At 45.1% G+C, this 71,874-nt stretch overlaps 1 protein-coding gene across 1 annotated transcript; it reads right to left on the bottom strand.

Annotated features, from left to right (window-relative positions):
- Positions 1–24,189: 24,189 nt before the first annotated feature.
- Positions 24,190–41,244, bottom strand: synprb (synaptoporin b; the record flags this gene model as incomplete). Its single annotated transcript, XM_084445747.1, has 5 exons — positions 24,190–24,549; positions 25,568–25,759; positions 25,926–26,124; positions 36,514–36,638; positions 41,218–41,244. 5 exons carry the CDS (start codon positions 41,242–41,244, stop codon positions 24,190–24,192), a joined length of 903 nt encoding a protein of 300 aa, XP_084301873.1.
- Positions 41,245–71,874: the final 30,630 nt, after the last annotated feature.

The raw sequence follows: 71,874 nt of genomic DNA, 5'->3' as shown, positions 1-71,874 counted from the left end.
TGCGTCATACTTATAGCGCCACCTATTGGTGAAACAGGAAGTCCTCATAACTCCTGCATACATCATCCGATTTGCACCAAATTGCTGACGCTTCATGAAGGTGACATTCTGAACACATCTATGTGTCAGTATTGAGTCACACTTACAGCGCCACCTACTGGTGAAACAGGAAGTCCTCATAACTCCTACATACGTTAACCGATTTACTCAACATTTCTCACGCTTCATCAAGGTACCGTCCTGAACACATCTATGCTTCGGTATTGAGTCACGCCTAGAGCGCCACCTACTGGTGACAGGAAGTGTCTCTCAGTACTGCACACCGAAATAGCACACCCTTTAACGGCGCCACACCCCGACACGCGTGGGGTGCGAGGGCCCGCTCACTGCTGCTCGCAGCCCTAGTTAGGGCCCGAGCACTGGCGGTGCGAGGCCCTATTGAAACTCGAAGGATTATTATTCTCCTTCTCCTTCTTCTCCTTTACTCCAAACAAATGCCTTTTAGGCGGCCTGAACATCGATGAAAACGGATGAAACTTTGCAGATACGTCAGTCACGGTGAAAAATTTGATAATTCATGGGTGACGGAAATGGGCGTGGCAAAACGGCTCAAGAGCGCCCCCTGGAAAGTTTCAAATGGCGAGCCCCACCTTTCAGTTTGATGTAGGCGAACGAAATTCGGAGGGCATATGTATTTCATCGAGCCACACTTAAATGTCTCTTGGAGCTATACCCAACATGCAACAGGAAGTCCGCCATTTTGCTCTTAATGTGCCATTTTGTCCTTGTTTTGACCATTTCCATGCCTCGTACTTCGACGAACTCCTCCTACAGATTTCATCCGATCAACTTCATATCGGGTCAGCTTCATCTTAAGACCTTTGTGATCAAAAGTTATCAAAAAAATTGAGTTTTCACCAAACACCCTTGCCGTGGCGCCCCGCCAAAGTTTGACATTTCGCCATAAAACACGAAGTCCTCATAACTCCTCCATACATTATTCAATTTGTCCGATATATGTCACGCTTCATGACGGTTCTGTCCTGAACACATCTATGTGTCAGTATTGCGTCATACTTATAGCGCCACCTATTGGTGAAACAGTACGTCCTCATAACTCCTCCATACATTATCCGATTTGTCCGATATGTCTCACGCTTCATGACGGTTCTGTCCTGAACACATCTATGTGTCAGTATTGCGTCATACTTATAGCGCCACCTATTGGTGAAACAGGAAGTCCTCATAACTCCTCCATACATTATCCAATTTGTCCGATATATCTCACGCTTCATGACGGTTCTGTCCTGAACACATCTGAACATCGATGAAAACGGATGAAACTTTGCAGATACGTCAGTCCCGGTGAAAAATTTGATAATTCATGGGTGACGGAAATGGGCGTGGCAAAACGGCTCAAGAGCGCCCCCTGGAAAGTTTCAAATGGCGAGCCCCACCTTTCAGTTTGATGTAGGCGAACGAAATTCGGAGGGCATATGTATTTCATCGAGCCACACTTAAATGTCTCTTGGAGCTATACCCAACATGCAACAGGAAGTCCGCCATTTTGCTCTTAATGTGCCATTTTGTCCTTGTTTTGACCATTTCCATGCCTCGTACTTCGACGAACTCCTCCTACAGATTTCATCCGATCAACTTCATATCGGGTCAGCTTCATCTTAAGACCTTTGTGATCAAAAGTTATCAAAAAAATTGAGTTTTCACCAAACACCCTTGCCGTGGCGCCCCGCCAAAGTTTGACATTTCGCCATAAAACACGAAGTCCTCATAACTCCTCCATACATTATTCAATTTGTCCGATATATGTCACGCTTCATGACGGTTCTGTCCTGAACACATCTATGTGTCAGTATTGCGTCATACTTATAGCGCCACCTATTGGTGAAACAGGAAGTCCTCATAACTCCTCCATACATTATCCAATTTGTCCGATATATCTCACGCTTCATGACGGTTCTGTCCTGAACACATCTATGTGTCAGTATTGCGTCATACTTATAGCGCCACCTATTGGTGAAACAGGAAGTCCTCATAACTCCTCCATACATTATCCAATTTGTCCGATATAGCTCACGCTTCATGATGGTTCTGTCCTGAACACATCTATGTGTCAGTATTGCGTCATACTCATAGCGCCACCTATTGGTGAAACAGGAAGTCCTCATAACTCCTCCATACATTATCCAATTTGTCCGATATATCTCACGCTTCATGACGGTTCTGTCCTGAACACATCTATGTGTCAGTATTGCGTCATACTTATAGCGCCACCTATTGGTGAAACAGGAAGTCCTCATAACTCCTGCATACATCATCCGATTTGCACCAAATTGCTGACGCTTCGTGAAGGTCACCTTCTGAACACATCTATGCGTCGGTATTGAGTCACACTTACAGCGCCACCTACTGGTGAAACAGGAAGTACTCATAACTCCTACATATGTTATCCGATTTACTCCAAATTGCTCATGCTTGATGAAGGTCGCATCTTGAACACTTCTGTAAGTCAGTATTGCGTCATACCTACAGCGCCACCTGCTGGTGACAGGAAGTTTGTCTCAGTACTGCACACCGAAATAGCACACCCTTCAACGGCGCCACACCCCGACACGTGTGGGGTGCGAGGGCCCGCTCACTGCTGCTCGCAGCACTAGTTATTATTCTACCTTCTCCTTCTCCTTCTTCTTCCAAAACAAATGCCTTTTTGGCGGCCTAAACATCGATGAAAACGGATGAAACTTTGCAGATACGTTAGTCCCGGTGAAAAATTTGATAATTCATGGGTGACGGAAATGGGCGTGGCAAAACGGCTCAAGAGCGCCCCCTGGAAAGTTTAAAATGGCGAGCCCCACCTTTCAGTTTGATGTAGGCGAACCAAATTCGGTGGGCATATGTACTTCATCGAGCCACACTAAAATGTCTCTTGGAGCTATACCCAACATGCAACAGGAAGTCCGCCATTTTGCTCTTAATGTGCCATTTTGTCCTTGTTTTGACCATTTCCATGCCTCGTACTTCGACGAACTCCTCCTACAGATTTCATCCGATCAACTTCATATCGGGTCAGCTTCATCTTAAGACCTTTGTGATCAAAAGTTATCAAAAAAATTGAGTTTTCACCAAACACCCTTGCCGTGGCGCCCCGCCAAAGTTTGACATTTCGCCATAAAACACGAAGTCGTCATAACTCCTCCATACATTATCCAATTTGTCCGATATATCTCACGCTTCATGACGGTTCTGTCCTGAACACATCTATGTGTCAGTATTGCGTCATACTTATAGCGCCACCTATTGGTGAAACAGGAAGTCCTCATAACTCCTCCATACATTATCCAATTTGTCCGATATATCTCACGCTTCATGACGGTTCTGTCCAGAACACATCTATGTGTCAGTATTGCGTCATACTTATAGCGCCACCTATTGGTGAAACAGGAAGTCCTCATAACTCCTCCATACATTATCCAATTTGTCCGATATATCTCACGCTTCATGACGGTTCTGTCCTGAACACATCTATGTGTCAGTATTGTGTCATACTTATAGCGCCACCTATTGGTGAAACAGGAAGTCCTCATAACTCCTCCATACATTATCCAATTTGTCCGATATATCTCACGCTTCATGACGGTTCTGTCCTGAACACATCTATGTGTCAGTATTGCGTCATACTTATAGCGCCACCTATTGGTGAAACAGTACGTCCTCATAACTCCTCCATACATTATCCGATTTGTCCGATATGTCTCACGCTTCATGACAGTTCTGTCCTGAACACATCTATGTGTCAGTATTGCGTCATACTTATAGCGCCACCTATTGGTGAAACAGTACGTCCTCATAACTCCTCCATACATTATCCGATTTGTCTGATATGTCTCACGCTTCACGACAGTTCTGTCCTGAACACATCTATGTGTCAGTATTGCGTCATACTTATAGCGCCACCTATTGGTGAACCAGTACGTCCTCATAACTCCTCCATACATTATCCGATTTGTCCGATATATCTCACGCTTCATGAAGTTTCTGTCCTGAACACATCTATGTGTCAGTATTGCGTCATACTTATAGCGCCACCTATTGGTGAAACAGGAAGTCCTCATAACTCCTCCATACATTATCCAATTTGTCCGATATAGCTCACGCTTCATGACGGTTCTGTCCTGAACACATCTATGTGTCAGTATTGCGTCATACGTATAGCGCCACCTATTGGTGAAACAGGAAGTCCTCATAAGTCCTGCATACATCATCCGATTTGCACCAAATTGCTGACGCTTCATAAAGGTGGCCTTCTGAACCCATCTATGTGTCGGTATTGAGTCACACTTACAGCGCCACCTACTGGTGAAACAGGAAGTCCTCATAACTCCTACATACGTTATCCGATTTACTCAACATTTCTCACGCTTCATCAAGGTACCGTCCTGAACACATCTATGCTTCGGTATTGAGTCACGCCTAGAGCGCCACCTACTGGTGACAGGAAGTTTCTCTCAGTACTGCACACCGAAATAGCACAGCCTTGAACGGCGCCACACCCCGACCCGCGTGGGGTGCGAGGGCCCGCTCACTGCTGCTCGCAGCACTAGTTCTTCCTTGTAATTTGATCTATTATGTATATTATCTATTCCGCTGTACATTTTCCACTGCTACTGTACCTTTCCCACTGCTACTGTACCTTTCCCACTGCTACTGTACCTTTTCCACTGCTGAAACCCCAAATTTCCCCCCACGGGAATTATTAAAGTAATATCTTATCTTTTTAAGTAATAAGCCAAATCTTACATAAATAAAAAATCGACCCCTGTCACGGTCTGTCCGGGACCCCCTGTGGATACCCGCACCAAATATGAACGCTGTCAGACCAGCGGTGTCTGAGGAAGGTCTGGACAGAGGGACGGTCAGATGGGTGGACAGGCCGAGAGCAGCTCGTTTATGCGTTAGATAAGTGTTTCGATCCACACAAAAAGATCAAACATACAGGGCATTGTATCACATTTCGGTGTGATGCTGCTTGAAGACCAAGACACCAGTAGAGGACATTCCTCTGTGTGGAGTACATCTCCACACAGAGCATCAGTGTAAAGAGACTGAACTGACATCTCTCATCATCACTTCCTGTTTCCAGGCCACGTTCATCTTCTCCCTGGTGAAGTACACGCCCCTCAGATTCAACAACACCTACGAGTACCCCTGGTGGGGCTACGCCATTGGTGGATTCCTCACGCTGTCCTCCACTCTCATCGTGCCTCTCTGGATGCTGTACTCCCTAAGTGTCACCCCTGGTTCACTGAGACAGGTAGGACCACCACCCCTAACTCCTCCTTCACTGAGACAGGTAGGACTACCAACCCTAACCCCTCCTTCACTGAGACAGGTAGGACTACCACCCCTAACTCCTCCTTCACTGAGACAGGTAGGACTACCACCCCTAACCCCTCCTTCACTGAGACAGGTAGGACTACCAACCCTAACTCCTCCTTCACTGAGACAGGTAGGACTACCACCCCTAACTCCTCCTTCACTGAGACAGGTAGGACTACCACCCCTAACTCCTCCTTCACTGAGACAGGTAGGACTACCAACCCTAACTCCTCCTTCACTGAGACAGGTAGGACTACCAACCCTAACTCCTCCTTCACTGAGACAGGTAGGACTACCACCCCTAACTCCTCCTTCACTGAGACAGGTAGGACTACCACCCCTAACCCCTGGTTCACTGAGACAGGTAGGACCACCACCCCTAACTCCTCCTTCACTGAGACAGGTAGGACTACCACCCCTAACCTCTCCTTCACTGAGACAGGTAGGACTACCACCCCTAACTCCTCCTTCACTGAGACAGGTAGGACTACCACCCCTAACTCCTCCTTCACTGAGACAGGTAGGACTACCACCCCTAACTCCTCCTTCACTGAGACAGGTAGGACTACCAACCCTAACCCCTCCTTCACTGAGACAGGTAGGACTACCACCCCTAACTCCTCCTTCACTGAGACAGGTAGGACTACCACCCCTAACTCCTCCTTCACTGAGACAGGTAGGACTACCACCCCTAACTCCTCCTTCACTGAGACAGATAGGACTACCGCCCCTAACCCCTGGTTCACTGAGACAGGACCACAAGATAATTTAATAAAATTAATTTTTAGAATTAGCAATACTAAAGAGAGAAGTGGTAAATTATATAGGCCTCTGGCTACTATGATTTTACTATAATTTTTCCAAGGTCTTTTGTGTACTGTAGAACCAGTATTATCGTATATGTATTAATTTAACTGTAAAGTGTACTGAGAAAATAAATATTGATTGATTGATTGATATACATACAGTATTATAGTACTGTAACTGAACTGAAACCAATGAAAACTAATCCTAATTGTGTTTCCTCCTGTCTTGAACAGAGAATGAGGGTGCTGTGTTCCCCTGCTGAGGACCTGCCCAGAGCTTCACAGGAGCCCCTCAACGTCGCTACATTTCAGACATTCACAGAGCTGTGTACGCTGAGAACGAGTTCCACCACCGCTAGCACCACAGAGAACCACCAGTACCAACATGACAGAGCTGTGGACGCTGAGAACGAGTTCCACCACCGCTAGCACCACAGAGAACCACCAGTACCAACATGACAGAGCTGTGGACGCTGAGAACGAGCTCCACCTCCGCTAGCACCACGTAGAACCACCAATACCAACATGACAGAGCTGTGGACGCTGAGAACGAGCTCCACCTCCGCTAGCACCACGTAGAACCACCAGTACCAACATGACAGAGCTGTGGACGCTGAGAACGAGCTCCACCTCCGCTAGCACCACGTAGAACCACCAATACCAACATGACAGAGCTGTGGACGCTGAGAACAAGCTCCACCTCCGCTAGCACCATGTAGAACCACCAGTACCAACATGACAGAGCTGTGTACGCTGAGAACGAGCTCCACCACCGCTAGCACCACGTAGAACCACCAGTACCAACATGACAGAGCTGTGGACGCTGAGAACGAGCTCCACCTCCGCTAGCACCACGTAGAACCACCAGTACCAACATGACAGAGCTGTGGACGCTGAGAACGAGCTCCACCCCCGCTAGCACCACGTAGAACCACCAGTACCAACATGACAGAGCTGTGGACGCTGAGAACGAGCTCCACCTCCGCTAGCACCACGTAGAACCACCAGTACCAACATGACAGAGCTGTGGACGCTGAGAACGAGCTCCACCTCTGCTAGCACCACGTAGAACCACCAGTACCAACATGACAGAGCTGTGGACGCTGAGAACGAGCTCCACCTCTGCTAGCACCACGTAGAACCACCAGTACCAACATGGAACGAGAGACAGCCCAGCAAAACAGATGCTACTGGTTTCCACCAGGACACAGGAGAGGAAAACCAATGGTATTAATCATAGTTGAGAGAGATTTTAAATATTGCTCAAGTAATGTTTCTTTTTCATGGTGTTATAATCATGTTGATTGTATTTTAATATTGCTGTATCTAAGCATCCTCGGTTTATTACTATTACTTAATGATACAGTATGTTTTACACTGACAAATAAACGTAAATATGTATTTTATGGTAACTATATCTTGCCAGTATGTATAATCATATTTACAGATTGAAGGTACTGGACTATTACAATAGGCCTATATGTATTACAAAAGAATAATTAATTACAAAAGTATCAATATATAGGCTATATCACCATACAAAGGCTTTTTAAGCAAACAGTTTGCTGCAGGAAAGGACAGTAAATGTTCTCTCCCACCCAGGAATAAAAGCAAGAGTAGAATCTCTGCTACACCCCACACACATGGCCACTAGAAGGCAGCACTTGCACATCTCACTAAACTGGTCCTATTACTGTAATCGTTTTTCCTTTCGAGACAGAGAGTATTTATCGCTTAGTAACTGGCGATGGGTTTCTTACACACCACTGTATTTTATATGAAAAGTTGGGCTGGCCCTCTCTTGCGATTCGAAGAGAGCAACACTGTCTTCTGTTTATTTATAAAGCCCTATGTGGGAAGCTCCCTATGCGTCTGTCCTCACTCCTAAGTAGGCTACTAATGATTCAAATTACCAAACACGCTCGCAGTCACACATCTGACTGTTTATTCCCTGTGTGAATAGTGAATCAGGAAAGACCGCTTTCTCCTTCTATGCTCCTGATAAATGGAATAGGCTCCAGGACACTAAAACTTGACCGATTAATCTCCATAGAGTCATTTAGAGTTCTTCTAGATGATACGTTACATAGGGATTTTCCTTGCTTCTCTCTCTTGTATCTGTCTTATTACAGTACATGCACCATTTTGTTATTGTTTTGCTTTTTTGTGTGTGTGTTGTTTCAAAATGCACTGTATCAGGGCGTCCTTGTAAATGAGAGCTTGCTCTCAAAGGCCTTCCCTGTATAAATAAAGATAGATACAAGTTTGTGTTGATTTGTTAATATGATGAGTTTGGTTCATAATCACAATATCTTGAAGAATTAAATAAAATCTTAAATTAGTTAATTAAGTTAATTAGTTAACGAATGCTATATATATAATAGCTCTGTGATGGGTTGCAGGGTAGCACATCAATGGGCCGTTCGGCTTCTCTAAATACAACCTTCCTTCCCTCCTTCCATGTAGAAATCACTGATTTGACACGAGTAGATTGGTAAAAGCTGCATAGAGCAGCACATGTTTACATCTATCCAACCGTGCTAGATCAAAAATAGCGGTAAGGAGAGAAGGAAGGATGGTTGCATTTATAGACAAATCAAATGGAGGCCTTGTTATTGATCTGCATTAGACATGTCTCTGTTTAGAAGAAGAAGGTGGTTACCACCTGTTGCCCCGCCCTACAAACACCACTGGCATGCCACTGTCACTAACCCTTCATTTCCTGTTGATAACAGGACCTTAATTGGTACACTGTGGACACCTAGGCTGTAATTTCCCCCTTGTTGACGGGACACCTGCATGCATTTAGCCTCTATGGTTAGAGAGGCAGAGAAACCCTGCCTCTCCAGCAGTCTAATTACTTCACATAGAGCTTAATAACAGTCACAGGACTTGTGATTAACTAAGATCCCCAAGGCTGATGTCCTCCCCTCCCGTCCTCTAGTCGTCTGCACAACCATGTTACTGAACAGCAGCTTTGAATCACGTCTGTGAGAGTATTAGAGTATTAGAGAGCACAATGTTAATGTAAATAAGAGATCACAGTGTTAATGTCTGTGTTAGAGTATTAGAGAGCACAGTGTTAATGTCTGTTAGAGAGCACAGTGTTAATGTCAATAAGAGAGCATAGTGTTAATGACTATTAGAGATCACAGTGTTAAGGTCTGTATTAGAGCGCACATTGTTAATGACTGTATTAGAGAGCACAGTGTTAATGACTGTATTAGAGAGCACAGTGTTAATGTCTGTATTAGAAAGCACAGTGTTAATGTCTATTAGAGAGCACAGTGTTAATGTGTGTATTAGAGAGCACAGTGTTAATGACTGTATTAGCGATCACAGTGTTAAGATCTGTATTAGAGAGCACAGTGTTAAGGTCTGTATTAGAGCGCACAGTGTTAAGGTCTGTATTAGAGCACAGTGTTAAGGTCTGTATTAGAGCGCACAGTGTTAAGGTCTGTATTAGAGAGCACAGTGGTAATGTCTGTGTTAGAGAGCACAGTGTTAATGTCTGTATTAGAGAGCACAGTGTTAAGGTCTGTATTAGAGCGCACAGTGTTAATGTATGTGCTAGAGTTTTAGAGTGTTAATGTCTGTTAGAGAGCACAGTGTTAATGACTAGAGCAGTGTTAGTGACTGTATTAGAGAGCACAGTGTTAATGTCTGTATTAGAGTATTAGAGAGCACAGTGTTAATGTTTGTGTTAGAGAACACAGTGTTAATGTCTGTGTTAGAGTATTAGAGAGCACAGTGTTAATGTCTGTATTAGAGAGCACAGTGTTAATGTCTGTGTTAGAGAGCATAGTGTTAATGTCTTTATTAGAGAGCAGTGTTAAAGGACAATTTCGTAATTTAACATTATAAGCCATGTCATGAGGTTATTTTACGATCATATACAATGGCCGATATCATACCAGTAGTATCTCATTGCTGATATTTCAGTGAGAGTGACTGGAAAGCAGAGGCATGGTCTCCATGAGAGAGACGAATAAATCTAAATGTAAGGTTTTGAGACTTGGATCTCATTAAAGCGACAGTGGGGATGGACCGGCTCCATGGAACAGGGGAGCCTGGAGGAGCCTGGACTGGGATCAGAAGCGTCCCAGGAGACCCAGCGTCTGCGTGAGGGAGTCCTTATTCTGCCAGCCGTTCTCTACACTTGCAGACTCACTGTCACACTGGGAAAAGAATGAAAAATATCCTTGGAACTGTGGAAGTGTAGTTAGCATTGGACAAGACAACCACTCCCCACTCAATTCAATTCAGTTGGCTTCATTGGCATGGTGTTACACTACATATTGCCAAAGCAGCGTTTCGATATTGAAAAACAACATTAATTAGAAAGAGTAAAGAAACATAGGCTACTACAAGACAAAACAAACGAACAGTTGTCGATGTACTGTAGCAGCAACAACAAGAAATAGTAGATACATGTGTTTCTCTAATATGTTTATACGTTTCACATTTGGTGAGGAAGTGCAGCTGTTTCATGTTGGCTGAGGGTGACAGCACAGACTCTGCTCTGCATGGAGCCAGGTTATCCTGTGCCTCCCTTGTTCAATAGCAAGGCTGTGCTCACTCAGTCTGTACAGTACCTGGTCAAGGTTTGTTTTACTTGTCGATCAGTCACCATGCTCAAATAATCTGCTATGGTGTACTGTCCATTTAGAGATATAGCGCTACATTTTGCTCTGTGCTTTTGTTTGTGTTTACCAATAGGTGATGTAGTTTTGTTGTGTTTGTTGTGTAGTTTGGTTGGGTCTGATTGGTGAGGCTCTCTGCTCCTGGGTTGTGTTAGTAGGGCAGGTTTGTGATCTCAGCCTCAGGATCAGCTGGGTAAGGGGGCTCCTGTTGCTCAGCTCTTGACATGGCAGGGCTTGCTAATGATACGAGAGGGCATCACTTAGTTTTAGATCTGTCCAAAAAGAGTGGAGAGTTCTGCAGAACTGGCTGGATGTATGGAAGACCGAGATGATTGGAGACTTGTCTGAGGACAACCTAATGATGAAAATAATTGCTCTTTTTGTATTTGTATTATCAGTGGGTATTTGCCAGTTGTGCCCTGCATGCATTGTTTGTAGCTTTCCTCTGGAAATATAATAATAATCCTTACAATTTCAATAGGGCCTCGCACCGCACCGCCAGTGCTCGGGCCCTAATAATCTTTACAATTTCAATAATTAAGTCCCCTCTTTTCCACTGCAACTATAGCAGAGGCCGTTATTCACATATCAATTGACCATGTGTTTGCTTTCTCCACTGAAAGAGAGAGAGAGAGGGAGAAAGAGAAAGGGAGATGATGAAAATATTTCATCAAACAAAGCTCAGCTTTGTAAAGCGAACTGTTGAGGACAAGATAAAAATAGAGGTGATTGTAGGTGACAGGTGTGCTGAGAATAGACTGGTCAGATACCAGCTTGAAGGGCTTCCCGCACCTGGAGATGAAGCGCCGTAGATCCATGAGAAACGAGTCGGTGTCCATGCTGGGTAGCAGGTCTAAATGCACACACCTCTTAGTGAGGCATTTGAAGATAATTCCCCAGCGCTTTTCCTGTCTCCTGCTGATCTTGATCTTAAACCTCCTGAAACAGTCGAGGCGTGCTACAGCCTGATATCCCTTGCTTCTGTCAGAAAGCTGGCGGGCATCACAATGAAGGATTGTGTAAACTTGATTCAAAGTTTAGATGGTATTTACTTGTTCCTTGTTTGGTACATTACAGGATAATTTGCATTCATGAGTGTGTGTGGTCTATACTCTTGCATGTACACATGTATCGCCAAACAAATAGGAGTTGCAGTCTGTAGTAAATAACTAAGAGTAAATAACTAGACTTAACTGAATGATGAATTGTTAGACTAAGTGCAGCAGCACGAGGCTGTTACAAACACGATGTCTCAACTGACTAAAATTCTACTCTGCTCGTGCTGATGACGTCAGAGTCTCTGGTCGCCGTAGCAACAGGGGGTTTTATACAGCCGCCCCCTAATTTGGGAAACAAATTAGAAGAAATCCAAAAGCGCCTGTTTCTACGAGGAGGCGCTACAGTCCGCAGCTTCTGGTATTTCTGGCAGGACGATGAGTTTAGCGACTGGACGAAGGTAAGCATGTCCTTTGATGGTGACTTCAGCCACTCTGATTCTTCCATCGCTGTTGGGAACTACCCACGTGACTGACCTTGCCTACTGGCCACAGGGCACGCGGCAGCTGGTAGTCCACCACCATCACTACTTGTCCCACCGATAGATCTGAAGCAGACTGTTGCCATTCCTGGCGAAGCTGGAGGTTGGGTAAGTAGCGACGAGTGAACTGGGACCAGAACTGATCTGCGATGACTTGACTATGCCGCCAGCTGCGTCTCCCTAGAAGTTCACGGGTGCCGTAGACAGCTTGGGGGAGAGAGGCATCCCGCCGCCCCATGAGAAACAGATTTGGAGTGATTGGATCAGCGTCTGCTACATCCGATGACACGTAGCCAAGGGGTTTGGAGTTAAGATCCCCTCCACTTCAGCGAGGACTGTGGAGAGAACCTCCTCGGAGACGATTTGGTCACCTAGGACCACTTGGAGAGAGGCTTTGACGGAACGTATCTCCCGCTCCCAGGTGCCCCCAAAGTGTGGTGCATGCGGAGGGTTAAAGCGAAATGAGATTCTCTGCTCACTCAGTTTCTCCTGGAGAGTTGGCTCCAGAGCAGCGAAGGCTTCCTTTAGGTCTCTGCTTCCCCCTCTGAAGTTTGTGCCTTGGTCAGATACCAGCTCAAAGGGCTTCCCGCGCCCGGAGATGAAGCTCCGTAGAACCATGTGAAACCACCATTGCTCGGCCCCTAATTAAGTCCCCTCTTTTCCACTGCAACTATAGCAGAGGCCGTTATTCACATATCAATTGACCATTTTTTGTTTTCTCCACTAAGAGAAAGAGAGAGAGGGAGAAAGAGAAAGGGAGATGATGAACAGATTTCATCAAACAAAGCTCAGCTTTGTAAAGCGAACTGTTGAGGACAAGATAAAAATAGAGGTGATTGTAGGTGACAGGTGTGCTGAGAATAGACTGGTCAGATACCAACTTGAAGGGCTTCCCGCACCTGGAGATGAAGCGCCGTAGATCCATGAGAAACGAGTCGGTGTCCATGCTGGGTAGCAGGTCTAAATGCACACACCTCGTAGTGAGGCATTTGAAGATAATTCCCCAGCGCTTTTCCTGTCTCCTGCCGATCTTGATCTTAAACCTCCCGAAACAGTCGAGGCGTGCTACAGCCTAATATCCCTTGCTTCTGTCAGAAAGCTGGCGGGCATCACAATGAAGGATTGTGTAAACTTGATTCAAAGTTTAGATGGTATTTACTTGTTCCTTGTTTGGTACATTACAGGATAATTTGCATTGGTGAGTGTGTGTGGTCTATACTCTTGCATGTACACATGTATCGCCAAACAAATAGGAGTTGCAGTCTGTAGTAAATAACTAAGAGTAAATAACTAGACTTAACTGAATGATGAATTGTTAGACTAAGTGCAGCAGCACGAGGCTGTTACAAACACGATGTCTCAACTGACTAAACTTCTACTCTGCTCGTGCTGATGACGTCAGAGTCTCTGGTCGCCGTAGCGACAGGGGGTTTTATACAGCCGCCCCCTAATTTGGGAAACAAATTAGAAGAAATCCAAAAGCGCCTGTTTCTACGAGGAGGCGCTACAGTCCGCAGCTTCTGGTATTTCTGGCAGGACGATGAGTTTAGCGACTGGACGAAGGTAAGCATGTCCTTTGATGGTGACTTCAGCCACTCTGATTCTTCTATCGCTGTTGGGAACTACCCACGTGACTGACCTTGCCTACTGGCCACAGGGCACGCGGCAGCTGGTAGTCCACCACCATCACTACTTGTCCCACCGATAGATCTGAAGCAGACTGTTGCCATTCCTGGCGAAGCTGGAGGTTGGGTAAGTAGCGACGAGTGAACTGGGACCAGAACTGATCTGCGATGACTTGACTATGCCGCCAGCTGCGTCTCCCTAGAAGTTCACGGGTGCCGTAGACAGCTTGGGGGAGAGAGGCATCCCGCCGCCCCATGAGAAACAGATTTGGAGTGATTGGATCAGCGTCTGCTACATCCGATGACACGTAGCCAAGGGGTTTGGAGTTAAGATCCCCTCCACTTCAGCGAGGACTGTGGAGAGAACCTCCTCGGAGACGATTTGGTCACCTAGGACCACTTGGAGAGAGGCTTTGACGGAACGTATCTCCCGCTCCCAGGTGCCCCCAAAGTGTGGTGCATGCGGAGGGTTAAAGCGAAATGAGATTCTCTGCTCACTCAGTTTCTCCTGGAGAGTTGGCTCCAGAGCAGCGAAGGCTTCCTTTAGGTCTCTGCTTCCCCCTCTGAAGTTTGTGCCTTGGTCAGATACCAGCTCAAAGGGCTTCCCGCGCCCGGAGATGAAGCTCCGTAGAACCATGTGAAACCACCATTGCTCGGCCCCTAATTAAGTCCCCTCTTTTCCACTGCAACTATAGCAGAGGCCGTTATTCACATATCAATTGACCATTTTTTGTTTTCTCCACTGAGAGAAAGAGAGAGAGGGAGAAAGAGAAAGGGAGATGATGAACAGATTTCATCAAACAAAGCTCAGCTTTGTAAAGCGAACTGTTGAGGACAAGATAAAAATAGAGGTGATTGTAGGTGACAGGTGTGCTGAGAATAGACTGGTCAGATACCAACTTGAAGGGCTTCCCGCACCTGGAGATGAAGCGCCGTAGATCCATGAGAAACGAGTCGGTGTCCATGCTGGGTAGCAGGTCTAAATGCACACACCTCGTAGTGAGGCATTTGAAGATAATTCCCCAGCGCTTTTCCTGTCTCCTGCCGATCTTGATCTTAAACCTCCCGAAACAGTCGAGGCGTGCTACAGCCTAATATCCCTTGCTTCTGTCAGAAAGCTGGCGGGCATCACAATGAAGGATTGTGTAAACTTGATTCAAAGTTTAGATGGTATTTACTTGTTCCTTGTTTGGTACATTACAGGATAATTTGCATTGGTGAGTGTGTGTGGTCTATACTCTTGCATGTACACATGTATCGCCAAACAAATAGGAGTTGCAGTCTGTAGTAAATAACTAAGAGTAAATAACTAGACTTAACTGAATGATGAATTGTTAGACTAAGTGCAGCAGCACGAGGCTGTTACAAACACGATGTCTCAACTGACTAAACTTCTACTCTGCTCGTGCTGATGACGTCAGAGTCTCTGGTCGCCGTAGCGACAGGGGGTTTTATACAGCCGCCCCCTAATTTGGGAAACAAATTAGAAGAAATCCAAAAGCGCCTGTTTCTACGAGGAGGCGCTACAGTCCGCAGCTTCTGGTATTTCTGGCAGGACGATGAGTTTAGCGACTGGACGAAGGTAAGCATGTCCTTTGATGGTGACTTCAGCCACTCTGATTCTTCTATCGCTGTTGGGAACTACCCACGTGACTGACCTTGCCTACTGGCCACAGGGCACGCGGCAGCTGGTAGTCCACCACCATCACTACTTGTCCCACCGATAGATCTGAAGCAGACTGTTGCCATTCCTGGCGAAGCTGGAGGTTGGGTAAGTAGCGACGAGTGAACTGGGACCAGAACTGATCTGCGATGACTTGACTATGCCGCCAGCTGCGTCTCCCTAGAAGTTCACGGGTGCCGTAGACAGCTTGGGGGAGAGAGGCATCCCGCCGCCCCAAGAGAAACAGATTTGGAGTGATTGGATCAGCGTCTGCTACATCCGATGACACGTAGCCAAGGGGTTTGGAGTTAAGATCCCCTCCACTTCAGCGAGGACTGTGGAGAGAACCTCCTCGGAGACGATTTGGTCACCTAGGACCACTTGGAGAGAGGCTTTGACGGAACGTATCTCCCGCTCCCAGGTGCCCCCAAAGTGTGGTGCATGCGGAGGGTTAAAGCGAAATGAGATTCTCTGCTCACTCAGTTTCTCCTGGAGAGTTGGCTCCAGAGCAGCGAAGGCTTCCTTTAGGTCTCTGCTTCCCCCTCTGAAGTTTGTGCCTTGGTCAGATACCAGCTCAAAGGGCTTCCCGCGCCCGGAGATGAAGCTCCGTAGAACCATGTGAAACCACCAGTGCTCGGCCCCTAATTAAGTCCCCTCTTTTCCACTGCAACTATAGCAGAGGCCGTTATTCACATATCAATTGACCATTTTTTGTTTTCTCCACTGAGAGAAAGAGAGAGAGAGGGAGAAAGAGAAAGGGAGATGATGAAAATATTTCATCAAACAAAGCTCAGCTTTGTAAAGCGAACTGTTGAGGACAAGATAAAAATAGAGGTGATTGTAGGTGACAGGTGTGCTGAGAATAGACTGGTCAGATACCAGCTTGAAGGGCTTCCCGCACCTGGAGATGAAGCGCCGTAGATCCATGAGAAACAAGTCGGTGTCCATGCTGGGTAGCAGGTCTAAATGCACACACCTCGTAGTGAGGCATTTGAAGATAATTCCCCAGCGCTTTTCCTGTCTCCTGACGATCTTGATCTTAAACCTCCCGAAACAGTCGAGGCGTGCTACAGCCTGATATCCCTTGCTTCTGTCAGAAAGCTGGCGGGCATCACAATGAAGGATTGTGTAAACTTGATTCAAAGTTTAGATGGTATTTACTTGTTCCTTGTTTGGTACATTACAGGATAATTTGCATTGGTGAGTGTGTGTGGTCTATACTCTTGCATGTACACATGTATCGCCAAACAAATAGGAGTTGCAGTCTGTAGTAAATAACTAAGAGTAAATAACTAGACTTAACTGAATGATGAATTGTTAGACTAAGTGCAGCAGCACGAGGCTGTTACAAACACGATGTCTCAACTGACTAAACTTCTACTCTGCTCGTGCTGATGACGTCAGAGTCTCTGGTCGCCGTAGCGACAGGGGGTTTTATACAGCCGCCCCCTAATTTGGGAAACAAATTAGAATTAATCCAAAAGCGCCTGTTTCTACGAGGAGGCGCTACAGTCCGCAGCTTCTGGTATTTCTGGCAGGACGATGAGTTTAGCGACTGGACGAAGGTAAGCATGTCCTTTGATGGTGACTTCAGCCACTCTGATTCTTCTATCGCTGTTGGGAACTACCCACGTGACTGACCTTGCCTACTGGCCACAGGGCACGCGGCAGCTGGTAGTCCACCACCATCACTACTTGTTCCACCGATAGATCTGAAGCAGACTGTTGCCATTCCTGGCGAAGCTGGAGGTTGGGTAAGTAGCGACGAGTGAACTGGGACCAGAACTGATCTGCGATGACTTGACTATGCCGCCAGCTGCGTCTCCCTAGAAGTTCACGGGTGCCGTAGACAGCTTGGGGGAGAGAGGCATCCCGCCGCCCCATGAGAAACAGATTTGGAGTGATTGGATCAGCGTCTGCTACATCCGATGACACGTAGCCAAGGGGTTTGGAGTTAAGATCCCCTCCACTTCAGCGAGGACTGTGGAGAGAACCTCCTCGGAGACGATTTGGTCACCTAGGACCACTTGGAGAGAGGCTTTGACGGAACGTATCTCCCGCTCCCAGGTGCCCCCAAAGTGTGGTGCATGCGGAGGGTTAAAGCGAAATGAGATTCTCTGCTCACTCAGTTTCTCCTGGAGAGTTGGCTCCAGAGCAGCGAAGGCTTCCTTTAGGTCTCTGCTTCCCCCTCTGAAGTTTGTGCCTTGGTCAGATACCAGCTCAAAGGGCTTCCCGCGCCCGGAGATGAAGCTCCGTAGAACCATGTGAAACCACCAGTGCTCGGCCCCTAATTAAGTCCCCTCTTTTCCACTGCAACTATAGCAGAGGCCGTTATTCACATATCAATTGACCATTTTTTGTTTTCTCCACTGAGAGAAAGAGAGAGAGAGGGAGAAAGAGAAAGGGAGATGATGAAAAGATTTCATCAAACAAAGCTCAGCTTTGTAAAGCGAACTGTTGAGGACAAGATAAAAATAGAGGTTATTGTAGGTGACAGGTGTGCTGAGAATAGACTGGTCAGATACCAGCTTGAAGGGCTTCCCGCACCTGGAGATGAAGCGCCGTAGATCCATGAGAAACGAGTCGGTGTCCATGCTGGGTAGCAGGTCTAAATGCACACACCTCGTAGTGAGGCATTTGAAGATAATTCCCCAGCGCTTTTCCTGTCTCCTGCCGATCTTGATCTTAAACCTCCCGAAACAGTCGAGGCGTGCTACAGCCTGATATCCCTTGCTTCTGCCAGAAAGCTGGCGGGCATCACAATGAAGGATTGTGTAAACTTGATTCAAAGTTTAGATGGTATTTACTTGTTCCTTGTTTGGTACATTACAGGATAATTTGCATTGGTGAGTGTGTGTGGTCTATACTCTTGCATGTACACATGTATCGCCAAACAAATAGGAGTTGCAGTCTGTAGTAAATAACTAAGAGTAAATAACTAGACTTAACTGAATGATGAATTGTTAGACTTAGTGCAGCAGCACGAGGCTGTTACAAACACGATGTCTCAACTGACTAAACTTCTACTCTGCTCGTATGACGTCAGAGTCTCTGGTCGCCGTAGCGACAGGGGGTTTTATACAGTGATGGTGGTGGTACACTGCCCACTCTTCACTTAACATGATGGGAAAAGCACAGTGACAAGACAAATTGTATGTTTGTATATAGATAAACAGATAGACAGGTAGGTAGGTGTGTGTGTGTATATATATATATATATATATATATATAGTAGGTTAATCGGCCTAACCTGGTACCAGTGAATGCCGCTAAACTAGGCTAATCGGTCCAGGTCTCGCCACTCCATATTGCACGCACAGAGTTGAAAATGCTTCATACTGCTTGTCTAACCCCAGGGAAGATGGAAAACAAGCGTATTTCCCAAAATCTTGGCCATGTCTTTTAAGTTGTGTCCTCTCTGGATGATCTCCACTGCTCTCGGTTAAAGATGATATTAATCTAATATGATGTGTGTAGTTCTTTCTAGATCTTGCCTCTTGATTTTGCTCTCAAAGTGCACCAGATTGAAGCATTTTAATATAAAATTGACAACATTTTCTGCTGCCTCCCCCCCACACACTACTAAATGGCCTTGGTATTTCAAAAATCTTGCTGACGGCCCTGGCATGTGCAGTGGTGGACAGCAGCAGGTCATCTGCAAAGAGTAGGATTTCACCTCCTGATTGTGGAGACTTACACCGGGTACAGAGGACTTTTCTTGGATAGTAGCCAATTCATTAATGTAGATATTGAAGAATGCAGGGTTGAGATTGCAGCCTTGATGAATGCCTCGCCCTTGGGTAAAGAATTGTTTTTTTGTGCCAATTTTTAAGCTGCACATATTGCCAGAATACATTGATTTAATAATATCATATGCTTTTCCCCCTACACCACTCTCAGGAATTTTGTAGAACTGTCCAACATGCTGTCCAATAGAATCAAAAGCTTTTTATAAATCAATAAAACAGGTATAAATCTAGGTTTTATTTTGGTTTACATAGATTCTGTTTTTATAGATTGGGGTTATAAATCCATTATTCCAGATGTCAGAAAAATAACCTACACTCAGGACCAAATTTAATATTTTTAATATAGCCAATCGGAATTTCCTGTTCATGTTTTTAGCATCGCATTCAGGATGCCATCAGGTCCACAAACCTTTTTAGATTTGAGGGCCTGTAGTTTCCTAAAGAGTTCCTGTTCAATAATTGAGGAGTCTAATGGATTCTGATAGTTCCAATTTGGTCAGCTTCTCATGAATTTGAGATTGCTATGTGTTAACATTAATTTGAACAGTGTCATATAGTGTTAAAAGTGTTTCTTGGTGTTGGGGTTTGTTTAAGTGTTTTCAATGTTGCCAAAAGTGTTTTGTGTTATTATCTCCTCAATGAGTGTCAGTTGCACTTTGTTAGATAGTTGTATTTTTCATTCTGAGTGTATGTCTGTAGAAATTTATGGTCTCACAATAAAGAATGCGTGCATCAGCATGTTGGGGGTCTTTGTGTTTTTGGTTTCATAGCATTCTAAGTTATTTCCTAATAATTTTACAATCTGTATCAAATCAGCGGTTATTTGTTACAGTTTTTGGTTTGGTCCTGGTTGATTTCAGTTGTGCCTCTTTTGCGGTCTTAATATATTGATAATATTGTTTACGGCTAGATTGAGGCTTTCTTTACTGTAAGAGTAAAGTCCAGAAAGTTAACTGAAAGTGTTTGGATTTTTGTGGTGTCAATTGATTTCTGGTATTGTTCTGTACTGTTTTGGCCCCATCTGTATGAATGCCTGATGTTGTACAGCTTACTGGGTTGTTTGTGCAATTTTAATATCTGATCTTTTAATAAACAGGGTAATTTGACTATGATCAGAGGGGTTAGTGGTTTAACAGGGAATGAGCTGAGAGAGGAAGCGTAAACATCTGTGGTCATATAATCTACAGTACGGTGGCCAAGTAGGTGAATGAACCCTGGCTGTCCCCTGAACCATTGACCAGACACAGACTGAGGCTGTGGCAGAGCTGCGCCAGGACCCTTCCGCTCTTGTTGATGACCTGTCACTATCGGTCCTGTGAGGCAGAGAGAAAGTGTGAGATATTTTCATTTGTGATGCGTGGGTATTTGTCCCCTTGTGGATCTGTGAGGTCAGCCAGTGTCCCCTGTCCCGTTTGTGTCCCAGCAGATGAGCACATTCCCCTGGGCCTGGAAACAGCTCGTCTCTGTCTCACGGGTGGGGAAGCTGTGTTCTGAGAAGTAGGGAGATTCGGAGGGGGAGATATATATTGCACAAATAAACAAGTCCCTATCTGTGTGTGAAATGAATAGGATCTATTTCTTTAGTTTTAACCATATGTAACATTTTCAGAGGGTCAATTTAATTATGTAGAACAGATTTATACCAAATGATCAATCCTCCGGATTCCATACCTCGAATAAAAAATTATTATTGATTAATACCTCTCTATGTGTCTCTCTCTTGTCTGTTTCTCTCTCTCTCTGCGTGTCTGCCTCTCTCTGTCTATCTGCCTCTCTGTCTGTCTCTCTCTGCCTGTCTACCTCTCTCTGTCTGCCTCTGTCTGTCTGCCTCTCTATTTCTGTCTGTCTGCCTCTCTGTGTCTCTCTCTGTCTGTCTACCTCTCTCTCTGTCTGTCTACCTCTCTCTCTGTCCGTCTGCCTCTCTCTGTCTTTCTGCCTCTCTCGGTCTGTCTACCTCTCTCTCTGTCCGTCTTCCTCTCTCTGTCTGTCTACCTCTCTCTCTGTCTGTCTGCCTCTCTCTGTCTGTCTGCCTCTCTGTATCTCTGTCTGTCTGCCTCTCTCTGTCTCTCTATCCCTCCATCTGTACCCCTGCTTTTCATCTGCCACCTTACTCCTCCATGGCCACGGCGTGTTTGGCCATGTGTGTTAATGTCCAGGGCGAGTTGCCTCCGGGACTTTCAGGGGAGAATGACCCTCCACACCTACAGTACCACAGCCAGATCACCATGGTAACAGCAGAGGTATTTCCCATCACACTGGCACGTGTTACTGAAGTATCCGAGCATTTTCCACTTCCCCGAGGTCAGGAGAATACCCAGCATGCAATTGACAGAGTTCAGTTACAAGTCATCTGTCAATCATGTGTTGGTCAATCAGTTTATTGAGTATTTCCTTTAGTGGTTGACTGGACGGACACGCAGCATAGTCATAGCATGTTTTCTCTGAACACCACTTTTTTTGTAAGATAATGTTGTAATTACATTTACAATAACATTTACATAACATTTACGACATGTGATTAGTTCATTTTCGGCTGCAGTCGTCCTGATCCCCCGACAAGAACACCAATACTTTCAAAGAATCAACAAGATAAGATACAGAAACACATTCACAGCTTAAACATTACAGTATTTACTGCTATGCCAATACATCCACTAACAATTACAGAAGCAACTGCAATTAACGTCTACATCTTCAAATATAAATCAAACATGTTCATGACATGTTTGCAATGTGGTGTACCTCGTAAACGTTGTAGCTTTAAACTTTTAGAGGATTTATCATCATTATACTTCAACACTATGCTAAAATATACAGAACAGTGCAGTATCTAGGACAAGATGTCGGCAGAATAAATTACAATAAGAACACAGGTATAATACGATTGTGCCATTAAACGTTTTCTCAACTTTCATTGAATATCGAGTGAATATCCACTGCGTCCTCACCTAGTTAGAGTCTGAAACATTGTAGAAGGGTCAAATGCAAGTTAGCTGAAAACTTTCTGACATTCATTTCTGCCTAGATGTCCAAGAGATGAATATGAACTGGATCCTGAGCTTTCAAAGTCCCTCCTCCTCCCTATCCCAATCCCAATCTCTCACCCCTCCTCACACTATCAACATCTCTCACTCCTCCTCTCTCACCCCTCCTCACACACTCCCAATCTCTCACCCCTCCTCACACACTCCCAATCTCTCACCCCTCCTCACACTATCAACATCTCTCACCCCTCCACACACACTCCCAATCGCTCACCCCTCCTCACACACTCCCAATTGCTCACCCCTCCTCACACACTCCCAATCGCTCAGCCCTCCTCACACTTTCAACATCTCTCACCCCTCCTCACACTATCAACATCTCTCACCCCTCCTCACACTATCAACATCTCTCACCCCTCCTCACACTATCAACATCTCTCACCCCTCCTCACACTTTCAACATCTCTCACCCCTCCTCACACTATCAACATCTCTCACCCCTCCTCACACTATCAACATCTCTCACCCCTCCACACACTCCCAATCGCTCACCCCTCCTCACACACTCCCAATCACTCAACCCTCCTCACACTTTCAACATCTCTCACCCCTCCTCACACTATCAACATCTCTCACCCCTCCTCACACTATCAACATCTCTCACCCCTCCACACACTTTCAACATCTCTCACCCCTCCTCACACTATCAACATCTCTCACCCCTCCACACACACTCCCAATCGCTCACCCCTCCTCACACACTCCCAATCGCTCAACCCTCCTCACACTTTCAACATCTCTCACCCCTCCTCACACTATCAACATCTCTCACCCCTCCACACACTATCAACATCTCACCCCTCCTCACACTATCAACATCTCTCACCCCTCCTCACACTATCAACATCTCTCACCCCTCCTCACACTTTCAACATCTCTCAACCCTCCTCACACTATCAACATCTCTCACCCCTCCTCACACTTTCAACATCTCTCAACCCTCCTCACACTATCAACATCTCTCACCCCTCCTCACACACTCCCAATCTCTCACTCCTCCTCTCTCACCCCTCCTCACACTATCAACATCTCTCACCCCTCCTCACACTCTCCCAATCGCTCACTCCTCCTCTCTCACCCCTCCTCACACTATCAACATTTCTCACCCCTCCTCACACTTTCCCAATCTCTCACTCCTCCTCTCTCACCCCTCCTCACACTATCAACATCTCTCACCCCTCCTCACACTCTCCCAATCGCTCACTCCTCCTCTCTCACCCCTCCTCACACTATCAACATTTCTCACCCCTCCTCACACTTTCCCAATCTCTCACTCCTCCTCTCTCACCCCTCCTCACACTATCAACATCTCTCACCCCCCTCTCTCACCCCTCCTCACACTATCAACATCTCTCACCCCCCTCTCTCACCCCTCCTCACACTATCAACATCTCTCACCCCTCTCTCACCCCTCCTCACACTATCAACATCTCTCACCCCTCCTCACACTCTCCCAATCTCTTTCGAACACGTTTTATCCAGTCAATACATTTATACTGTACACTGGGATCTCAACTCACAAACTAACACATTCATTCATGTAACTGTACACTGGCTGATCTTCCCTCTGATGCTCTCTCTCTCCCATGTGACAGCTGTTCTATGAATCTACATGATAGTGATTTGGTTTTCTTATTAAGATACCCATTACATAACTGCTTCAAGACAACACATGTACACCCTTTTCACAAGTTCAAATATCACAAAGTAGATGAGAGCAACCTTTCTCTAAATCTCATTGATGAATATGAAAGGCCCTTTGGAGCGGATATTATCATCCTGGTTGTAGGTGATTGGTGGCCCTAGATGGGTCTGTGGCAAGCTGAAGCTTCCCACTGATTGGTTACCTTGACTGAATGGCGGTTGAGGAAATCTGTGTTCTGATTGGTCAAAGCTGGCTTGCCCGTAAGGATGCTCCCCTGGTTGGTCGAAGCTGCTCTCAATGTAGAGGCGCTGTCTCATACCGCTGGCCCGCTTCTTGGAGGGCCTCCTCACCGGGTACCTCTGCCCCGTCTTGTACCAACCCATCTCTTTCAGCACAAACCAGATGTTACCGGCCCAGAGGACGAAGTTCATGAACCCAAACACCTGGACACGGAGAAAGAACGTCTTAGTTTTAGTCTCACGACGAAGCAGCTCCCACTTGAATCACTCCCCTGTGTGCGGTCCATCAGGACCAAGACCTCACTCCACAAAAACAGCTTCTTACCCACTGCCACCAGCCTCATCAACAAGGCTTGGGTCCCCCCCCCCTCCCCCTCTGACTCTATCCCCTCTGCACTACTTGCACCCAGTGACTGTACTGTATATAGGCAAGCACTGCACACATATATCACTGCAGCACACATACTTATAGAGGATGTATCATCTAGTTATCCTTGAACTCTATGCTAACATATAGAGAACAGTGCAATATCTAGGACAAGATGTGACAAAATAAATTACCACAGTTAGAACACAAGTATGCTACGAATGTCACACTAAAAATCTTCTCAATTTAGAATATCGTGTGAAAATCGCACGTACATTACACTCTGCGCACACACTATTCCAGTATTTGCCATTTCTCCTATGTTGTTTTTTAGCTTCTCTTACTCTGAAAATTTAATTTAATGTAATTTATTTATAAATGTTCTTATCTCAAACGTACTCCTGGAGCTTGCTCGATCGCCTTGTTGAGAGGGGTTAGGGAAGAATTTTTACAGCTCACTTATCTGGCCCCCGGGTGATTACTGTTTTTTTGCTTCCCTCTGGAATATGTAGGGGTGGGTCGTATACCCACCTCCCTTGTTCTCTGTAAAGCGCATTGTGTTGCCTCTGGGTATGAAATGCGCTATACAAATAAAGCTTTGATTGATTGATTGATATTCACTCACCGCACTCAATTCTGTGTATATTGCATTTGTACTTTATTGGATATATTTTATTTTTTATTTGCACTGCCCTGTCCCGGTTCTGCACCCTGTCTAATGTTCCCATCAGTGTGTGCACCATCGACCTAAACAAATTCCTAGTATGTGTAAACTACCATGGCGATAAACGGATCTGATTCTGACTGAAGCAAAGCTGGTAAAGTGACGGTGTGACAGGGTGTCCCCTGGCCCACCACGGAAGTGTTGAGACGGGACCAGACGGGCTCCTGGGTGGCCCCGCAGCGGTTGGCCTTCACTCTGCAGGCTGAGAGGAGCATCAGAGCCTGGTTGGGATCTGTGGCTGCCTTCACATCAGACAAGGCTTTGGCCCAGGCTGAGGAGCTCGCCAGCCACAGGAAGGAGAAGATCACAGTCACTATGAAGTCCTGTTGTGGAGGAAGTAGGGGAGAAGGGATTGGAAGAGTGATATAAAAGCTATAAAAGCAGATTTGAGGAGACTAAGAGAGCTTCTTTTGAAATAAGAACTTTACTTCAGCATATTTGATTTGTAGATTTAATAGATGCTAGGACATGAATGAGCCGTCGTCTCACCACCAGCGGTCCCCTGTTGTTCTCTCTGTACTTGTTCTGGTAGAAGATGTACACGATCGTAGCCAGCAGAGAGTACAGGAAGGCCAAGACAGCAACCGTCACAAAGAACTGTGCCGATGCAGAATAATCATCTTCCAGGAACACCGTCTCCTGCCGACGCCCCTCACACACAGGGGCCCTGAAGTGCACTTGTTGTAACCTAGGAGATGAAAAGATCATAGTTGCAGTGTATATGCAGATGCAATGTGAAAAAGGATATCTTGATATTAATGTCTGCAGCCGCGAAATAATCTTATGGATTTGACAAAGCCACTCCGAGAAAATAACAGAGGAAAAAGTCAAGATGTGCATAATTAATGATGTGAGATCAACATAATGAATGCAGAAATCAGTACAGCATCCGCATTAGAAGGGTGCTAATGGGGTTTAGCTCACCCACGCATTACGACTGACTACCTAAAAACTAACAGTGAGTGAAAAGAAGGTTTTACAGTGTGCTCCATCTCTTTGTTTCAAAACTGTCTGGATGGCCTACTTCCCACTGAAAGTCTAACAACCTCCCCAGAGAACCAACCACTGCTTGAAGTCCAGGAAAATCATAATGCTGATCTGCACAACTTTTTGGCACTTGCCTAGTAGTCATTAGGAGAAATAAAAAGGAAAAATGTCCATTTCATAACAATTATCAGGAGAGCTAAAATAATAAAGTATTAAGACCTGGAGATAGTCTTCATGCTAATTCTACTGTAAGTCATTACATTCGATCTCACTGAGGGATGACATTTTCCAAGAAATCGTTTCTAAAAACTTCAATGTGCAGGGTGACTTAAGAAGTTCTCAAACAGCAATTAACAGCAAAGAGTCAGAAACCTGCAGTATCAGAACCCTGCAGTTCAAGTGAAAATCGCACAATTTTCTGTTCAGAGCCCAAACACTTTGTGCTTTGAAGAGAATCGTTACATAAGAATCCTGACACCAAGGATGGTGAAACTGAGTTCTTCTCTCTGAGATGACACTGAACAGAAGAGAGAGAGAGATGGAGAAAGAGAGATGGAGAGAGTGAGAGAGAGAGAGGGGGAAAGAGGGAAAGAGCAGGAGAGAAATAGAGAGGGATGGACAGAGGGAGAGAATAAGAAGGATAGAGGGAGAGAGTTTTTTTAATTTTTTTATTTGACCTTTATCCATTTATAGCGGTGCCCCAGTTGCATAGCAAACCTGACCTACTGTAGTATACAATATAAAACTATTAAAACAATTTAGCAATATATAATCACATTCATACTGTACATTTACAACAATATCTAAAACATGTACAGATTTGACCCCATATTCCTGAATCATAGGTTTAAAAATGTCAAAAGTGACTAAGGCATCCAATTTAAAAGTCTTCTGAACCCTATTTTATGCTCTAGTAGCGCAATAAATAAAAGCAATCTTTCCAAGTTCAGTTTTGACTCTAGGGACCTTAAGAGTCAACCAATCTTGAGACCGTGTCTGGTGACGACTAGCCTGCCATGTGATGAGGGATGTTAAGTAGTGGCTTTTGTAAGATAGCTTTTTACACATACAGGAGCTGGTGCTCTGCTCTGGGACGCCTAACTGCCTGAAAAAATTAGGTGTTGACTGATAGACAATGTTTCAAGGTAGTAGGGCTGGCATGTAAATAATGTCACCATAATACTAAAAGTTCTATTTCGTGGAGCTCCACCCCACAGGACTAACTTTTATTGGCTTCGGAAACCTAGAAACCTACAATTGACTGAAGAAAAAAAAACATACACACACCTGTGCTCAAACACGTCCGGTGCACCACTGAATAAGCGGGTTTCACCTGCACATCTGCTCCTTGAAACCTTCAGCTCGCTAGAAGTCTGCCAGTCTTCTTCTTCATGTGGGTTTCGATGTTGCGTCCTCTCCCCCCCAGGCCCGGGGCCGAAGGGCTATCCTTTTACCACCCCGAGCCTGGGTGAGGGGACACCCGGGCTATATATCCGGGCACACCTCCAGGAGCCATGTCACCATTTCGTCATCCACAACCGTCAGGCCACACATTCCGTTGGGTGTCGATATATCGGACAGTCCTGGATGACGTGGTCTGCGGTTTGTTCCTCGGCGCCACACTCGCACGCCGAACAGGATACCGAGCCCCATCTGTGCATCGATGAGTGGAAGCGTCCGAAGCCGGTCCTGATTAAGCCTCACCCATGCCGGTCTGGGTAAGTCCATCTCGGCAGCGGAAGGACCGGCGGCAGGGATGAAATCATGGAGTCTGGAGGTGTTTGCCTCCCACTCCGCACACCAGGTGTAGTCCGCCCATCCTGCATCGCTGATGTTAAGATCTCTGCATTGCTGCAGGAGATCCCGTGCGTCAGGAACAAAAGGGTGTCTGGATTTGAGACGCCGGGGAGGCTCTGCTGTTGCAGTGAGCCTGTCGTGGAGCAGGTGGTTAGGTTCCACGGCCCGGCAGGCGAGACGTGCTGTGGTTCCTGTGCGGCGGAGGCCAGCGGGCTGGATGCCTGCAAGGATGGGAAGGTTGTCCACAGGAGTGGGACGCAGGCAACCTGTCACGATGCGCAAGGCTTCGTTGATAGGCAGATCGATGAGGCAGGTGTGAGCGCTGCGACACCAAACCGGTGCGCAGTATTCACTGGTTGAGTAGACCAGGGCTAGGGCTGCCATACGCAGTGTTTTTGCGCTGGCGCCCCAGCCTGATCGGACCGGTCGCCTCATAAACGCCACACGAGCTGTTAACTTCTTGCGCAGTGACTCGAGGTGTCGGCGGAACGTGAGCGACCTGTCCAATGTCACGCCGAGAAAGGTTGGTTTGGTGCTGCACGGCAGGAGTGTTCCATCGATGTGCATTCAGAGCTCACGTTTGGCTTCCTTGTTGTTAAAGTGGAAGGCCGCCGACACCGTCTTTGCCTCTCTGTGCTCTCCATTTCCGGAGCTGTACTGTAGCTCCTTTGCACAGTGAGAGACGGGGGGAATCTTTGTGAGTATGACAGGACCGGGTTGTAAAACGTTCATGTGTTCGGTTTGAGCCACAGGGTCTTCCCCTGCTGTGAAACTAGCAGACGTGCCAACCGTTATCCTCACTGGTAATGCAGGAATATTATTATCTTTATTATTATTGTAATTGTCTTTTAATGTTTGTCCTTCTGTGAGTACTTCTTTTTAATGTTTAATATTTGAGGACTTCAGGATGGAAACTAGCTCCTAGCTAAATCTGGCATGTTTACACAGTCATCTACTTGTATGTGTTCATTAATACTTACTGTCCTCACCAAATAAACCAATAAATAATAAAATAAATAGGGAACGCACTGTTCAACTAGAATCGTTGATCAGCTACCCTGTTTGTATGTTGGGTCCTCGGTTTGGGCGGCAACAAGCAAAGCGGTTTTGTGCACGGATCCATCTGTCGTTCTGAAAGTAGTCCGGGGCGCATTCAATGCACAAGATTTGGAGCTGAGAGCCTTCTATCCTCTGCCTCATGCTAGCGGGGGAAGAGGCTCGCTTACACTTGTTGTGTCCAATGCGTGGGCTGGCTTGTTATGTTCAGCGCACAGCTGCGATCCAAACTACCCCCCCAGTTGTTGGTTTGTCACGGCCTGAGGAAGGCGGGTTCGCCGCTGTCTAAACAACATCTCTCCCAGTGGATTTGTGAGACTGCGGGTCGCCCCCTGCCCGGGGCTGTTCGGGCACACTCTACAAGGGGCGTGGCCACATCGGTTGTCCTGTTCAATGGTATGTCTGTAGGGGACATTTGCACGTCACCGTCTTCTTTTGTCCGTTATTATCTTTTATCCATGCCATCTGTCTCTGCGGTGTCGTCAGTGCTGGGCACAGCTGCCAGCGGGAGTCTGCGTTGACTTTATGTCAAGGACATTATGTTCCAGGACGGGACCGTCGGGTGAGTGATGGTCCGCTCCTGTCCTTGGGAGAGGCTAGGACGGGCTATGTTACAATGTAACCGCTTCTGGTTCGGCTCTCCCTTCACATAACTCTCCTTGCCCTCGGCTGTGATAGACCGAGTGTGGCGGGGAGGGGCCAGTGCTTCGGTTGGGCCAACTTTTGGTATGAGCTCACCTTGGCGCACTGCCTTGTATCCTGGCTGGACAGTTTTGTTACTGGGTCCAACGAGAGTGTATCGTGCGGTCGTGTAGCTCCACTTATGCCAATAGGAGCTAGCCCTGTGGGGCGGAGGTCCACGAAATAGAACGATGGTTACGCATTGTAACCCTAGTTCTATGAGTGGAGTTGAGCCCCACAGGGCGCAGACTTTGCTGACCCTGCAGTCTGCATGCTGAAAGTTTCGGTTAGGAGCAGTTGTGCAGGCGAAGCCTGCTTATACAGCGGTGCACAGGTGCTGGCTAGGTTTCACAAGCCGGTAGTAGGGTAGGGTTACAATACTTAACCAACGCTTCCTATCATCACAGGAAAAACATGACTTATTTTGATAAAATAACGTAACCCTTAACTTTTTACATAGTTCATTAACATGCATCTTGAAGGACAGCTTTTCATCAATAGTAATCCCAAGATAACTGTAAGATAATATTATCTCAATTGCAGAGCCATCCAAGGAGCAAATATTAAAATAATTTACCTTCAAAGAGCGGGTTCTAGAGAATTGCATATATATTTCGTTTTTGCTTCACATTTTTATTTTTGGAGGTTATCCTGAGACCCAGACTTTTGTTTGATGTGCATTTTTAATTTATCCTAGCTATTTGGTATTTGTAGGACCTAATAAGTATTAAAAATAAAATGTGTTTTTATACAGGAAGTAGTTTCTTCAAAAAACAATGTCCTTATATGAGGACAGTGGGGTTATCTTTGCATTTAAACATTGGCATCAGAAGGACCCAATTAGTCTAAAATCAAAATTTCAGCTTTCTACAGTAAGTAGTTCTCTCAAAAAACAATGTCCGCATATGAGGACAATGGGTCTACTTTACTGTATGACAAAATAAAGACACCATTGGTTAACAAAGTATAAAATAGTTTATTTCAAACTGTAAACATGGGGTACCAAATACCAGTGCAAATAACAGTGTTGTCTGTTTATTTCAAGCCCTTAACATGGCTATACAAAAACAATAGACACTAGAAAATACATTTCCTGGAGAAAATGTGAGGTGGGCTAATTGCTGAAGCTGGTTGTAACAACTACTGCCAATAATAGTATAACTACTAACTATTGTAAATACTGTATAACTACTATAAACACTATTGCTATTACTATTATAACTACAAATATAACTGTTAGCACTACCAATACTACTAAATACATTTCAATATAATATAAAAAACTACTGCTTGTAATACACTCAAAAATAGATTTGACATCTCATGACTCATCATTTTAATAAGATCAATAGCTCAAAAAAAAGTAAAAATATGAGTTTACAGTCTGAATGTCATTCTGAATATGTATTTGAATATAAGGAAGGTAGGATGGTAGGACGGAAGTTATTAGCCTAAGGAAGGAAGGTAGGAATACAAATGCTACCACAGTAGTTGTTGGAGGGTATGGAAGTTGAGGTGAATGCTACTACTGTTGTTATAAAAAGGATGCCTGTTGAGAGGATTAACCTACATTAACAGATCATCACTGCAGTGGGGTAAGGGTTAACAGTAGTATTAGGGTTAACAGTACTGTTAGAGTTAGGGTATATAACAACTACTGCCAGTACTATTATAACTACTGTATAACTACTATAAACTCAATTACTATTACTATTATAGCTACAAATATAACTGTTAGCACTACCAATAATAATAAATATAACTAAATATTAAAAAACTACTATAAACTACTATAAATAGCCTACCACAGTTAGTACTACTGACTTTACAAAATGTGTGAATATTTTCAAAGCAAGTGCTGCCACCACTCTAAAAACATAAAGTTACTGAACATTCCAAAAGCAGTTTCAAGCCAATTTCCCCCCTCTCCATGCTCACCTCGTTTTGTGGGCGTGTCAAAGAGGGCGTGTCAGTCAGAAATGATTGACAGGCCGCGGCCCCAACTTCCACACGTTTGTTGTTTGTAACCATAGTAACCTCGACACCAGGAAGTGTACAGGCATTTACAAAGTACTTAATATAAGAAACGTAAGATGTCACACTACCTTTTAACCCCCAAACATTATAAAGAAACGCGCTAACAGGCTATATCCTCGAATTTGCATTATTTGGAAAAGTACGATAAAGTTATAACGACGGTGCGTCACCCCCGCGACACTGAGGAAAAGCACCCTGCAGCAGCAGGCTTGAGCTTTAGACGACTAACGTTATAGCTTTCAGCCAGCTACGAACAGTATAGACCTAGTTAGTCAAATACTTGCAACTGTGGGTCTTACCAGAAGACAGATCATTTATGCTCTGTGAAACCGACATAAATCACATTGTTCACCAGTCTAACGTTATTTATCTTAGTAGCAAGTAGGTGTCCAAAAAGCCAGTTCAACATCTGTCAGTTGTGGTGATATAAAGGAATCGAGCGGAAAACCTCTGCAATAATGGATTATTAGTCAGATCACTTAAATCCCTATAGCTCATTTCATATACAAAGGTACGGTGGCCGACAAGGGCAAACGCGCTGCAAAGACCGATAACATTTCCATAAGGGAGAAACGCACTGCAAATACAGAAAACATTGCCATTAGGGAGAAACGCGCTCCAAATACAGAAATGACTCAACGTCAAAAACACATACAAAAACCGAAACAAATACAACAACGGAAACGTGCTGCAGAAAGTCAAAACAAATAAATTAACAGCAAATGCGCTGCAAATACAGAAACGATACAAAGTCAAAAACACATGAAAATGTTCAGCAAGTTCCCAGAATTCCTACGGTGTCATTATCTAAGCTCTAACATTTATACTTTTTGAGAGAGAGCTGTCTGAATCCGGCATGCCTTTACATTGAAGTGAATGAAGGGCTGCTCAGAGTGTCAGTTGGGATTTGAATTTGGGGACACAAGCAGGATCTCTTTGGCCATTGCTAACTGATTCACCCATCGGTAAGTACACAGCCTTGTTACAGCTATAGTAAAAGGGTAAAAATGCAAAATCCTCAACTCAAAATCTAGAGAGCAGCATCATACGTTTCAATGGGGAGCGCAGTTGCCGAACAAATCGTCATACAGCGAAAACTATAAGTCACACAGCTTAGATACTTATATTGTACGAATGAGCACAGTTGTGTGAACATTTCGATATATAATATGTCTGTGAGCTGTCAAAACTGTAGGAGTGCCAGCACTTTACAAAATGTGTGAATATTTTCAACATATTTTTTTCAATATTTTAAGCAACAGCTGCCCCCACTCTAAAAACATAATGATACTGAACATTCCACCAGCAGTTTCAATGGCACAAAAATTACTATTAAGGCCGTGTTCACACTAGACTTCTTTTTTTAAGAAAAAGTGCTGCCCTCTGCGCCTTTTCTGCGCGAGTGTTCTGTAATCTTTACAACGTGAATCATAGCCTGCGTTCTAACCAACTCAACCGTTAGCAAAATAATCCTAACGTCAAAGAAATTAGTAATATTAAGACCTAGCCCACTGAGAAAATTTTTTCTTTATCCAGGCATCTTAGTTCTAACAGTTTCATTATAGCTGAGCAGGTTAAATTTGCTTGTATGCGGTATTTATTCTGTTCACAACTTCGCGATCGTACAGCCAGGCTACAGAGCTCCAGAACCCCCTATGCCAAGCCGAGCTGCATCACATTGTGGCCGGCCCAGAGAGCTCCTGTTGCGGGTACAAGCACAGGGCTAATAGCTCAGTTTGTGGTGCTATAATATAACCGCGTCCGATTGGTCAGCTGTCAGAAAGGCGCTTGACATCACACAGCGCTTTTCTGAAAAGTTCAACAAAATTCAACTCAAAAAGGCGGAGGGCGCTGCGCTTTTAAAAAAAAGCGTCCGCTTTTTGCCTTTTCCTATAGGGTTGCATGTAAAAAAGGCGCTGGCAGTTAAAAAAAAGAAGTCTAGTGTGAACACGGCCTTAAAAGTTAAATTACTAAAAAACTATAAAAAATATCAAAAATCTGAATACATCCGGGAAACAGCTAAAGACGACGAACATTTTAAAGTTTGAATGAAGTTTCTAGCACAAAGTATGAAGAAGTTATAAAGGGCCAAAAAACTGTGGAGAACAATAATAATAATAAAGAAATAGTGGGAATATCACAAGTTGGGCTAGCTTCTACAAGCTAGCCCACCTAATAAAAGTGCAAACAGTGTTAACTGCATTTGTGCAGTTGGCAAGGAGTTTCATCAGCTCTGTGTCAATGTTCTGCTCCATATAATCCACGGCTGTCATCTCTAGGTCCTGCCCTGGGCTCTCTCCACGTCCTAGCTCACCCTTGTCACGTTCTAATAATAAAAACATAATAAATTGTATTTGTAATGCACTCAACATTTGAAACCAAATAAAGTATTACAGTACAGAGTAAAAACATGAGAATAAGGTTCTGGCTCACCATCATTCTTAACACGCTGTGGTTTACGCCCATGTTTCTGCATGTGTGGACGTTGTGTCCCACTCTCATTATCGCTGTCACTATCTTCACTGATGTGATGATCAGCTTCATCAGGTGGTGCATAATCGTCATCGGAATCAGATTCTGGTGAACCAGGTGGTGAATAATCATCTTCAGAATCATCTGGTTGGTGCTCCACAGGCCTGAGGTCAGAATCTAGTAAATCCCGTGGAATGTATTCATCCACAGCAGGATCACCCTCTTCGCCATCTGATAAATCTTCAATGTCAGAATTATCTGCAATTGCATTGAGCAATCGTTCTGCCTTTGACAATGGAACTTTCCCTGTAATGATAAAAAGATGCACAATCAATCAGCAAACAAACACCATCCACACAAACACCATCCATGTGACACAGGGGTATAATAGAGGGGGTCTAAATGCTTTATAAATGTATAAATTACTTTTATTAAGGTTACTCTAAACTAGTCCTAGTCCCCCACCTTCCTTGCCTCCTTCATTACCTTCTCCTTCACCTTGTCACAAGCTGATGTGTGGTGAGCTGTAGTGTGCACTAGCTGCTGCCTTAGCATCACCCAAACCTAACGTTAGCTAATATAATCCCAATGTCCCCAAACGAGTACTTCATCTTTACGGACGTTGTAGATTGCTACTATTGCTAAGATTTGTCTAATATGCATGCCATATGAAGCTAAAGACGTTACTATGCATAAATATACTAGTTTCAACCATAACATTTGATTAGGATTTTTACCTTGCACACTTTTCTGTCAGGACTGGCTGTAGAATGTTTTGGTTGGGATGGCTGACATCTTTTTTTCATTCAAATGTCATGTTGTCATGGTGACCACTTGATGGTGCGGGCAGTGTCCCCAAATGAGGGTAATGGGTCAAAGCTTTAAAAAATGTATTAGCATTAAAGCAAAAATGTAATGTCCGCATATGAGGACGCAGGGTCTCAGGAAAGTTATGCTCAAGAAGCGATCACTAGACCAAGTAAAACTCCATCTGCAGAATAGATAATGCTCCTCCCAAAGTAGGAGCAGATGAATAAATGACTATCATCAGCATAAAAGGGAACCTTACAGCCATTTGTAGAAGAGGCAATTATTTGTAGAAAAGGCTATTAAGATACAAGTACAGGCTGAAAAGTAAAGGACCTAGAATTGCGTACACCCCTGGAAACCTCGTACTGTAGATTGAATAGAGTCAGCCACAATACATTGGGTTCTATTTGTAAGATAATTTGTGAACCACTGGCAAGCGGCCAACAGAGGCTAGTATATTAAAACTGAATGGCCAACTATATCAAAGGCTTTTGATAGGTCAATGAACAGAGCAGCACAATGCAGTCCATTATCCAGAGCACATAAAATATCATTTAAAACAAGAGATGCAGCTGATACTGTACTGTGACAAGATCTAAAACCAGACTGAAAGCTCTTTAAAATACAGTTTCTAGTCAGGAACAACTGGAGCTGACAATTAACTAAAGATTCAAGCTCACAATTAACTAAAGATTAGGGTCTTTACACTCCCCACCCGTGTGGAGTGTAAGTACATGCAGTTTTCAAAATCTTTGGCAAACTAAGAGAAAGATGAAAAACATGTGTTAAGGGTCCCACAATAACCGAAGCAGCTAATCTCAAAAGACCTAACTCTTTTGAGTCTATGCTAAAAAGGGCATCACCTACTTCCACTTCAGTGAGTATTATCACCTTTTAACCTGAATGACAAACTACAAGGCTTCCTATCATTTGAGAGAGGGGGGGGCGTGGGGGGGTGGAGAGAAAGAGAAGGGAGGGAGAGAGTGACAGATTGTGTGTGTGTGTGTGTGTGTGTGTGTGTGTGTGTGTGTGTGTGTGTGTGAGAGAGAGAGAGAGAGAGAGAGAGAGAGAGAGAGAGAGAGCTAAAGTGGTTTGTGTTTACACAAGGTTTGAACTGCAGTGCCCAGGTACACTGGGGCAGTGATCAGGGTGTGAAGTGTAGGATATTAATAGCGTGATGTGCATTGGTGAATTTCTGCTCCATATTGTCAAAATTGGATTAGAGAATATGTTTTACCTGAAAGGATAGGCAAAATGAATGGTGATGCTGAGGTTGCTCTGGCTGTGGTCCACACAGTCCACCCTAACCCGCAGCTGACCGCTGTACCCTCCACATGTTGCAAACGCACACACGGCAAAGATCTGAAGAACAACAACAGCACAGATGTATCACTCAACACCGGCCTCAGTCTTCTGTAGATGATCAGTCAGAGTGTCTCCGAAGCTCCTGTCCATCATCCCTCCTCCCCGTCTGGTTCTCAAAGAGACAGGCGACAGCAGCAGAATCTGGAGCTAATGAGGCAGACAGGACAACTTACATCCAGTCTCACACCTCTGACTGATGCTTACAGAACTAATAGTTGGGAAAATGCATTTGATCACAATAACAGCATTAGTGACAGCATAACTTTATCAGATGGAAGTGTGTATGTGTTTGTCGGGGGGGGGGGGCAGACAGTGAAATAGAAAAAGAGAGAAAGGGGAGGGAGAGAGATAAGGAGAGACAAAGAGAGCGAGAGACAGAGAGAGAACAGAGAGAGAGAGAGGCAGAGATGGCACCATCATTTAACTAGACCGATGATCAAAGTTTATAATAGATTTTTAAACACAACAAATGAATAATTCAGATATGGGAAGGCTCCAAACAGAGAGCTGCCTACTGGGAGAGAGGGACAGAACAGCACCACAGAGAGATACACACATGCACCTGCACACACACACATGTGCACACACACGCACACACGTGCGCATGTACAAACATCCACGCACACACCGTCACACACTAATCTGGTTTAACCTTACATATAAATTCCTAAATAAGACAGACCAGATGTAAAACCCTATAGTGCTTCCTTAGGGTCATTTGATCACTAACAAGTCATTCTTTATTGCTGTAACAACAGGGTGTTCAGAGTAAACAGTAGCCTACAGCAGTCAAATCTCACAGTCTGTCTCCACACTGGAAACCTTACTGATTCAACAATCTTGACTGAAAACAAAGTAGGTTATATAAACAACAGATCACATAACTGTCTCTAAATTGAAGAATTATTACACAAGTTTGAAATGAATAAAATGCATCATTAGTCACTAGCACAAAAAAAATTAACAATCAAGCGCATGAATACTGTAAATATAAAACAGAATCTTACCGGAGCAAATATGACCATACACATTTAAAAACCATGGAGGTGAAGTTCAGTTTCAGCAACAGTCAGGAGCTTCCTCATAATACTGGAGGCTTCTCTCTGGTACAGATGGTGAAAAGAGAGAGAGAGAGAGAGAGAGAGAGAGAGAGAGTGGGAGGGAGGGAGAGAGAGAAAGAGAGAGGGAGATTCCCCAGGGGGGGTGGAGATCAGAGATAGATAGATAGCAGTATCTCTATATTCAGTCATGTATTTAAGAATGAGCTGAGACTGTGAGGATTCCCCTATCTGATAATTATTTGCTCTCCCCCAGAGAGACAATACATACCACACACATGCACACACACGCGCACGCAAACACACGCACACACACATATACACGTTTTTTGTTGCCTTTGTAATATACTCATGTATATGATTGTACTGTTTTCTGTTGTACTGCATTGCGTTGTATTGTAGTGCTTGCCACAAATGTGTTGACCTGCCGAGGGACTACAGATGAAAATGAAAATTAGCTCATTAGCTAACTGCCACATTTACACTGATGTGGAAATGGAATCGTGGACTGATGTGCTCTGTCCCTTTTAAATAAATAACTAAATAAAATAAATAAATCATGACATGTACACAAACACACACACACGCAGGCAGGCAGCCAGCATGCGCGCACACACACACGCGCACACACACACACACACACACACACACACACACACACACACACACACACACACACACACACACATTAAAGCCCTAGTGACATTTTCTATAAATGAAAGCCTTTCATCTGTTACTGATTTTAGTCCTGCCCATGGTGCTGAAACATAAGAGCTCATTCCTTGCTGAATGACTCGGGGACGAAGCAATGGAAACCACTGAGACTCAAGAGGATAACCAGGGGCGTCGCAGTCTAGACTACAGTCTAGACTCCATCTCCCAGGAAACCCGTTTCATGATTTCAGATATATATATATATATATATATATATATATATATATATATTTATATATATAATGTCTTTCTTGTCCCCAGAACTCCAGAAGGGGTGTTTTAGATGTTATCTCAGTTTTGGACACAGCAGCCTCTTAAACACCGATGTTCATCTGACGCGATGGCCACTCCAGTGTTATAATCACTGTAATTAGAGTGGCCTGGTAAGCTTGGCTCTGTTTGGCCCAGCTGGGTGTCTGGAGGACCTGCTGGGGGCCAGGCATGGGGTGGGGTCATTAATAGTAACTAACCATCACTCTGGTCTGGCTCTAGATACTGTACATAGATCATTTAAAAAGATAAACATGAATGGATCTTCCAGGAGTCGTTGCTCATCTTATTCCAACTGATAATTTTAAAGCCCAGATTGGAAATCTCTTTGAATGCACGTTTCTAGACCTTTTTTTATTTATTTTTTACTTAGTTTAGTTTTTACATGAACACAATGTTCATGGCAGGCTGCTCTTTTACATTTTTTTAATGCTTTTTGCACTGTTTTCCTAATCTGCTGTAGGCTACCTTCTTGCAGGGCTCACTTGTGCAAGATATAAGTCTCAATGGGATTTTTGCTCAGGTTAAATAAAGGATGAAAAATGATTCAAAGTCAATGCTTTCATCTACCGAACATTCATTATTTTCTTCTTTTTTTTCATACTGAACAGCTAGCTCTTTCTTTAAAGCCCCCCATGAATCAGGTTGCCAAGGTAACCCGAGCCTGGATGCATTCCCCAAAAATTCAACCAGTCTTGAATTCACCCAGAACTGGAACTTCATCAACCCTCATCAATACTAATGGACTCCTGGTACTGAAACCTTGTAAAACAGCATAGTGTCCATATCATTCTCTCCATCTCCACAGAGGGAATCTCTTGTTCAATGCAAACCTTTATTTAGACATTTATCTTACCGTAAGTTAAAATATATGATTCCATTCTCCCATCAGCTCATTCTCTGATAAATAAGGTACCAGGGCTACATAGCCGCCTTTAGAGAACAAGTCTGACACCTGTTCAACCTGCTGTCGGTTTCCTTGGTTACTGTGCTGAGGATAATTACCTGGTCGATGACCATAATAATCAATTAAAACATCAAAGGGGTTTGTCTGTCGATGGGATAATTGTTACAGATCTTTTCATGGAATTGTGCATAACAGGCTCTGTGCTGGTATCTAGGCAGGTCTATGAAGTACCATGGAAATAGTGTTCTTCCACTGCCCTCTTCTGGTAAAAGCATGTATTTTCAAACTGAAGTCCTGGATAAACTTTTTTCAAATTTGCTTATGAATGGCAGGGATTTCGGTAGCCTACACCCACTTGAGCAATGTTTAAGTAATCTTTGATGACAAGCAAAAAACAAAAGGCTTATTTTCCACCCAGGAAGCATGAGGTCTAGGCCCACTTGTACTGCATTGTATAGCCAACCGTGATAGTAGATTCTCCCATGTCTGTGATGCTATTTGATAGTGATGGGACATTCGATGCTGGGGTGTCAGAGCTTGTGTCGCCAACAAGGGCATATTTTTTATTTTAGCTATGGTGGGGACATAAAGCATTCTTTTGCCCTATATAAAATAAAAAAGCATAGGTTACATTTGAGCTGCAGTCAGATCTGATTGTGCTGACGGCTGGTTCTTTAACCTCCTGAAGTGATGGTCATGCATTTGGCCCACATGTGCACTGGCTGCTTACAAATTGACACAACAGATAGGGTTTAAAAACCTAACTTACCTAAACATTACATGTCTGGTTTGTTTACTAACTTTTTGCATTTCAGTGGATGAGTGAGCCTTGTCATGGCTCAAATTTTGCCACGTTTGCAATGGTAGGCAAGTCATTGCCGTTAATATGGGATTGTCCCATAGGCTATTGAAAAACAAAATGCACTTTCAATAGGCTACTGAATCAATACGAGACGTGATTTTCCCATAATCCACAGAACTGTAGTGTTGACGGAGCCTGTGAACTTTGTAGCTGCGCAACCAAATTCAGCCAGATACAGCCAGGCTCTCACCCATTAGCAAGAACACTTCAGTAGTCTCTGAATATTGATGGGGACATGCAGGGGCGCTCCCACGAATTCTGGGCATCATGAAAAGATATCACCAGGGGCCCCTATGAAGCACACATTCACTTTTTGCCAGGAAGTTGAAACACTGCTTATATTTCTGCATACAGTAATGGAATTCATTATTGATGCAAGATTTGATACCCTCTAAGAAACACGCTAAAGGCCATCTTTTTTAAAATATTTTATTGCGCCATCCTCGTCATCTGTACTGCCAGCACTGCCTATCTCCTCTACTTCACTGCTCCCTGCCAAAACAGTTGCACTTGAAGAGGGCCCTGGCACTGTAGTGTACATGACATATGATAATATATGCTACTATAATACAATTTGTAATAGACATCATAACCAAAATATCTGTTTGGACTGTTCCTAACTGAGGGCCCTGGCTCTGTAGAGTGTAGGCTTCATATGATAATATCCTATAATATAATTAGTAATAGACATCATAACCAAAATGTCTGTTCCTAAAATTTTGTTGACTTAAATGAACTTTTGACAATAATGTCAACACGCCTCACCTTCAGTTGGGAGTAGGGCTGGTTCATCAGGGAGTAGGGGGGGTGAGAGAGGGCTGCTGCCACATCTGTTGTTTGGCCTTGGTCTTGACAGGCAGGGGCAGGGACAACAACTGATTTAGTATAAATAGCTTGCTAAAGGGTTGCCTGCATTGATTAATGTTGGCTTAAGAAGGAGCAAAATGTAGCTAAACACTTTTTTCTGTGAAGTGAGCTCTGCCCTGCGCCGTGCGCGCCTCGTCATTGCTAGCTTGGAGTAGCCTTGCTAAACAGCTTCATTTCTAGACCACCACTTACAGACTATACCCACCTACTTTGGTGAAAAACGTTGTCATATACTGTTGACCTTGTTTTTGTAGATCATGTTTACTTTTCTGCTCCTTCCTTTTCTGAGCACCTGATTTATATTTGCGCTGAGACATAACGCCGGGTGATCAGCTTCACTCTCAGTCTGTTCTCACCTCAAGTCTTTAGAAGCTGGAGTCAGGACCAAACCATTTCATGTAAATAGAGGGGGGGGGGCTTTTTGGATGTTTACTTTTTGCCAAAAACAAGAAAATAAAAGGAACTCTTAGTATTATTGATTTGTTATTATACTGAAGATTATATCAATTTATGATGTAAATAATTTAGATTATTTTTTACCTAATTTTAAAATATTTTTTGGGGCCCCTGGAATCATTCTAACTTCCCCCCCCCTTAGAGCGCCACTGGGGACATGTTCCCAGCGTCCCCCCTAAATTCTACGCCCATGATCGCCAATGTGAAGCGCACTGCGCTGGAGGACTGTGGCAAAGGTTGTAGCTGTCCCAGTAATTGAATTACTTTTCCTCAGAGAATATCTGTTATTGTGGATTATTTTGTTTTATTTTGTACATCTAACTTTTGGTTTGTTAATGATGTGATGACGACACCTGCTGTTCACATACTGTGGTCACGTGATTGAACTAGAGAAGTACGTAGATTGCCAGAACCTGCTAATGCAGTTGAACGTGGAGATGTTTGCCAGTAGCTGAAGATCGTCTTGAATATAATCTAAGAGATTTCAAGTTTAAAGATTCTAACAACTCATAAAGTTCTGGATATAAGGCGCACACGGTCTGTAATTGTTTTGTGATTGTTTAACTGTGTATTTCATTTATGGTTTCTCAAATGAATGTAGATATGTCAAATATATTCTGTGTTGCTAGCTAGCGTGGCTAACGCAGTGGTAGTAGCTAGCCTACGTCGAGCCAACCGAGCCTCATTTTAGTTTCATTGGCACAGATAATATCATTGTGTTAAGAGTCAAGAGAATTGGAGTCAGTATAAGTCATTTATTTTATTTCACATTTCAGTTTTTCACAGTGTTTGTGCACGTTGCATGATTGCCTGCTGCAAGAAGAAGAAGAAGAAATAAAAACTATCAAACATCAGTCGAATCGTGGGTTGCTTATCTACCAGAACAAAACTTTTGGGAGCAGTTAGAGTGAAAAACGTACGTCGTATGGGATGGAGTGAAAACGAGGCCATCCATGGGAGTGAAAATAATCTCACGCAGCCATGGGAGTGAGCATCGGCCAGCGTTCCTGCAAAGATAGAGCAAGACCTGCGTCCCTCAAAGACTCCATCGCCGCATTCCACGTGGAAGATCTGCCTGCATATCCCAGCATTCGTTTGACGTGAGCTTCAATCCCAGCGCGGAGGTGGAACGTGCAATAAGACTTCACTGCAGTTGCCAAGGACAGCCACAAGGAGGCAACGTTGTAACACCTTTGGACAATTCATAAGTCATCACACCTTTGGGATACCAGGTTAGACTGTATCTTTTAAGTTTGGAAACATAGTCTCTTCTCTTAGTTGATGTTATAGTACTACTAATATTACTTGCAGAAAAGGAAAATTGCATTTTGATAATTCTGTAAGTTGATCAGAGAAATGTGTAACATGTTTGAAAATAGTGTGTATTTCCTGGTGGTTCTATAGTTTGCCTTTCATCTTTTAAAGCAGGGGTGTCAAACTCAAATACACAGTGGGCCAAAATGTAAAACTTGAACAAAGTCGCGGGCCAACATTGAACAAATGAAAATTTTAATATGGACCCAAACAAGGTTTGCTTTAACATTGAATATGCACTTATCACTTTCGCTTTTGGTGCGCATCAATGGTGTGCACTAACATATGTGAATACGCCCTCAGACACAAGTGTTGGTGCTCCATCTGCTCAGTAGAGAAGCTTGTAAAACCCTGACTGTCCTACAGCCAGGCACACAGACAGACAGCCGGCATGCAAACAGACAGCCAGGCAGACAGGCAGGCAGGCAGCCAGGCAGACAGGCCGGCAAGAAGGCAGACAGGATTGAATGAACAGGAACAGAGCAAACACAGCGGCCGGCTAGGTCAACACAGGTGTCTCCATCACAGTGAGACGTTACATAACGTAAAGCTTCTGTTTTCTGCCTTTCTTTTCGCCATTTTTAAGAAGGGGTAACACGGTTACAGTTGTAGTATGAGATTGCTATGACTACAGTCACAGAAGAGAGGGCGTTTCTGGGTCCTGTCTTGATTGACGCGCCAAAACAACAGCAGAGCATTATGGGATTTGTAGTATTAGCGGTGAATGCGCTGTATAATACTGGCGGGCCAGCTCTAGTAGTCATTTGGTATTGCCTCGCGGGCCAAATATAATTACACTGCGGGCCAAATTTGGCCCGCGGGCCAGAGTTTGACACCCCTGTTTTAAAGTGTCAATAATATAGTTTCAAAGTAGTTAAGCAAAAATGGAGCAAAGTACAACAGAAATGTATGCACTAAAGCAAATAATTCGGTTTCTAGAAGATGAGAAGGCACAATTAGAGGAAAAGCTATGTATTGAAATGGAAGATTCAGAAAGACAAAAAATTGAAGAACGCATAGGGGAAATTCATGCAGATCTTGAAATAAAAAGAGTAGGACTCCCAGAGCCATCATCTCAAGTTGAACCACAGGTGAGGCGATCAGAAAGGGAAAGACGGCCTACAGAAAAAATGCTTGAGCTCAAAAACGAAGAGATAGCAAAAAAGGAAAGAAAGTTTATGCGCACATATGTAAACTTCAAAGCAGAGGTTCAGCTCAGCAGATCGAAACTTAAGGAAGACCGCTCTAAAACAGAGTTAAGTGAAATGGTCATAGCTGTAGACCAATATGAGTCAGAACTAAAACAAGTATAATGAGAGTTTACGTGCACTTACTATCCCATCTCAAGATATAAGAAGGAAAATGGATAGCTGCACCTCAGTTACTACTGAAATAACTGCACTCCTGAGAAAGCGTTATACAGAAGCTGATACAAAGGAGTTTGACGCAGTGACTGCGAAAGAAACGCTCCATCAGTTACTCCAAAGAGAAGATGCTAGGTCAATTTATGGATCAACTGTGTCAAGAGCTAGACAGAACAGTCAAAAAGAAAGTTGTGTCAGTAAAGAAGACAGAAGCAGCGGCACGTTTGGCAGTGAAACTCGCTGAAATAAACAGGGAAAGAGAAATCTCCACCCAGAGGAAGGAGGTGGTAGCCCAGCAAGAGAGGTTAAAATTGCTGGAAGATCAAAGGGACATTGAAGCCATGGAGGCTGAATACAATGTGTATGCTGAAGAGGAATCAAAATTGAATGCTGAAATAGGAAATATTGAAGTAATAACCACTTTGCATCCAAAAAGTCAGCTTCCAAAGCAGCATGACAGCACTCCATGCGCCCAAGTTCCCCAAAGTGCTTCATTCCCTCCTTGCTCTGAAAGCAAACCAGAGCCGAGGGAGAACGAAGCCTCGCTGCTTCATGCGTTAAAAGAATCCCTGGCAATGACTAGACTTCCAGCACCAGAGCCGTTCATGTTCACAGGAGACCCACTTAAATTCACTGAATGGAGCACTGGCTTCAAGGCTTTGATCGAAACAAGTTGTACAAATCCAGCACATTGTAACATAGGTGGGGAAGCACTTAGTGTGTTAGAAGGAACATTTTATAGAACTGATGAGGAAGCGTACAAACAGGCTTGGGATGCCTTGAACAAGCGCTATGGCCACTCTTTCGTGGTCCAAAGAGCTTTCCGGGGAAAGCTGAGTAGCTGGCCAAAGATTGGTCCAAGAGAATCGCTTAAACTAAGAGAGTTTAGTGATTTTCTCATCTCCTGCAAGAATGTAATGCCGCATGTACAAGGTCTAAAGGTTTTAGATGACTGTGAAGAAAATCAGAAGCTTCTACAGAAACTTCCTGACTGGGCAACAACCCGCTGGAACCGTTATGTCACTAAAGCTCTGGATGTAGGGAAGCCATATCCAGGTTTCAAGGAGTTTTCAGACTTTGTGGCAGAGGAGGCACGCATTGCATGCAATCCAGTTTCCTCCCTTCATGCATTAAAGCACACTGATGAAAAACCTGGGAAGGAACAGAAGCGTCTCAAAGTCAGCACCTTGGCGACATCAACCAAGGTGTCTCAAAAAACAAAAGCCACTTCAAGAAACTCAAGTGCATCAGAAAGTGACACAGGTTCCAAAACCAGCCCTGCAGCCAAAGTAAAAGGCAAATAGAATGCACCTGCTGTCAAGAAGATCACTTCATATACAAATATGAGACGTTTGAATCAATGTCTTTGGAGGAAAAGAAAAGGTTCATCCTCGACAACAAAATGTGCTTTGGAGGCCTCAGAGTTGGCCATGTCTCCAAAAACTGTAGAAAAAGAGCCACTTGCAATATTTGCAAGCGCAACCACCCCTCTCCGCTTCACGAAGAATATCCACAAGGAGAAAGACCAGAAGCACCGCCACCAAAGGAAAGTGCTTCCTCCTTATGCAGCATGGGAGTGGACAACGGTGATCGCACTTCAATGATTGTTCCGGTGTGGCTCTCATGTGCAACAAAAGGCAGCCCAGAGACCTTGGTGTACACATTACTGGACACACAGAGCAGTAATACATGTATTGACCAAGACGTCTGTGAAAAAATACAAGCGCAGACAGGACCTGTCAAATTAAAGCTGTCAACAATGACTGACGGGTTCAATAGTGAACTGTCAAAGAGCAGTTAGACTGCAAGTGAGAGGGTACATTTCACAAGAGTTCATCGAGCTACCACCCGCGTACACTCAACAATACATACCAATGGAGCAAAATAGTATACCCACTCGTGAAACAGCGAAAGAGTGGACTCACCTTCTCAGCATAGCAGAAGAAATGCCAAATCTATTGAACTGTCCAGTAGGGCTCCTAATTGGCTACGACTGTGCAAGGGCCCTGAAACCAAAACAAGTGATATCAGGGGAAGACTACGATCCATACGCAGTCAAGACGGATTTAGGCTGGAGTATAGTGGGATCCAAAACACCTCACACAAGCTCAAGGGATGTGACAGGGTTCTGTCATCGCATTTCTGTAAAAGAACTCCCGGCCATCACACCTGCCTCTGTGATTAAGGCATTGGAAAACAGATTTCCTGGACACAAACCCCAAAGAAAAGAACATATCCCAAGAAGATATTCAGTTCCTACAGCTCTTAAATGGGAAAGTTCAACACAACAAGGAAGGACATCTGGAAATGCCCCTACCCTTCAGACAGCGTCCTCAGCTTCCGAACAACAAGCAGCTCGCTGTAGCCCGATCAAAGCATCTGAAAAGAAGATTTTTTAGAGAAAAATCCTCAGTACAAAGAGGATTATGTGAAATTCATGGACGGTGTTTTTAAGGATGGTGACATAGAAGAAGCAGATGTCTCACCAAAGGAGGGCAAAACATGGTACATCCCACACCACGGGGTGTACCATCTAGGAAGCCAGGTAAAATCAGAGTTGTATTTGATTGCTCTGCTAGATTCGACGACACCTCTCTAAATGACCACCTTCTCACAGTACCCGATTTAACTAATGCTCTGACTGGGGTGCTGTGTAGATTTCGTAAGCACCAAATCGCTATAATCTGTGATGTGGAGAAGATGTTTCACTGAGGTTCCTGTGGAGGGAAAATGGGAACACTGAAAGAGAGCCCAAGGAATATCGCATGCAAGTGCATATTTTCGGAGCAGCATCATCTCCAGAATGTGCTAATTACGGCATGAAATACCTCGCAAGTGAATATGAAAAGGACTACCCACTGGCAGCGAGCTTCATTCGGAGAAATTTCTACGTGGATGACGGGCTTATCAGCGTTGAGTCAGTCGAGAAAGCCAATCAGCTGGTTAATGAAGCACGAGAAATCTGTGAGAAGGGAAAACTACACTTACACAAATTTGTGTCCAACAGCAGAGAATTCTTGGATGCAATTCCAGAAAGTGAATGTGCCAGTGTAGTGAAGGATGTAGATCTGAACTACAATGAGCTTCCAATGCAGAGTGTATTGGGAGTAAAGTGGAATGTAGAGACAGATGTGTTCTCATTCAATGTCGTCCTTGACGAAAAGGCAGCCACACGGCGAGGGATCCTATCAACAGTCGCAAGTGTGTATGACCCATTAGGATTTCTTGCTCCCTACATCTTGACAGGGAAAACAGTGCTTCAAGAGATGTGCAAGCGGGGTGTAGGATGGGATGAACCTCTTCCCCCAGAACTGAAGCCAAGATGGGAAACATGGCTCCATGACTTGGAGAATCTTCCAAAAATCAAAATACATTACATTACATTACAGTCATTTAGCAGACGCTTTTATCCAAAGCGACTAACAATAATTGCATTTAACGTAGGAAGAGCCAATGTACTACTACTTGCCAGAACTCACAAGTGCATCTTCTTTCTAAAACAAACAAGTGACTAAGAGCATAATCTAGTGCTGAAGGCAAAGTGCAAGAATCACAATCTAAAGTACAGTGCAATAAAATATAATAAGTGCTTAGGTGGGAGGATTGTTGTAGTACTTCTTGAAGAGATGAGTTTTGAGCCTGCGACGAAAGATGGGCAGCGACTCTGCTGTCCTGACATCAGTGGGCAGCTCATTCCACCACTGCGGGGCCAGGACAGAGAAGAGCCGTGACCGTGTCGATCGACCGCAGGAGCCTCGGAGTGACGGGGCAACCAGTCGCCCTGAGGTAGCAGAGCGTAGTGGTCGGGAGGGGATGTAGGGTTTGACCATGGCCTGGAGGTAGGAGGGGGCTGTTCCTTTCATTGCCCTGTAGGTTAGCGCCAGAGTTTTAAACTGGATGCGAGCCGCTACAGGGAGCCAGTGTAGGGAACGGAGGAGGGAAGTTGTGTGGGAGAATTTGGGTTGGTTGAACACCAGGCGAGCAGCAGCTTTCTGGACAAGTTCCAGAGGTTTAATGGCTGACGCCGGTGCCCCCGCGAGGAGGGAGTTGCAGTAGTCCAGGCGGGAGATGACCAGGGCCTGGATGAGTACCTGCGCCGTTTCATTAGTGAGGAAAGGGCGAATCCTCCTGATGTTGTAGAGCATGAATCTGCAGGAACGTGTGACGGATGTGACATGTGAGGAAAATGACAGTTGGTCATCCAGGGTCACACCCAGATTCCTCGCAGTCCGAGTCGGGGTTACCACTGTGTCTTCAATGGTGATGGCCAGGTCCCGGTGCGGACAGCCCTTCCCCGGGAGGAACAGCAGCTCAGTCTTGTCCAGATTGAGCTTGAGGTGATGTGTCGTCATCCACTCCGAAATGTCAGCCAAGCAACCAGCTATGCGTGTCTCCACTTCTGTATCAGAAGGGGGAAATGACAGAACCAGTTGGGTGTCATCGGCATAGCAGTGATAGGAGAAGCCATGTGAGCGAATGACAGAGCCCAGAGATGTAGTGTAGAGGGAAAACAGGAGAGGACCCAGGACAGACCCTTGTGGAACCCCCGTAGTCAGACTACGCGGTTCCGACGTCGACCCTCTCCATGTCACCTGGTAGGAGCGGCCCGTCAGGTAGGATGCAAACAGGGAGTGTGCAGAGCCATCGATGCCTTTCTCCTCGAGGGTGGAGAGGAGGATCTGGTGGTCTACCGTATCAAATGCTGCTGACAGGTCTAGGAGTATCAGGACAGAGGAGAGAGAGTTCGCTCTAGCGGCATGGAGTGACTCTGTTACTGCAAGGAGGGCGGTCTCTGTCGAGTGGCCAGCCTTGAACCCGGATTGGTGGGGATCTAGGAGGTCGTTCTGGTGGAGGTAAGAAGACAGTTGGTTAAAGATAGCACGTTCAAGTGTTTTGGATAGAAAGGATAGAAGGGAAACCGGTCTGTAGTTTTTGACATCAGAGGGGTCGAGAGATGGTTTCTTTAGGAGGGGGGTGACTCTGGCAGTCTTGAAAGCAGAGGGAAAACATCCTGAAACAAGAGATGCATTGATGAGGTGGGTTAGGAAGGGAAGGAGTTCGGGTGCAACAGATTGAAGGAGAGTCGAGGGAACAGGGTCTATGGAGCACGTGGTGGGGCGGTTAGATGTTACAAGGTTGAGGGCCTCGTTGGGGGAGAGGGGAGAAAAGTGGGATAAGGTGGGGCGTGGAGAGGAGGGGGGGAGCAGGGAGTGGAGAGAGGGTGGGGATGGGGGGGTGAGTTTCGTGCATGGAGCGTTGACCGGGGGAGGGGGGAAAGAGGATCTGATATCGTTAACTTTCTTGTCAAAGAAGTTGGCGAAATCATCAGGGAGAAGGGAGGAGTTGGGAGTAGGAGGTGGGGGCTGGAGTAGTGAAGAGAAGGTTTCAAAGAGTTTTTTAGGAATGGAAGCAGAGGTTAGGATTTTAGAGCGGAAGAAAGCAGCTTTAGCAGCAGACAGAGAGGAGGAGAATGTGGAAAGAAGAGATTGGAAATTAAGAAGGTCCTCTGGGAGCTTGCCTTTCCTCCATTTGCACTCAGCTATTGTCAGGCTCCGTCTATCAGTCCGCACTGAGTCCGACAGCCATGGGGCAGGTGGAGTTGGGCGTGCAGGCCTGGAGGTGAGGGGACAGAGATTGTCCAGAGAAGAGGAAAGAGTAGAGAGGAGAAGATCAGTGGCAGTATCAGAGGGTAGGAGAGAGAAGGATTCAGGGGCGGGGAGGGCGGAGGTGACAGTAGAGGAAAGGTCAGTAGGGGAGAGCGAGCGGAGATGGCTACGGGCGGTAACCATGTGGGTAGGAGGAGGAGTTACAGGGGAAGAGGGGATGGAGAGGGAGTAGGACATGAAATAGTGGTCAGAGAGATGGAGGGGGGTGACAGAGAGGTTAGGGGTGGAACAGTGTCTAGTGAAGATGAGATCCAGCTGGTTGCCGGCTTTGTGAGTAGGAGGAGAAGAAGAGAGGTGAAGATCGAAGGAGGAGAGGAAGGAGAGGAAAGGTTCCAATTTCTCACTCTGGATGTTGAAGTCCCCGAGAAGGATGAGTGCGGACCCATCATCTGGGAAGTGCGAAACTAGTGTATCGAGCTCCTCTAGGAATTCACCAAGAGGACCTGGTGGGCGATACACAACAGCAATGGTGAGCTTGATTGGATACATGACAGAGACAGCATGGAATTCAAAAGAGGGAGGGGAGAACTGTGGGATGGAGACGAGTGAGTATTTCCATGTTGGGGAAATGAGCAGGCCAGTACCACCACCTCGCAGCTCTGGGAGTGTGGGAGAAAGAATACACATCTGACAGGGCTGCGGGTGTGGCAGTGTTCTCTGGTGTGATCCATGTCTCGGTGAGAGCAAGGAAGCTGAGGGAGAGCAAGGATGCATAGCCTGAGATAAACTCAGCTTTGGGCACCGCCGACTGGCAATTCCAAAGTCCCCCTGTCACCACTTGCTCTCTATGAGTTGAGACAGTCGGATAGATGAGGTTAGAGGGGTTACGGAGTCTGGGGGTGACCCAGTGTCTGCGTGACCCCCGGAGAGGGAACACAACAGGAATAGGATGCAAACACATAATGGTAACAAAACAGGTACAGAGGTAAATGTAGACGTACTACCTTCCTGACAGTCTTACTTGACAGTCGCTCTTGAATAAGTCGCCCGGTGCCTTTGGTCGCCCTAGCCGTCGGTCGGTCGCACGCCGGAGGGAGCTGTCGCCTTCCCGCTGTCGCCGTCTAAGCCGTCAATGCTTAAGGCCTGTAACTGCTGATTGCTAATCGTCTGCCAGGAGAGTAGGCCACTCCCTCAGCCCACTCAACAGGGTAATTAGTCTAGCTCAGGCCGAAACTAACTCTCACAATAACCTTGAATAACAAAGCAGTTTCACAACAACACTGATGACTTAGCACTAGCTATTAGAGAAGCAAAAATATACTTATGTTTCTAGTTCAGTCTTGTAGCTCCAAGTTCCTTCCAGGGGTTAAAGCAATCTGCTACCAAGATTCTACATTCCTGAGAACCTGGGCACAATCCCAAAAATTGAACTGCATCATTTCTCAGATGCCAGCAACATTCCTGAGAACCTGGGCACAATCCAAAAAATTGAACTGCATCATTTCTCAGATGCCAGCAACAACGGTTATGGGCAGTGCTCATATATCAGGATTGTTGCTGAAGAACAAGTGCATTGTGCACTGGTCATGGGTAAGGCCAGGGTGGCACCCACACATGTTGTCACCATACCACGCCTTGAGCTCACTGCAGCTACAGTATCGGCTGCAGTAAGCAACACTCTTAGAGAAGAGCTCGAACTGAAAATAGACGAGGAATTTTTCTGGACAGATTCACAGGTAGTGCTTGGGTATATCAAGAGCGAAGCCAGACAAAAAGACACACTTTTTGTCGCTAATCGCGTCCAGAGAATAAGAGACACTACAGATCCAAAACAATGGTTCTACGTTGAAACGAGTCAAAATCCAGCAGACCATGCATCTAGGGGTCTCAAGGTGGCAGACCTGATGGATTCAAATTGGCTCACAGGACCTAAGTTCCTATGGGAACAAGAAATTCCCACGAACCAAAGATCCGCAGAGCTTCTTGTAGGGGACCCAGAGGTAAGAGTCCTGAAAACAGGAGTCTGTGAAAAAGAAAGCTTCCTTGAAAGGTTGTCAAGACTCTCGGATTGGAATACAGCCCTCAACGTTATAGCTAGAATTCAAAGACTGGTGAAAAGAGACCAGACAGGCCTCATTAAGGTTGAGGAAAGACGACAAGCCGCTGTTGCGCTCATCAAAGCAGCACACGGAGAAGCCTTTGAAGAAGAGCTGAAATGGCTTAGTCAAAAATCTGACAAACTACCAAAAACTCACCAGATATACCAACTTGATCCTATCCTTGAAGATGGTTTGCTCAGGGTTGGAGGGCGGTTGAGGAGGTATTCTGCTTCATTTGAGTTGAAGCATCCAGTAATCCTTCCTAAGGAAGGCATTGTCACACAACTAATACTCGACAACTGTCACAAGAAAACTCAGCACCAAGGCCGCGGGCAAACGCTGAACGAACTCAGGGCCAGCGGATATTGGATAATAGGTGCCAGCAAGGTAGTGGCCAAGCATATTTAATCTTGTGTCACTTGCAGAAAGGTGCGTGGACCGGCTGAAGAACAACGTATGGCAGACTTGCCTGTTGACCGAGTAGAGCCCTCACCCCCATTCTCATATACGGGAATTGACTGTTTTGGCCCTTTCTACACCAAACAAGGTCGCAAGGAATTCAAGAGATATGGTCTGTTGTTCACATGTTTAAGCTCTAGGGCCATCCACATAGAGACATTGGAAGATCTCACGACCGATGCATTTCTAAATGCTTTGAGATGCTTCATAGCAATTAGAGGAGCAGTAAGACAGATCCGATCTGACCAAGGCACGAATTTCGAATGAGTTAGAGAAAGGTCTGATGGAACTAGACAAGGAAAGGATCTCTACCTATCTTGCAAGAAAACAATGTGACTTCCTGATGAATGTTCCCGAAGCAAGCCACATGGGAGGCGTATGGGAACGCCAAATACGGACAGTCAGGAGTGTGATGAGCTCTGTCCTGGCACAAGCTACAGGAAGACTGGATGACACCTCATTGAGGACATTCTTCTATGAGGCCATGTCGGTCGTGAACAGTCGTCTGCTCACTACGGACACGATCAACGACCCCAAGAGTGTTGAACCTTTAACACCTAATCATTTACTTACGATGAAGACATCTGTGCCCCTTCGACCTCCTGGCAATTTTGTCAGAGAAGATTTGTATGCCAGGAAAAGGTGGCGGAGAGTACAATACCTGACAGAGCAATTCTGGAGCAGATGGCGCAAGGAATACCTGGCTAACATAAGCCTCAGACAACGATGGCATGCGCCCAGACGAAACGTACAAGTTGGGGATGTAGTAATTGTCAAGGACGACAATGTTCCCAGAAATGAGTGGAAACTAGCCAGAATTGTTGCGACGAGTGAAGATGATGATGGTCTAGTGCGAAAGGTTAAAATCCAAGTAGGCCAAAGTAACTTAGGAAAGAAAGGTGAACGCTTGACGCAACCATCTTTTCTTGAGCGTCCAGTTAAAAAATTGGTAGTACTAGTGGAGAGTAATTCCTAAAACAGCGTTGAAATAACAAAAAACGGATGTCTTAAACATCTAGAAAGAAGGTGTTAGTTGAAAATTAATTTCCAATTTATAGGAAAATTACAGGATCTATTAATAAGGTTCAAAATTTGGCTAATTAAATCTTTGTAATTTTGGTGGCAGTGTAGCTGTCCTAGTAATTGAATTACTTTTCCTCAGAGAATATCTGTTATTGTGGATTATTTTGTTTTATTTTGTACATCTAACTTTTGGTTTGTTAATGATGTCAGGCCGATAGTCGAACCTCAGATCGAAGAGGAACAATGCGGATTTCGTCCTGGTCATGGAACTACCGACCAGCTCTTCACTCTCGCAAGGATCTTGGAGGGGGCTTGGGAGTTTGCCCAACCTGTCTACATGTGTTTTGTGGACTTGGAGAAGGCTTACGACCGGGTCCCTCGAGAGGTCTTGTGGAGGGTTATGCGGGAGTATGGGGTGAGGGGGTCCCTACTTAGGGCCATCCAATCCCTGTACACCCAGAGCGAGAGCTGTGTCCGGGTCCTCGGTAGTAAGTCGTCTTCCTTTCCGGTGGGTGTTGGCCTCCGCCAGGGCTGCGCTTTGTCACCAATCCTGTTTGTGATTTTCATGGACAGGATATCGAGGCGTAGCCGGGGGGAGGTGGGTTTGCAGTTCGGTGAGCTGGGGATCACGTCACTGCTTTTTGCAGATGATGTGGTCCTGATGGCATCAGCTGCCTGCGACCTCCAGCACTCTCTGGATAGGTTCGCAACTGAGTGTGAAGCGGCTGGGATGAGAATAAGCACTTCTAAATCTGAGGCCATGGTTCTCAGCAGGAAACCGGTGGCCGGTCCGCTCCGAGTAGGAAATGAGTCCTTACCCCAAGTGAAGGAGTTCAAGTATCTGGGGGTCTTGTTCACGAGTGAGGGAACCATGGAGAGGGAGTTTGGCCGGAGAATCGGAGCAGCTGGTGCGGTTCTGCAGTCGCTTTACCGCACTGTTGTGACGAAAAGAGAGCTGAGCCAAAAGGCAAAGCTCTCGATCTACCGGTCTATCTTCGTCCCCACCCTCACCTATGGTCATGAAGGATGGGTCATGACCGAAAGAACGAGATCACGGATACAAGCGGCCGAAATGAGTTTTCTCCGGAGGGTGGCTGGGGTCTCCCTGAGAGATCGGGTGAGAAGTTCAGTCATCCGGGAGAGACTTGGAGTAGAGCCGCTGCTCCTTTGCGTCGAAAGGAGCCAGTTGAGGTGGTTCGGGCATCTAGTGAGGATGCCTCCTGGGCGCCTCCCTAGGGAGGTGTTCCAGGCGTGTCCGGCTGGGAGGAGGCCGCGGGGTAGACCCAGGACTAGGTGGCGGGACTACATCTCCGCACTGGCCTGTGAGGGGCTAAAGATTCCCCAGGCAGAGCTGGTTGATGCTGCTAGGGAAAGGGATGTCTGGGGCCCCCTGCTGGAGCTGCTGCCTCCGCGACCCGACCCTGGATAAGCGGATGAAGATGATGATGATGATGTCAGTTTAACAGTCATTTATTTTATTTCACATTTCAGTTTTTTACGGTGTTTGTGCACGTTGCATAATTGCCTGCTTCAAGAAGAAGAAGAAATAAAAACTATCAAACATCAGTCGAATCGTGGGTTGCTTATCTACCAGAACAAAACCTTTGGGAGCAGTTACGAAGGTTGTGTCAAACAACGATGACCACGCGATGGATGACATCTGAAGCTTGGTGCTGCTTCAAAGGTCATCGACGTACCGGAAAAGCTTTGAAGGTTTTAGCACAGCCACTGCACCTTTGACAGCATCCTATGATTTCTGCAAACCACCAAATGTCACTGTGCTCTCCATTTTCAATGCGCCAGTTCTTCAGCTCTTTTCCCCGCACAATCAGGAAGAAGCCTCAAAAGCTTTACAGGGCTTTATCCGTTCATCCCTACTATTTGAAAACGTTACACTACATGAATACTGCAGATGATTTGCTGACAGGTTAGGGTTAGAGAGGATATTATATTCTGGTCCATTCCTGCATGGCTCATTCATTAGGCTAGTGCAGAGACACTGCTCAGGAAACACACAGTGGCGTCTGGTGGGTCCTGGCACCGGGTATGCCAGAGCCAGCGAAGCACGCACGCACATGCCCTGACGGGCACAAGAAGGGCCCATGAGCAGTTACCCAGCCAAAATGAACCTCCCTCTAACCCGGAGGCCTTTGGATACGACTGGAGCCATGTTTTGGCGCTAGAAATCCTGAGCTGCGTTAGTGTAATAGGCAGATAGGAGACTTTTGAAAACCAGGCCAGGTCCAGACTGGCTTATGTGCGTGGCTGGCTTGTTTCTGTTCAGGACTGGTAGGATGGAAGCTAGTCATGCCACTGAAATAGCTGTGAATTGAAATGACATGAAATAATGTCTGATAAATTAAGATAGGTCTTGTCGCCTGGACACATCAGTTCCAATGCTTCCAATGCTAATCCAGCACAATAAGAGCGGGATAGCCAGTTAGCTCATGAGCTCCCAACGACTAGCACATTAATGTAATGGTCAGTGGCTAAAGCAGTTACACTGATGATTCCTGTAACGTTAGCTATTTTGCTGCAATTGGTTCAACTTCTGTTTCTGGACAAGGGATAAACGCAGATAACACAAGGCTAGCGGACCTACAGCGGATCCCCGATGGACGAGTTGGCGGACCTCCAGTGGAATATGCCTATCAAAAAAAACAGAAACTAACGGTTCCCAAAAGAAAAGATGCGCTTTCTAACCTTATACGGGTTATTATGGTAATATTTGGCCATAACAGGTAGACATGCCACATCACCACATCAAAGAAGACATGCCACATCACCCCCATCCTGGCCTCCCTGCACTGGCTCCCAGTTCACCTCCGGATCCAGTTCAAAGTCCTGGTGTTCACCCACAGAGCTCTTCATGGACGGACTCCGGCCTACATCTCAGAACTTTTGCACTCCCACTCTCTGAGTCGGTTGCTGAGGTCATCCGACCAGGGTCTCCTGGCGGTGCCCCGGACCAGACTAAAAACCCAGGGTGACAGAGCATTTGAGGCGGTGGCGCCAAGACTCTGGAATGCTCTTCCCCAGGCCCTGAGAGAGCCATCCACTGAACTCATGTTCAAAAAACCTCTTAAGACATACATGTTCAGGAAGGCCTTCCGCCATCTATAACTCCTTGCTGCTTGCAATGTTGTTGTGTTGTTCTGTGTCGTTTTAATTTTGTCTCGTGTTGTATTGCCTTTGAATTTAATTTATTACTGTAAAGCACTCTGTGCATCTGTGCTGTGAAGAGCGCTATATAAAGAAAGCTTACTTACTTACTTACTAGACAGCCTCATTAACATGCAGCACGCCAAGAATGTAGAGCTGAGTTGAGAGAAAAAGTGTTATGCGCGGATGTTCCTCTAATTTTGTGAGTTTGGTTTGAAGTTTGAGATTTTAAAAAAAATGTTGAAGATAATCCAGATGACAGTGACCACGCTGAAGGCAAAATGTGCCGTTTGCATGCTGTTGTAAACTAGCTAACTTTTTCTCAATTTCCTTTGGGTCTTGGCTGTCTAGATAGATGATGTGACATTCGCGAACGAATGGCTCTTTGGGAGGAACATAACCTAATTCAGGGATATTAAAAGCCATACCAATTGTTATTCTTTCCCAACATTTTTGGGGGATATTGATATAGTCTATCAACGTCCCTCTTTAAGGGCATGTTCACACCTAGTGAAAAAGGTATAAGGTGGCACGCACATCCGCACTAAAATCCAGGTGGACAGAGAAACGTCAGCAATAAAAAAGAGATTGTCCGCATCACTGGTATAGCTCCCAATATATTTATGAAGTTAACACCCTAGTGTGTGTAACATTTTGAGTCTTCCCGGCTCTTCCTCAGTCTGAGGAAGAATCTGAATCTATTGGGAGCTATACTCTTTTATTGCTGACGCGTTCACACCTACCCTGTTTGGTCCATTTAAATCGAACCATGGTCCCTTTAAACCAATAGTCTGTTTTGTTTGGATAGGTGTGAACACAAACCAAACTCTGGTGGCGGACCAAACAACCGAACCATGGTCCTCCTGAAAAGTTGGGACTTGGTCCCTTTCAAAGTGGAGCATGGTGCGGTTTGCTGTTGGTGTGAACGCAATCGAACTTTTATATAGTACCTAATCTGTCTGAAGCAAAGTAGCCTACAGTGCATTGTGGGATGAATGGTAAATGGACTGCACTTATATAGCGCTTTTCCACCTTAGCGGCACTCAAAGCGCTTTACAATGGCCTCTCATTCACCCATTCACACACACATTCACACACCAATGACGGTAGCTGCCATGCAAGGTGCTAACCTGCTCACTGGGAGCAATTTAGGGTTAGGTGTCTTGCTCAAGGACACTTCGACATGTGGACACTTGGAGCTGGGATTCGAACCACTGACCCTTCCATTATTGAACGACCCGCTCTACCAACTGAGCTACAGCCACCCCAAGACGGATGAAGACGGATGTTGACAGCTGCAGCAATGAGTCGAGGACAGACGTGGGGGAACAATGAGGTGAAGGCCCTACTGGAGATATGGGCAGAAGAGAACATATCCAAGTTACTTGAAGAAACCCATAAAAATACTGAGGTGTTCAAAATATTCAGTGACAAACTGAAAGAAATGGGAATCGATCGGTGATGACAGTTGACAGTGCTAGGTAGGTAGTTAGGTAGCTAACGTTAGGGGTTGTGAACTCACAACTTATTATTGATTCAACCATGTGGACCCATAAGCAATAGTAGCGTACCTCACTCGTCTTCTATGCAACAACACAGCCAACATCTCGTGGGCATCCATCAGGGCTCGCCGTCTCCTTCTGTGGTGGTACTCTCTGCGACGTCTCTGACGTCTTAAGCAACGCTACATCGATCCCACGTCTTGCTTCATACTCCTCTACCGCTCGTATTTGGCAGGCACACCATACCAAAACAATGACAGCCATGATGGCAATCATAAAACGGCGGTATGGCTCCATTGTTGCTGTCATTCACTACAAGGATTCAGGCGGGATTTTCCCAAAAATGATCTGTCCAATAGAATGAATGAGCTGGGCGACTGATGTGTCCAATAGATGAACGACTTGGCGACTGCGTGTCCTTTGTTTACAAATTAGGTTCGCTAAAAAAAAGGTCAATGTGAACGCAAACCAAAATCAAACAATGTATCATTCTCACATCTCACATCTCAAATTTTTACAGCTCACTTATCTGGCCCCCGGGTGATTACTGTTTTTTTGCTTCCCTCTGGAATATGTAGGGGTGGGATGTCTGCCCACCTCCCTTGTTCTCTGTAAAGCGCATTGTGTTGCCTCTGGGTATGAAATGCGCTATATAAATAAAGCTTTGATTGATTGATTGATTTGGTCCACCAGAAAGTCTGGACTATCCGTGGACTTTAAGGTGTCAACACTGCCTAAGGGAACAACTCATTTTATTTGGTCAGATACACTCTTTATGTGCCCCTTCTGTCCAGTGTTGCCAACTTAGCGACTTTGTTGCTATATTTAGCGAGTTTTCAGACCCCTCTAGTGACTCCTTTTAAAAAAGCGACTAGCGACAAATATAACGACTTTTTCTGGTGTTATTGGAGATTTTTGGAGACTCGGAAGAAAGCTCATTTGTAGTTCTTAACATATTTAGGGTGCTAGGCTGCTTTCCAGTTGTTAAAACCGCGCGAGGTGAATGCAACATCACTGTCTTTCGAATATTTCATTAACATTAACATTGTTTGTATACACTGCAGGCTATATTAATTTGTAACTTACTGTGTGTGTTTCCCCAAACAGAGATAAGCGTTGCTTGCATGGCGTTCCATTGGCCCGGGTGACTTGACTTAAACACTCCCTTCACTCCCTTGAACAGTCTCCATAATTACACTCATAATACCTCATAATGCACATGTATTTTGTGTATTTGGCTTTAGTTAAAGGAGTAGTAAAGGGAAAATGCATGTTTAGCCCTGTTTTAAGGTTACTTATGATCATATACAATGGTTCAGATCAAAACGTTGACAAAACTAGCACTTTTGAGAAAGTCTGATAATTGCTCTACCACCGTTTTGGTCATACAATGGATGTGGGTGGGCACCTTGAAATCATCAAAAAAAATCATTCACAAAAACATGTTAAACTCTCAATTTCAAAGACAAGAAACTCACCGAGGTGTTAGTTGGTGTTCTGACATATAATTTGCCATAAAGTAAGTTTCTAGTTCATCTGGAAAGGCTTTTTAAAATATTTAGCATAGAACTATTTAGTCGCAGCACATACGTGTGTAAACTTCCGCAAACTAGGTAGCCTAGCAACATAACCAATAACAATAGCTACCGTAAGTAGTTCCGCTTCCTGAATCCCCTCTGCGGATTGATCTACACATCTACAACGGTCGCATCAATAAGAGTCAATGGATTTCATCAAATGATCAATAAAACCCTACATGAATTTGATTTGTTCAGAACACCAACGGACACCAATTACCCCCTCGTGAGCTTCTTGTCTTTGAAATCGAGTTTATCATGTTTTTGAATGATTTTTAAAGGTGCCCACCCACATCCATTGTATGACCTAAACGGTGGTAGAGCAATTATCAGACTTTCTCAAAAGTGCTAGTTTTGTCAACGTTTTGATCTGAACCATTGTATATGATCATAAGTAACCTTAAAACAGGGCTAAACATGCATTTTCCCTTTACTACTCCTTTAAGCATTGATAAAAGACTCACACTGATTGAAATTGTTGTTTTTCTTCAAACGTGATTGTAGGTTAACTAATTTGTGTTATTTCTGCTAAAGGCATAGATGTACAGGTCCCCACTCCACTCGCTCGTCCGCTGCCTCCACAATCTGAGGATCAAGCTGGCCCTGTCCTGGATAAAGAAGATTTGCCCTGGCAGTCCTTTATGCGCCCAGGGCCTGAAGTAAATCCATCATTCAGGATGCAAGAGATTTATTTGTCACATCCGTATCTAATGTTCCAATTCGTCTTATCACAATGCTCACTTAACTGTTAATCTAATTAACTTAAATATCAATGTAATGACATATTCTCTTTCTTTCCCCCCCTCTCTCTCTCTATCTCTCCTGTAGCTGCTGCTTCCAGAGAGTTGGCAATCACCAAGGAGCAGCAGTGGTGGATCAGTCGGGTGCCGTTTACCAGGAGCAGCACGGGGAGATAAGCCAGCCGCATCCCCCGCACCCTTTCAAAGGCTGGTTCTTTGAAATGGGATTTTGCAAACCATTAACTCTTTCTCTCCTCACCATGGTCCTCCTCTCTTTCCCCCCGGGGTAATAAATCCATGGCACGACATTCCCGAGACCATATGGGCCCAACAGACACTCACACAGTGAGACAAAGGAGTAGGAACATTCTTTGTATTGTTACTTTTGTTAATGTGTGATGTTCAGGTTTTAGTCTGAAGTTTAGTTTTCTACTTTTTAAATTGATGTGTTGTGTCAATGTAATGTATGTGTTGATGTGTCTTAACAGCTCCAGGACCATGACGGAAATAATAGTTTACACTTTCTCATGTTATCCTTTGGATTCTTGTGTGCAATTACTTTCTCCCAACTATGTGATGCAACCACCATGAGAATAATGGTGCGTTCGTTTGTGGTCGGAGGTGGCAAGTCGCAAGTGGCAAAATACCTACTTCCGACCTGTGTGCATTCGAGCTATATACCATTATATCACAGTTACCTAGTTATATCTAGTGCATTCGAGCAACTGGGGGCTGAGAAACATATCCGAATTTGCGACGAGGAAGTGCGAGTTCATGAGGTGTTTTATTTAATCATTCCTAGTAGCAAGTCGCAATTTGCCACCTCCCAGTTATAAACGAACGCACCATAAGCCCCGGGAATTAAGTATGGGCATTAATGCATTGTATTTGTAACCAAGTGTTGCTGTGTGTTGTAAATAACTGGTTATATGCTGCTAAGTCAACCTAGCAATGTTGATTATGCATATTGGGGAACCTAACCGCTACCTACATCTAAGCTCTCTGTGTAGTCAACACCAGGGTCTTAGGAATTTCCAAAAACTCTTCAAACAATCCACCTCTGGCGAGAGCAGAGGTTTTGAATGAGACATTTGCACCTTTTAAACTCTGAGCCTTTTAAACCGAGCAACGCTGAAATTGAACTTTGCGAACATCAACGTTCATGCAAAAGTCTACCATCACTGTTTCAACGACAGCGCAGGCGTGGTCGGATGTCCAGACCGCAGTAGCTAGTACATCGACCGGCTAGGGGGAGTTTGGTCGCCGGCGCTTCACCGACTGGCGGTGACGCTGTGGCAATGGACTCATGTCAACCTCCGGTCTCTGATTGCGCGGCACATTGCTGAACGTCTGCATGTCGAGGCGGATTTGAAGTCCCAAGACAGGCCTCATCCGGGCGAGTGGAGCCTACCTCCTCGGATTGTGGCGCAACTCTGGGCCCGGTTCGGCAGGGCTGAGGTAGATCCCTTCGCTTCAAGAGAAAACACGAATTGTCCCCTCTGGTTCTGGGGGTTGCAGAGCTGCATGCCACCAATGTATCGAGTAAGGACCGCTAGCAACATATTTGGTCACACCAGAGAGCTGACGGCGAACCGCTTGGCGCTCTGCTGATTATATCGTAAAAGCATGCCTGACATGTATTCAGGTACATGACCATGGCGTGCTTTGTAAACTAATACAAAAATCTTAAAATCTATTCCCAAAGTGATCAGTAACCAGTGTAGCGATTGTAAGACTGGTGTGATGTGTGCTCTCCTTCTGGTATTAGTGAGGACACGTGCTGCAGCATGTTGTATCATCTGAAGTTGACTAATAGCTTTCTTCAGTAGACCAGATAGGAGAGTGTTACAGTAATCCAACCTGCTACTGATAAAAGCATGCATTAGTCTTTCAATGTCAGCCTGGGAGAGAAAAGGTTTCATCTTAGCAATGTTTCTCAGGTGATAAAATATGTCCTTATCACATTCTTAATATTGGCCTCAAAATTAAGATCAGAATGAAACATGACATCTAGGTTTCTGACTTGGCATTTGGTGTTCAGTGTCAGTGTTTTTAAGTGCCCAGATAGTCTCTCCCTTCCAACTTTATCACCATTGATCAGCACGTCTGTTTTGTCCGGCTTTAACTGAATCTTGGTTAGCAGTGCCTGAAAGTATAGGCTTGTAAACTGCCTTTGTCTGAAAAGGAACATAAATGGCTAGAATATGTGCGAGATAATGTGTACAAAGCCAACTGCACCGTCTGCCACCAATATTTCTTCATTAGCCATGAAGGAATTAACGTTACTGATGTTAAACAGATCAGGGCACCGTACCTTACTTTACAGAAGTGGTCAGGAGACAGCCAAGAGGAACGAAAGAGGCTTTCAGTTTCTTGTTTGCCTGGTTTCCTCCTCTTCCTCTAACTCTTTGGCATTCACGCCAAAGAGTTCAATCTTGGTTTTATCAGACCATTGAATTTTGTTCCTTTAGCTGCCTTTTGGCAAACTCCAAGCAGGCTGTCATGTGCTGTTTATGGCTTCCGTCTGGCCACTCTATCTTAAAGGCCTGAGGGATTTATTGTCATAAATCCGATATTATTTTGTTTTACATGTATAGAAAGATAAGATAATATTGTTTGTGAAAACAGCAAATCAAATTGACTCCTCATTCTAAAGAGCCATCATTCGGGAAAAAAAGAGTTGTCCTCACCGGGACACGAACCTAGGTTATCAAACTGACAGTCCAAATCCTTAACCATTCAGCCACCAGGGAGTATAACAATTCTAGTAAAATAGGTGTATTTGAAGTGGAACAAATGAAAATTTTTCTTCGTATATCCCCCCAGTTATTCGGATCGGCTCTACAATGTTATGGGTTCTAGGTTGGCCCATTCTACACCCCTCCACTGAGTTTCGTGAAAATCGCTCCGGTAGTTTTTGCCTGAGAGTGGTGTGGGCGTGGCCTCATTGTCCTGAGAGTGGTGTGGGCGTGGCCTCATTGTCCTGAGAGTGGTGTAGTAACACTGTGTCTTGAGAAGGTAGGCCTGCAGGCAGATGCCTCTCCACTACAGTCTCTGTGAGAGTGAAACACAACTTAGATAATGCCTTTACCTAAGAAGTGTAAATCGGGTTTCCAAAACAGAAAAGAAAGAAAGGAAAGTGAAGGAAAGAGAGATGAGGGAAAACAAGAATTGATACATTTCTTTAAAAAGAAAGGTGAGTCCTGAGTTGGTTAGTTAGCTAGCTGTGTGTGCTAGCTAAAACTCCTAGTCTTAGCTACTACTAGCCTAGTAGCCTACCAGCTAGCTAGCTAGCTGAGGTGGACACTACTGTAGCTAGCTAAATCCTACCACATGCACACAGTATCATAAATGAATAAGCATCATATAGCTATAGTGTCATCATGGCCTTCAGTTTCAGAACCAGACAGAGTGGAGCAGCAGCAGGTGCCTTAACTGCTGATGAGGATCATGTGAAACAATGTGAACAAGGTGAGCTCATGGTGCAACTAAGAGTTACTCCAAGCAATCATTTGTAGCAGTTGCAACTGAACCCTACAGGCTAGCTATGAGTGGTTATTACATAGGCCTAGTTATAGATACATACTGTAGCAATCTAGTCATCAAAATATTATGTAGCTAGCTACATTAATAACATATGTAACTAATCACAGTGATAAGTTTGTTAATTTTGCGCTCACTTTGAGGTCAGATCTTTTGTTGGCAGGAGGATTGTCTGTGGGGTCTGCTGCATGTTTACAGTGCTGCTACTGTCTGCACTGCATGTGCTGCATTTCTGAGGGGATTATTCATAGGTTACTATAAATATTGATAGGTTACCATAGTGACAGTAACAGAGAAACAAATCAGCAAAATAAAAAAGGCGCATGAACGGAGATGAGTGATTTTTTTCAGAAAAATAGGTGTGTAAACATAAAAGAATGTGTAAACTGCATTTACTGGCCTTTAGCTTCCACTACATCTGCTCTGACCCTCAAATACAGATCTAGAAACTTCATTTTCTCTTTGCTTGCTGACATACAAAAATATTGGGGGGAAATGGTCCAAGAAGTAAGTGTAAGATTGGCAATTTGGCGGCCATTTTGATATGCAAATTAGAAGGCCAAAAGCTCAAAATTTATCTTGGGAACAGTTTTTTGGGATTATGGATTTTTGATTTTTTGTAAAATGTAAAATAGACTGGTAATATGTAAAATAGACTGGTTACCGACTTTTACCCCCAAATGCCCCTCACTTTCACATTTTTCAGAAATCCCTCTAGACTATTTAGCCTTTACGCATATTTATTTGGCGCAGTCTATTCCTAATAGGCGCGCCGGCTGTTCTTACACCACCCTAGCTACAACCTCACAATCTCGGCGGCTGAAAGAATAGACGCGCCTGCTATTCTTGTGGCGCTGAATCTTGTTTTGGGGATTTCTGCTTTCAAAATCTAACCAACTCAAACCATATCCCTAACTCTAACCTTACATCTTAATTCAATGGAACTGAGTTGGTAATTGATGCATGATAACGAGCATGTCTTTCTGAAAGCAATGCTGCATTATTGTAATAATCTTATACTGAGCCCTACTTTCCACCAGCTGTTCTCAGTTGAATGATATTGAAGAGATAAAGAGCATAGCTGACACTGTCAAAAATACAGCATTACTCAAAGTTTGGGCACACTTTCTCATTCAGTTGAATGAGAAGGTGCCCAAACTTTTGACACTTGAATGAGGTGTCCAAACTTTTGACTGGTACTGTACAGTCAGCATGGAGAGCTGTCAACTGTATATATACTGACCTGTTTGAGATGCCCACCGTTTGCTTGTCATTGCTAAACCTTTTCCTCTAAGGTGTGAGGGCTCAAACCATTGCATATTCACCCCTGGAGATGGCGCTGCTGAGCTATGATGGCTGGCTGTCGCGTAGAGTAATGGCTCAGACTGAGGTCCTCTGGGATTCTTTCTCTCCTTTCTTTCTCTCTCTCTTTCTCCCCGCTCTCTATGTCCTCCCTTCTTCCTCTCTCTCTCTTTCCATCTGTCTCCCTCTCTCCCTCTTTTTATATCTCTGCCCCTTCCGTATCTCCCTCTCTGTTTCTCTCTCTCTCTCTCTCTCTCTCTCTCTCTCTCTCTCTCTCTCTCTCTCTCTGTTTCTCTCTCTCTCTCTGTTTCTCTCTCTCTCTCTCTCTCTCTCTCTGTGCAGTCTGTTAGCCTACCCCCACACCAGCCCAGCAGCGCCGCTGTCTAGGGACGTTTCCTCTACTCTATTCAGAGCAGGTAAAGTACGGTGCCCTGCCTATTCCTGGATGTGCCTCCCTGTGGTGGTGGTGGTGCTGCTCTGTCCCCTCCAATGGATGATAAGGCTGTGTGGGTCTGACATCCCAGCAGAGGGGGCTTCACCAGGCTGAAGAGGGGATGCGGCAGCCACTGGCTGCATTATTAATACATAGTTTTCTGCCCCCCCGCACCCCCTATCTCCAGTCTCTACCTTGAATTTTGTATTTTGCGCTGTCCTGTCTTTGCACTGTCCCGTCTTGTCCTTGCACCCTGTCTGACGTCGTCTCCATCAGTGTTATGCACCAACTGCCCAGAACAAATTCCTAGTATGTGTAAAAAAAAAACGACCATGGCTAATAAAATGGATTCTGATTCTGATTGAAACCGGGCAGGGAGGGAGCTGCCTTTAAAACAAAATCAAGCAACAGCAATAAATACATAAACAAACCTCCACCCAACACAGAACAGCCATGCCCCACAGCCCACAGACACACAGCACTGCTAATGTACCAAGGAGTTAATGTCTTCTTAACTTCTTAGGGAAGAGCAGGCAGGGCCTTGGGCTAGATGAGATTCTATATTTAGCAACATCAGCCTACTGGAAGCCAGCCTTGAGGCTCAGGATGAGGGCAGTGGATGTCGAGAGGCAGCTTGAGGCATTTGTGCTCCCTCTTCATGTTAGAGAGAGATGACTCTCATTAAATGTCTTTGAAAGACTTTTAGAGGGGTGACGGGTAGATAGATAGAGAGAGCGAGAGAGAGGGAGAGAAAACAAGATAAAGAGAGAGAAAGAGAGAGAGAAGGAAAGATATATTCTATATTTGGGCCGCGGACCTGATGATTGGAATAGGAAGGAAACGGGTTGAATGATGATATCCGCTCCTCCGGACCTGCTCAGAACCCACCCGGAGGGCAGAGCTAGATTGACGAGTAGCAGAGGGACAGGGGACAGGGATTTGATCTCAATAAAACGTCTCTGTAGAAAAGCCTGCAGGGTCACAGGCTCGGAAGAACATCTTAGGATGAACGATTGTTGGGTGGGTACTGGGCAGATCCCTTCTCTCCAGGTTGGGATTCCTTCAACTCCCAGAAGAGGCACCTCTCATCAGTCAAAAACCCATCGGGAAGGTCTTACTACGCGTCTCAGATCTGCATCTGTGTACGACGCGCGACGTGTTCCCCTGGCGAACAAGCTGGTGCTTCGTCGTCTGTTCGCCGCACGACGGAGGTGCTCCATCAAGCCGGCTAGCTACGGCGCGGCCGGCGCTGACCCTATTCCATCAATCTCGCATTAGAAAAAAAACTCCCAGCATGTAAATATTTCAAAGAGTCGCTGGGCTGGCGGCGCCGACGCGGACCCTCTCCCAGCATGCCTGGCGCATGGCTGCTGAACCGCACCAGACGTGGCTGTTTGTCAACATGAGGACGTTGATAAGACTGTCTCTCTGCACCATCTGAACATTGTCACAGAGGGCTGGACGGCGTCATCGGAGGGCTGGACATCGTCACAGAGTGCGAGAGGAAGCGGCGCACATGCTGCAGCAAACAAAATGGTTGCCCCCTCCCTCTTTCTACACACACACACACACACACACACACACACACACACACAAAGCTGAGTTCTGCACAACTGAGGTGTAGACACACATCTAATCTCTTAGTCTGCAGTGATGAACAGTAGAATTACTGTGTCTGTAATGCAAACATGTATTTCAGCATAAACGTTTTAAACACAGTTGGTAAAAGATGACAAACGCAAACACACAGCCTCCATGTACTGTGCTACCTACCCTCGGAAAGGAAGCGTTTTGAGACAGACACAAGCGCTGGAACCTTCTCAAGGCTCTGGCCTTTTTCTTTTCCTTTCACTGGAACGTTGTATGTTCAGTGTATTATTGTCCGGCCATAAAACACGAACCCAGTAACCTATCACCATTGCAGTGTCCAGAAACCACCTCCTTTCTTATTTGTCTTTGGTACAGTTAAAGTAACGGGTAGAAAGTGCCTGTGACACAGCTGAAGAATGTACAGAGGCTGTGGTTTGTCATTGAATGTGCACAGCCGTCTGTGATGTGTCGGAATTGGAGGGCGAGATTGAAACAGTAAATCCTGCTCTCAAATCCTGGGGCAGAGCATGAATATGTAAATCAGGATTGTTCTGGTGATTGATTACCAGAATAGCGTTTTTTTTTTTTTTTTTTCTTCCAAGGGTTTTCAAAACGGTTCTATTAACTGCAGGGAGAAATGGATGCCAATTAAAAACATGAAGACGAAACACAGAAAATGTCTCAATCACAAGGCGGCCTGTAAGCCTTACAACAACACGAGACATTGAGGGAAGCCTTCGGCGACTTTGTCCATGTTTTCATGGAGGGAGAGCTGTGATTGCCTTTCTGTGACATATGCTGGTTGGAGGCCTCTGGGGAGTGGAGGAACCAGGAGCACAAGATCTGTTTTATTGGCCATGTATATATATTGGCACACATACGAGGAATTTGACTAGGGTAATGGCATAATATGCTGTTGCAGATGACATAGAATAGGGTGTAGGGACAGGATAGTGTAGACACGACTGCAAATGCAATACAAAAAACTGCAAATACAAAATACAGTGCAATCAAAACAGTGCAATATACAAAGTGTGGTGAGTGTATGTATAGTGTGTTTTGTAATTTAAAAAAAGTAAAAGCAAGTGGTTTGTAAAGATTTATGAAATCAGTAAATTATTAGTAAATAAAGAATGCACCAAATTATTGTATTTTTTTTTATTATGCTTAACTTGTTTTATTGTGTTATCCAAGTCGTCTGTGCACCATGCACCGAGTCAAATGTATTGTATGTGAAATATACTGATTCCGATTCTGATTAATCCCATAAGAAAGCATGGCCTGACGAGTTCTTTATAGAGAGATGATAGGGAGATTTGATTAGGTTTGGGTTGTCATACAGTGGCTCTGTGTATATACGGTATTCACACCAAGGTTATAATAGTTTTGCTTTTTTTAATTTGCTTGTATTTTTATACTGTTTTTCAATTTTAGTTTTAATTCGTTTTTTTAAAGCAGGTTTGCTAGTTTAGTCTTCCATCCATCCATCTTCATCCGCTTATCCGGGGTCGGGTCGCGGAGGCAGCAGCTCCAGCAGGGGGCCCCAGACATCCCTTTCCCTAGCAGCATCAAGTTTAGTTTAGTCTTTATTTTTTGAAAATGCTTAGTCTTAGTTCAGTTTCTGCTAACAGACAAACGAACGAATGAATACATGTCATCGAAAACATTACCTCTCGCCCTGCGCTGTCTCAGAGCAATGCCTGTCTGAGGTAATTATTGCACAATGAACATGGCTTTGTGTGTATGACTAGTATGATTGACAGGCATTGCTCTGAGGAGAGGCAATGACAGGTCACGTGGATGAGTTAATTGTTCATCAGAGTGATGTCGTGAGGGGAGAAGCTATTCCTGCGTCTGGAGGTCTGGAGGTTCTGGTGCGCAGTGCTCAGAAGCGTCTTCCGGAGGGGAGAAGTTCAAAGATTGTGGTGGCCAGGGTGCGAGGGGTTGGCAATCAGGGGCGTTCCACAAAATTCTGGGCCCTATACATTAACAATCTCTGTGGACCCCCTCTGTGGCTCCCCCCCTGAGATGTTTTCAGTTAGTCACCCCCCCCCCCCCCCCCCAACGAGACGGCCCCCCAGGCCCTATACGTTATCTGTGCCCCCCCCCCCCTCCCCGAGATTTTTCACTTAGTCACCCCCCTCCCTCCCCCCAAGACGGCTCTCCCTTCCCCCCCCCCCGTCAATCCTAAAAAATGTACAGGATTTTAAAGGGCCCTCTCCCTACTGGGGCCCTGGGTAGTCAGTTCCACCCACCCCCAGTGACGCCCACGTTGGCAATGATCTTCCCCGCCCGCGTCCTAGCTCAGGCAGTGATGGGATCTTGGAGTGAGGGCGAGAGTCGTGGGATAATCCTTTCTGCAGACCCGCTGCTGATCTGCGTTCGTGTTCGCGTCCCGTTCAGTGGCTGTGCCAAACCACACTGTTAGGGATGCAGAGAGGACAGACGCAATCACAGCCGAGAGAAACGGCAACAACAGTTCCTGAGGCGGATTGAACTTCCGCACTCTCGAATAAGTTTTAACTGCTTTTAATGCATATATACAGCAAGGCAAGGCGAGTTGATTTGTATAGCACATTTCGGCAACAAGGCAATTCAAAGTGCTTTACGCGAGACATTAAAAACATCAAGACAAAGCGCAACACATAAAAGGTCATATAAAATGAAATGCAAAAAAGGACATTTAAAACACAGCAGACAATGAACGGACGCTTTTCAGCCCTCTGGCCTTGGTCAGCGTTTACCCCGCCTAGGTGGAAATGACCCATACATATAGATAACCTATATTAACTATAGACAAGTACGGATTTCACCCATTTTTGTTATATGTACGCTCTAGAATCCGCACCCGTCAAGAGTTGAAGACTGGGGGGAGCGTGCCTTAAATCCTCTCTGCAGATTGAACTTTTGTATCCTCTGCTGGTCCTTTTTTGCGATGGAGACGATGTTCTTCTGCCACTTCAGGCCCTGGGAGATCGTAGTTCCCAGGAACTTGAAGGTCTCCACAGCCGCCACAGTGATGCCTTGTATGATGAGGGGGACCGCGTTCTGAAGTCCACGTTTTTGAGCGTGTGCAGCTCAAGGTTGTTGCGGTGAGGTCACGGCGGCGTGGCGGTCTAAAGCATCGTGTTCCGGCCCGATGGGGACGAGCTTCAGTATGGCCGACCGGAAGGTTTGCGTGGCGTATCCTCAACAGTTAGTAGGGTGTCACTGGACACTATAGGTCCAGGTCAATTGGTTACCAAATTGCGTGAAAACGGGATGAACCCCCAAGCCCCCCCCCCATGCAGGGCCAGCCGTTCAACCTCCCCTCTGTATGCAGACTCATCCCCACCATATAGGATGAATAGGTTGATCTTAAATATGTGTTACAGTTATGTCAACATCATTTATTATTGAAGACCAACCATCCATTTCTCTTTTATAGACATGATGTCATGAAGTATAAGTGTATGTTTTATGCATATGATTCTTCAGTATGCATTCTTTTCCAGCCATAAGCAGCACTGACCAGGACTCATGTATGTATTATTGTCCAACCACAAAACAGCACTGTCTGTGTTTGTTCTGAAGTTCACCAACATAAAGTAAAGTGAAACTAAAGTGTACAGCACACACTGTGATTGGAGTACCTGGACCAAGGAGAGAACATCATTCAATTATTTATAGTTTAACTGCAGAGAGGGTAGTTCTACAGAGGTGGTTAGTGCTCACTGCTCAACCTCCCAGAGTGCTTTAGGTAGGAACCCGTCCTAGAGGGACCCTAGAGAGAATGCTCTTCAGGCAGAGAACAGGCTACCCAGGGAGAACCTTCTGTAGGCAGGTAACAGTAGAGAACCCAGAGAGAACCCTCTCCAGGCAGTTAACAGTCTTAGAGAACCTTCTCCGGGTAGAGAGCAGTCCACAGAGAGAACCATCGGCATGCAGGTAGCAGACTTAGAGAACAGAGAGGAGCTACTGTGTGAGAAATGTATACCCAACTTCCTGAAGGGCAGTCGGGGCTGGGAGGGTTCATAGACATATACAAATCCTCTGGAGAAGCTTTAAGACAAAAAAAATGCTGGAGCTTAACTGGTCAAATTGGAATACAGTTTACCATAATACCCAGAATACTGTGCTCCATAAAAAAAAGTCATGATTTCTCTGGAGAAGTGCTGATCATTGAATTAAAGCTATGTAAACATTGCATACATGTCATGGTATCACTGCTATGTCACATGTTATTGGACTTTCTTAGAGGTGCTCGCCCCACTGCTGTGTATTACAGTATTTCTCAGATCGGACCAACGTTGCTGATGCAAATCCAAGCCCTATTAGGGTTAGTACATTTACTGTGATGACACAGAAACCCCCAGCGAGAATCTAGAGGGGAGGAGCTGGTGTCC

Source organism: Borostomias antarcticus, assembly GCF_949987555.1.
Source record: "Borostomias antarcticus genome assembly, chromosome: 11".
In the NCBI taxonomy this organism is placed as follows: Eukaryota; Metazoa; Chordata; class Actinopteri; order Stomiiformes; family Stomiidae; genus Borostomias; species Borostomias antarcticus.
This window is presented reverse-complemented; position numbering and strand designations above follow the sequence as displayed.